Here is a 72089-nt window from a genome sequence, read left to right on the forward strand (position 1 = left end):
GGAGATCTGAGCCGTCCGCCTTGGGGACGTCGCTATCCGAGGCAGGCGATTAGTTAACCAGGTCGGCGATGAGAGAAAAGAGAACGAACACATATTTTATGAAACAAAGAAAGAAGAAGAGAAATTTAGGGATTAGAATATTTTAACCCCTCACACTCCACGTGGGTCCCGAAGACCGACTCTTGCCGGTAGTGTATCGTATGGGAAGGGGTTTGACACCGCCACGTGTAAGTAATGGCCTCATCAGTGATGCTTGGTGCGGAAGGAAGCCGATAGCGATACGGACACGTGGAACGCTGAGCGGCCATCTAGCGTCTGACCATCCCACGGCAGAAAAACGGCCATGCTGGCAATAAGGCTGTGAGCACCGTCGGATCTATTCCCTGATCGGACGGTTTCTCTTTACTCCTAGTGGGCGTCGGGGCGATCGTGGCCGTCGATGCGTGCTTTCGGAGAGTGGAGTACTGGGTTAAAAGAAAGAGAGGAGAAAAAGATGGAAAGAGAAAAGCCAAATAGACGCCGGAAGGAGAGAGAGAGAGAGAGAGAGAGAGAGAGAGAGAGAACGTTTTCCGGCGATCTTCCTAAGGTTTTTGGAGAGGGAGTTCCGAATCCGAGCGGTTTCCTGCGACACGTTCGGAGTCCCTGTCGTAATTATGCTCGGCGGAGATCCGGCCAAGATCGGACGGGGGAGAGCGACCGGAGGTCGGAGTTAGATGAGCGAAGCCGTCGCCAGAGGTGATGGATAGAAACAGGGAGGTACGAAGAGGACTGCCGATGGCGAACGGGTTGTCGAGGAGGCGGCCGCAGCGGAGTGGCGGTGGTGGGATGAGGGACTCTCCCGGTAGGTTTTCGGGAGTTTCCGTTCTTCTCCGGCGAGATTCCAGCCGCTTAGAGTTAGGGTTATCGATTTTTTTCTTGTTTCTTGGGGAACTAATCTCTTTCACTTTGTTATTATTGTTGCTTCCTTCATGATGCAGAGGAAGAAGTGTCCGGAGAGCTGCCGGAATCAGCGGTGGCACGGTTGAGGGATCGGAAGAAGGAGCGGTTGAGCCGGAACAAGAGGAGGAGAGGGGACAGATTGCATGGGAACAGGGAGGAGGGAGGGGAAGAGAGCTCGGAAGAGAGTGTGGATGTTGAGGATGATGAAGATGACGAGGATGATGATGTATCGGCGGCAAATCACCGGAGGAGCGTACCTCCTCCAGCGGCAAAGATCGCGAGGTCACAGTGGAAGGTTCCCGATGAGATGATTGGAGTTCCGGTGCCGAGGAAGGCTCGGTCTGGTGAGAGCCTCGTTTTGGTGGATGAGATCTTTTTGGTTCTTTTTTTTTCCAGGGATTTTGGTTGATTTTCTTATTTGTTTTGGGTTTGTATACTCAGCTTCAGTGAAAAGATCGCATGAGACCTCGGCTTCGGGCGGAGGGGGAGGAGGAGGAGGTGCAGAGCAGATTCCGGTTCAACGGCAGTCTTCGACCTCTCCAGCAACTCTGAGTGCGGCCTCCGTCTCGCCATCTTCGTCTAATGCCTCAATCCGACGGCGAATGGTGGGTTTCTCCGGAGAATGGAGAAATATTTTCCTTTCTTTCCAATTTTCTCTTTTCTCCTGAGATCTGCAATTGACTCTCTCTCTCTCTCTCCAGAAGCCGATGGGAGCGAAGCAGAAACCCCCCAAAGTGTCAAAGGTTTCGACCCAGGAGGAGATCGAAATCGAGGTTGCTGAAGTGCTGTTCGGATTGAGGCAGTGTCCCGCTGCAGCTACGAATCCGGAGACGTCTGTCAATGCTACATCACCTATGGTGGAGACCAAGGAAGAAGAATCTTCGGCATTGGTGGGGAAGCCTAGAGTTTTCTCCCCCACCTCGCCTCAGCGATCGGTCGCTCCTCTGAGGATTTCGAGCTCGATGGCGATGCCTTCGCCAGCTGTTGGTGGGTTTATCTGTTCTTCTCTGCAATTTTTCTTGTTGGAGAGAAGCGAAAGATCCTTGCTGTTCTTTCTTTTCTGATTCTTTCTCTGTATTGGCAGCAGCACCCAAGAGGAAACGGCCACGTCCGGTGAAATTGGAGGAGGAAAAGAGCGGTTTTGGAATCGGTACGGTCTCGAACGCCCCGGTGGTACCTGCTACCAAGAATGAGGCGGAGAAGATGGAGCTCTCTTCACCCAAGTCCGAGAAGAACAGCGTTACGGTGGCTTCCAATGCAGTGGATACTGCGAGATCTCTCAAGCCTGAGAACATTCTGTATACAGCGAAACCGCATCCGATCTCTGAGATGAAGCCCCCATCCGCAGACGGAGAGTGTGAAACAAAGGGAATTCCTGATGTAATCTGCAGTGATAAAATTGAGCCCAAGGAGGAATCAATTCCAGGAGTGAAACCGGATGTCGATCTGGAAGATTCAACAAAGGGGTGAGCGATCTGGTCAGATGGTGGTTACCAGTCCGGTATGGTTTGAGCCGTCTCTGATGGTTTGTATTCTTTGCTTTGCAGGGTTTCTTCTGTATCAGTCGCGTCAGATGATCCAAAGGAAGAGAAGTTCAAGATTGATCTAATGGTAGGGAATGGCAACCTCATGGATATTTGCCGTTCGCTGGTGCTTTGTTATAATTTCTTTTCTTCATGTCAGGCTCCTCCTACGAAGTCTATGCTGGATGGGGATATCAATGGAGATCTGGTGATTGTGCGTCTGAAAACTATGTTTTTTTTTCTTAATACCTTTCTCATCCTTTTGAATTTGTGGATTGCTCATTGGGTTCTGTTTTGTTGCTCAGGTTATGGAGATGGAGACCGTGAATGTGAAAGAGGAGGTTGGTATGATCGAGGCCAAGGAAAAAGAGGAAGTGAAGATGGAAGCAGCTGTGCCTGCAAAGCCGTTGGAACAGGAGAAGAGAGCAGAGATGGGCAAAGGATGCGAACTGATAGAGCAGAACAAAGAGCGGATGCCTGATCTACGTCTGGTTGCAGAAAAGTCGGACAGAGAAGGCAGCAAACAGCAATCTCAGAAGCATTCTAGAGCCACGAGGAGTGACCTGAAGTCACAGGAAACGGAGAAATCTGGTAATCCTTCGTCTTGATAGTTGTTCACTGGTCCAAGATGACAGACTAGTTCTGATGTTTTTTATATTGTTTCAGCTCCACAGACTGCGGGAACTGCAGCAGCGCCGGTGGGACCTTCGTCTTTGCCACTGCCCATGACGGTAGCTGGCTGGCCGGGCTGTCTTCCTCCTCTTGGGTATTTGATTTGTCGCACTATCTATTTTAGCTTCTCTCTTTTCCTCCATGTAACAATTTCCACCTTTCTTTAACTGGCCGATCTTACGGGCGGAGAGATCTTACAATAGGCATAAATTTCTGTGTAGGTATATTGGTCAAGCACCGGCAAATTGGTCTGGAGCTCCACCCCTTCAAGCTGTGGTGTCCATGGACGGCAATACCGGAGCACCACCAACCCTTCATGTGCCTCCTCTCCCTCTTTCTGACGTTTCTTTTGTGCTTTTCTTTTATTCAAAATGTAGTTTTGACTGCGTTTTTGATCCGTTGTTGGGAATGGCAGCCACATGTTCTCTTTCCTCAGCCACGACACAAGCGCTGTGCTACACACTGCTACATTGCGCAAATGATCATTTTGCATCAGCATCAGCAACAGCAATTAGCTCGTATTAATCCGTATTGGGCTGCAGCAAGCAACGCATCTCTCTTTGGTGCAAAACCATACAACCTCAACGCGATGCCCTCAACAGACGGGATGATACTGGGCAGCCCCTTACCAGGTGCATTTCCTGTCAACTTTACCGCTGCTGGTAGGATCCCAGGCTTAGTGCAGGAGAAGGGCAATGGTAGCGCTGTTACTTTTGGTGGCCACACTTCAAAGGATAAAGCTTCAGTATCGTTTGTCGATGGGCAGCGGAAGCAACCAGCACTCCAGCCGCACACTTATCCGGCCTCTGCAGCTAGCATACCGGTAAACCTTTGATAGTTCTCTTTGTAAAGTATGACTTTTGAAATCCATTTGCGGAATCTCTTTTTAGCATTGGTCTTAATGTGATCATTATTCTTTTACAGCATGGCCCTGCTATAATCTTCCCACTGAATCAGGTGGCAGCAGCTGCCAAACCTGGAGGAGCAAAGGCTCCTGTTGCTGGAAATGATGCTGCTTCCTCCGCCTCTCCAGCTCAAGTTGGTGGTTTCATGGCTAGCTCTGGAACAGCAGCGACTGTGAACTATAACTTTGCAAACCTGCCTACCAACGAAGCACAGTACATTGCTATGGTACAAGGTAGTGGCTACCCATTCCCAATTCCTGCCCATGTTGGAGCTGCAGCGGCAACATCAGCTTCGGCATATAGAGGTAGCAACACACATGAAGGCCAGCAACCAACAGCAGCTGCTGCACCACCACCACCACCACCACCATTCTTCAATGGATCATTTTATGCATCACAGATGCTTCATCCTTCCCAAGTCCAGCAGGTTCAGTCACATGCTCTTCAACAGGGGCACCCGAAACCAAGCAATTCCAGTGGTTCGTCTTCATCTCAGAAGCACCATCAGCAGCAGCGTCTGCAAGGTGGTAGCAGCGGCAGTTCTCACAACTATAAACAGCAGCAGCAGCAGCAGCAGCAGCAGCAGCAAAGAACACAATCACAGTCTCAAGCCAATGCACTGCACCCCAATCACCGCCTAAATGCATCATCCCAGCCATGCCAAGTTGAGAGTGAATCTGGTCATGCTGGCGAGGGTGACAGTTCCACCACTGCAGACAGCAAAGTTTCTCATGTTCAAAAGAGTTTATATACCCAAAATAATCATCTCCATCAGACCTTTAACCACAGCTACAGCATCAACCCCCTTGCAGTCCCTATCCCCCAGAACTTTGCAATCACGTCTGCCTTAGGCTGTGGCAAGAATGGCGAGAAGCAGCCTCAAATTTCAGATCCACATCTTCAGTATGGCTTTAAAGGCATGGAGTTCATGCCTTCTCAAGCGTTTGCGATGTCTTTTGCTCCTGGAGTCGATTTCTCCATGGCTCAAGGTCATCATGCTGTTTTTCAGAATTATCAGCTTGCAGCAGTCGCAGCAGCTGCCCAACAGCAGCATGCACAACGGGCTGCTAGTCAAACGTTTGGAGAGGATGGGAAGAATACCACTGACACTGTTGGTGCTGCTGCTTATCAAGAAGAAAGGAAGGCAGGTGGTGGGAAGTCAGCACCGCCCATTACCTCTCACTCTCTTACCTTTTCACGGCAGCCAGAAAATAGCAATGACAATTCCTCCATCTCCATCTTCAATTCCTCTTCCACCCATGTTTCCAGCCAAGCTGTTCTGGATAGTTCATCCCGCACTCTCAATCTCATTTCTACTCCTACAAATGGAACCTGCACTGCCCGTCCTCCGCCTACTGCCACTATTGGCAGCGCCCATCAGCAGCAGCTCATGGCCCGTTCAAAACCTGCTGCAAACAATGCTGGCGTCCCAGCTGTTTCCATGCAGGCTGCTGTTGCCGTTTCTTATCCTGATTTTCTTCCAGTAAATAAGTTTTCCGGTGGTCTATCTGCTTTTCCACAAGCCCTCATTCAAGGAACTACTACACAATCTCCTCAGTGGAAATCCACTCCAGCAGGTGCTGCTAGCACAAGAACATCTGTACCAGCATCTGCCCCCTCCCCACCAAAGCAACCCAAAAATCCTGTGGCTATTGGACCTGGGTCTTCTGCTGGGCATTCACAGATGTCCTTTGGTAACAGTGGTGCAAATTCAAAGGCTACTGCAATGGCAATGACTGGACATGTGCCAGCAAATTCACCATTGAATGGCAATACCTCCACTGCCTCTCCAGCCAGGCTGAATTCATCATCAACTCCAGCTGTTGTGTCGCCTCCAACATCCATTACAAAGAACACGGGAAGCCCGTCTTCAAGAGCTCCCACAGGTAGTAAGGGAGTGGTAGTGCCAGCAACGACGCCAACGGTCTCACAACAACCCAAGAATCCAAATACAAGCACAAGCAGAAAGTCTTCCCCACCCCTTGGTGGCCGGAGCAACTTGCCGTCAATATTGGGGCACCCTCAGTTGGCGCAGGTCTCATCCCCAAAGCAGCAGCCGCCTCAACAGCAACATTTGGCTCAGTCATCGAACTTGAAAAACCAGCACCAACCCCATCAGCAACATCAAAAGCAACAATTTCAGCAGGCTCAGATGTTCTTTGCTAATACTTACTTTCCTCCTACACAATCTTCTCAGCTGCCTCTAACTGCAGCAGTTGCTTCTGCATACTATCCTAAACCCGCTTCATCCATGCCGCCATCTTTCAGTAATCAACCTCAAAGAAGGCCCACATCAGAGCTACCACAGAACTCATCCTTGTTGGCATCTTCAAATCCTACTGCGACAGGAGCACTCTCTCTTGGCACATCCACTCTCACCAGCTCTGCTTCTGATTCAATGAAGTCTGGCATTGCCAACAGTGCTGCTCTCAAGGGCAGTGCCGGCATTCTTCATACGCCTCAGTTCTCCACCCCATTGAGCACTACCACCAATTCAGCTAACCACGGGAATGTGGCAGCAGTAATGACCGCCTTCCCTTGTATTCATGCAGTCTCCACTGCGCCCATGAAATCTTCCGACAAGAACTCTGCGGCAGGTAAACAGAAGCAAGAAAAGATCCAATGAGTTTTTTCCAATCCAAACGGCGGTTAAAAGAGATGGGCGAGAGGAGATAAATCGCATTTGGGCCTTCATTTTTTAGCATGGTCTCTAGCGCTGGAAATGACTATTTGTATGCATGCTGGTATCCTGGGGATGGGACTTTTGTGGTGATTGCTGCTAATGGTGATAAGAGTTTCGTGCTCGTGGCCACCGTTGCTCTGCAACCAGTGTTTTTCTAGGCTCACACGGCCACCACCATGGCCACCGATGCCTGAGAAAGGGAGCGCATAGAAATAAAGGGACTGCTGAAGAAGTTAGGCACACACACAATACAAGGGAACGATTTTTTGATGAATTTTGAAGGCAGGGTAGGGTGCTCTCTACTACTAGTGTATAAGATGAGGGGAAAGCTGGGGTGCACCATCTATATTTTTATTCAGGAATGTGGATGTAAAGATGTTGGTTCGCTCTCTCTTATGGTGACATGACGATGTAATTTGTCGGGCATCGTAGAGGACCCCCTCATGTGGGCTCTACATCAGTCACACACACTAATAAAGTGCTCATACTTACATCATAGAAACATAAAACCAATTTCTGGCTAACACGGTTCGTGCTTCTATTCTTTTCCCCTTTATTTTATTTTTTCACCTCCCACCGTTTTGAATCTCTTGGTTTGGTTGGTAGGGAGTTACTTTTTTGGTTCTTGATCGTGTAAGAATGAGCCTTGGGGTTGTAGTTGGGCCGAGGCTTTTTCTTTCTATCTATCTGTATAACGGGCATGGGCTCCAGCCTCCATCTCATCAGTGGTGTCAGTCGGTGTGGACGCATCCGTGTTGTGTCCAAATATTTTTCTTCTTCGAGCCTTTTTTTTTCTTCCTTATTTTATATTTTCGTTATAATCTCGCAGTAACGGTTTTTCTGATATTTTGTATTGTCATGTGATGGAGTTAATTTGGTAATCGTAGGGGAAAGGGAATCCTAAACCACAAAGCCCCAACTTTTTTCGAATGCCAAAGTCAGAAAAATGAGGAAGTATCCTTCTCTAGGTGGTTAAAAAGTAAAAAATGGTAAATTTTTTTTCGAAGGCCTATACATGTAAATTTTGTAGAGGAGATTTTTTGTTTCACCAATTCTTTTACACTGTGTGGTTTTAACCATGTCAAATTGGGATGCTTCATAAATGAGGGGGTAAGTTGGTCATTCTTGCATGGCATCGGCATCATTCCGGAGACCTTTTTTGTGCCCTGTGGATGAGCCACGCCCATGTAAGGATAGAATGACGTGGAACCCTAGGGTCCTGAGGTTGACCCACAATCAGGTTGGGGGTTAGTGTGGGCCAAGCTGACCCTTTGGCTGTACATGCCCACGGGTTGAGAGTCATGAACCCAGCCCACTTGCCCAGCAATAAAAGAACCAACCCAACTAAGCGGTTGAGATGTTGCAACCGGGACTTCTGGAGTTTTCTTTTTCCCATGTGCCCATTCAGAGATTTATGCTTAGAATATTTCTTTCTCAGTTTAGGAGACTGGGGCCCGCCCTTAGTCCCCCTTTTATTTTATTATATTGAATGCATTCATGGAATGACCTTCAAACTTTCCTTTTTCCCAATCGCTGTCCCCTCGCGGTGTGGGGCTGCTGAGTTTGCGTGATTGACAAGGGATTTGGTTGAAAAAAAGAAAAACAGCCTTCTCATTACTTGGATACATTTTCTACATTTACAACAAGGGAACCAGCAATTCCCTATGCCCTCACTTCCATATGAAGGGAAAATCACTTTCGCTCTTCATCCATGAAATTCATAAAACAAAATTCTCAATTCCATGGAAAGAGCTTTCAATTCCTTGAGCCAAACATGCCACTTCCTAGCTTTCCTAATTACTAGGAATGTCAACGGTTCGGGTAAACCCTAACCGTACCAAACCTTATAGGGTTCGGGTATGGTGATAAATAAGAAGATCCGAATATCCGATTAATACATGGAGCTGGGTAGAGGTTGTGAAATTTTATACCCGACCTGAGTGTATGACCTGGGTCTGGTTCATGCCATTCTTATCGGGTCTGGGTATGGTTTCTCTTACTATATATTCAATTAGACTCAAGTGCGGACTCAATACCATACCCAAAAATCAGGGTCAGATCCGGTTTCACCTGAGTCCAAACCAAACTCCCGTTGACACCCCTACTAATTACCAACTCTGTAAGCCCACAGCTCAGATTGAGACAGAGTCTCCCACAACAAACAATAAGAGGCCCACAATTTTGGTTGCGCATCTTTAAGTTTTTTGCACTTTTTGGTGGTTTGTAAGAGCTTGTGGTCACGTATTGAGCATCCAGAGTAATATCTTGAGGTGGATCCCACATGGAACATCCATGTCAAAACAAGAGGTGTCATCCATGGTGGGGTGGTTGACCAATAGCCATGGCGGATTCATGATTGTATCGATCCACCGTTCCTTTTGACATGGACGGCCATCCTCTCCCCGGGTAAGGTGGGCCGTCCCCAGTGTTGCATCAATCATTTCTACAACGTTGCCCACATGGATCTTTTTTCTTCTCCCATAGATAAAGATAGAAGCGTCTTACCCTAAACGCGTTTATATGACTTCAACAACTATTCAAATTTCGTTCAACAAAAAGAAAAATAACTATTCAAATTTGGGTTACTTACTAAAGTCAAGACACAAGCACACGCTTGAACGTAGAACACACTTCTGATATAACTGCATCTTATGGTCGTCTGGGTCAGACCTGTATGGCATGTTTGATGGCTCGCCCCATGCGTCGCACGGGACGAAATAGATGTTTAGAACATCTTTTTTAACAAACATTGGACGCGGCGGACGACATTCTGCACGTCGGCTGCATGGAATATACAGTGTAATTGTCGATCCACCTCCCTCCTGTTACAAAAAGAACAGAAACGGCGGGAACCGATCAAAAAAATTTTGTGCAGCGATGGGCGTGCCATCATTTGCGCTGAAACGAAAGCCCTAATCGTTGAGCCTCATTCTTTTCCTCCTGAGTTTCGCAGGAGGTCTGAGAGTGTTTTTCCTCTCTTGACTGCAAGCCCCAGTTTTCTCGAATTCTCCATCTAATCCTCTTCATTGTCCGATTCCTGCATTTGGGAGCCCTAGTTCTCGATCCCCTCTTTCTTGATCGTTCGTGCAGGTATGCCATTATCTATTCATTGTCTGTATTTTTTTTTTGTTCCTTTTCCCTGTTTGTTTTCTGTTGAATTTCGCCATCCATGTGTTAAAGGGTCTTTGCATACAGAAACAGCCATCAGCAGGTCACAATCTTTCCTATCAGTCGTCTAGATGACACCCATTCATGCATCTGCCCATTGGTTAATCAGCCTTATTAACTCTCACATGTATGCCCAACCATTGGAGATGGATTCTTGATGTTATAAAGGCCTTTGGGTGAGACATATATTTTGGTATATACACTTACACTTACTATTTCGAGAAACCCATGCTTTTCAAGTGGACCTGTGTGATCGTTGCAATTTTTTTTCTTTTTCTTTTGAGGAGAAAAAAAGAAGAAAACTCTTTGCAAGGTCCACTTGATCTTTTGTAAAGATATTTTAAAATCACTCGCCTTCATTTTGAAATTTGTGAGAAAATGAGGAGACGAGATTCACTCGTCAGTACGAGGTTCAACCGTTTCTAACGCCTTTACCAGGAGTAATCGAACCAATGACCGATTATGCTTTTGCTTTGCCTAAATTTGACTAAGAAATTATTCTAAGTCCTAAATATGCATTGAATCAGGCTTGTGCTATTTGAATTTGAAAAAATGTGTATGCTCTTTGAAAATATTTTAGAAATTTAGATTTTTCCAAGTGATTCTGAAATGAATTTAAAAGCATCCTTTTGAGAAGTAAACTTTGAGATTCAGAAATCAATTTTTGAATTGGAGGGTTGAAATTTGAAGTAAACTTGAATGAAAAGCTTGAAATTGAAGATTTTGAAATTGGATTCAAACTCGAGAACTTTGAAATCTGAAATTGATTGAAAATCGAATTTGAATTGATTTTGAATTGAGAATTAAACTTTAATAATCTATTTTGAGATTTGAAATCAGAATTGAACTTGAAATTTAAACTTTGAACTTGAAATTAGAATTGAAGTTTGAAATTCTGAAAGATTGAGTTTTGAAAGATGAACTTGTAAATTGAAATTGAATTGGAATTTAAAAGTTGAAATAAAAATTTGATTGAGACTTGAATTCGAACTTCTGAAATTGAAAATGAATTTTGAAATTAAAATTTAGAATAAAGAATTTGAATTTGAAGTTAGAATTGAATTCTGAATTTGAAATAGAAATTTTGAATTTAGGATCGAATTCGAATTTGATAATTGAAATTGAAATGGAAATGGAAATTGAAATCACAATTGAATTTATTTCGGATTTTGAAAATGATTTTGAAGATACTTTGAATTTGGAAATGATTTTAAATTTGAAGTTGAAATTCAATTTCAAAAACAGTTTTGAATTTAATTCTTGAAAATAAAATTAAACAGAAAATAAATTTCAAAAATAACTTGGAAAATGCTTTGAAATTGAAAATGTTTTGAATAATTTTGAAAATAAGGATGCAATTCTATCTTAAATGATGAATACATTTAAAAGAATTTATTTAAAATTGAAATTAAAAACAAATTTTATTCTCTAATAGAATTGTAATAAGATTAAATTTTAATATATTCATGACTATGGTCACAAAAATATTCTGATTTAATCTTTATCTAAATTTCAAGAAAGAATAAAATAAATTTTGTGCCTTTATAGAGGTAAAACAAGATTAATTTTTTGTATATTTATGACTATGGCCACAATTATATTTTGATTTAAATCTTTATTTTAGATTCTAATAAAGGAAGAAAAGGTATTTGATAATATGATGATTTTTTAAAATAAATTATATTTTAATAAAAAATAATAATCCTTATAAAAATTAAAATATAACTACATGCTCATCTATTCTAATCTAAACAGGAAAAATAGAAATTCTCATTAATATGAAAATATTACAACCCCAAATAAAAATGGAACATTGAAATTCCCTAATCTAAAGAGAAGCTACTATCTTCCGCATTTCCTACAAAACATAAGGTGATACGAAACAATAAAGATACGAGATATAAGAAATGAAAGAAAAAGAGGATGAAAATTATGAAGATTATGATTAACAAACTACTAAGTGGCAAACAATAAAAGACAACAAATGAAATTGCAAAGTAAAATGAAAGAAGCATAACATGGACAATATGTAAAATGTATAGGACGAAATGAATATGCTTATACTAAAATGAAGTGCATATGCCTTATGCCGAAATGAAGTATATATGCATATGCTAAGATGAGATGCATATGAGTATGCTATAATGCAATACGTATGCATATATGAGATGCCTATGCATATGCTAAGACGCAATGCATATGCATAGATGAGATGCATATGCTAAATGCAATGCACATTCTAAGATGAGATGCACATGCATATGCTAAAATATAAAGCGTATGTTAAGAGAAAATGCATAGGCCTATGCTAAGATGCAATGCATATGCTAAGGTGAAATGCCTGTGTGTATGCTAGAATGCAATGTATATGCTTGGATGAAATGCATATGCACAGATGAAATGCAATGTATGTGCTAAAATGCAAGGCTAAGATGAGATGCATATGCCTAGATGAAATACAATGTATGTGCTAAAATGCAAGGCATATGCTTAAGATGAAATGCATTTACCTAGATGAAATGTAATGCATGCACTAAAATGCCAAGTATATGCTTATGCTAAAATGAAAATGCATATGCTCATGCTAAAATGAAATGCACATGCTTATGCTAGAATGAAATGCATATGCTTAGGATAAGATGAAATGCATATGCATATGCTACGATGAAATGTATATGCATAGGCTAAAACTGAAATGCATATGATAAAGTGGAAATGCATATGTCTATGCTAAATGGAAATGTATATACCTATATACAAAATGAAATGAAAATGCATATGATGAAATGCATATGCTTATGCAAATGCAATGCATATGCTAAAATTGAAATGCATATGCCTATGCTCAAAACCTAGATAAAAAGAAAATGAATGAACCATATATGAAATCACATCAGTTATAATTACAGAAATCAGAATACCGATGCAATCGGGAAACTCACAAATGCGATTCACATAATATGCAGATTGAAATGCTATGGAGATGCAGGGGATTTATGGAATGAAAAATGCAATGCAGGCACAAATAGGCATTTCAGATTGGATATAGTAGAATGTAATGAATGTAACGAGGGTCAGATCTAAGAACAAATGATCTAATGGTTTCTGTAATGGTGTTTGATGTAATGACATAGATACTAACAAGCATAGAGGAAATGAAAAGTATAAGCATCTGCATATGTTGGAACAATATGCAGATGACTAAACTAGTATGCAGGTGATACTAATCTAATATGCTGTAAAGGTGAATGATATGTCATTGATTAATGTTATACGCAAGTGACTAATGATATGCAGCACACAACAATGCAACCGAGTGATATGCAATACACAACAATGCAATTGAGTGATATGTGACACATAGTAATGCTACTGAGTGATGATATGTAGGCGATACAGAACCAACTGATGTTCGGTTGTAAAGAGATGATCATAGTGTACAGAGTTGCCGAGATCTTAGCAAATTTGATTTGTTATGGTTGAATGGATCCAAAGATCTAGTTTCACAGCAGACACGAATGCATAAATTCTGGATCAAGAAGAAAAAGGGGAAACACGATGCCGTGAATGGCTCAGATGGACTGAGGTGAATGAATACATTGTTGAAATCACACAATTTAGATGGATGAATGTAAATACTTAATAAAAAACATACTAATGATGCAGAAATGCAACATAGGTGATGTGATGAAGAGTTAAGACAAGGAAAATGTAAGTTGTGATATACAAGCAAAAAGAGAAAATGCAAAATACAGAATCGCTGAACAGAAAAATGAGATGCGATTCACAGAGAATGCGATGATGGTGATGAGTGCAATGCATAGAAAAATGTGATGATTAAAAAAAATGAAACTCAAATGATACATAGGATGCCAATGAATCAGATGTTTATGCGATGAATAGAAAACGAAAGTGCGACTCGATTAGAGAATGCATGAGAGACACAGTGATGCAGGCATTGATTGAAATTATGATGTAGGACTTGAATGCACAATATGCATGTGATGCAAATGAAAATAAATCGATGCAATTGCAAATGAGATGCTGAAATGTTAATGATTATGCAGATGATGCATGATGCAAGTCAAATCTGATGCTGTTGAAGACACTAATTGCCGGCTATTGCATGTGCAAATGCTATGAAATGCACAATGAATAGATGCAGGAGATGCAAAGCATATGAAATGATGTGCTGGATGTTGAAGATGAGTCGAAGAACAGAGGAGATGATGATGCTGTGAGATATTGTGAAGTAGATCAAATACGATGCTAGATCGGATCTGATCATGCCACAATTGGTATTACACACAGAAACGTCACCAATCAGATCAGACGAACAATGCGATCCGAAATTTAACAAATGGATCAGATGATCTCTGTTAATCTAGATGATCCGATGATGCTAATATGCACGATGAAGTGAATGCAAGAACAATGGAGCTGTAATGGATGGGTTATTCAGGCGATGCATAATGAAAAACGTATAATGAATGTAGAGAATGCAAATCCGATTAGACAAAAGATGTAAATCAAGCATGGTGAAGGTTAATGCATATAGGATGTGATTGAGGCTAAACAGAGGAAACAAATGAATGAATTTAATGAATGAGACAGATAAGTGAAATGAAAAGATGATGAAAGGTAATGAATCGCTGAATGTAATATGCAAAAACATAAGCAGAAATCAAATACTCGGAAGCAATGAAAACTTAATAACGAATTGTAAACGAAAGTGCTGGAACATGAGCAAAATACAGATGAGGATGAAAATGGAAAAGAAAGAAAATGACACGATGATGCTATATGTGGATCGATGTTGCTATATGCAGACCCACGCCGCTATATGCAAATCAACATTGCAACATATGAACAAAGAACAAGAGACATGGTAAACGCTGAACACAAAAAAATATTATCAAATGAAATCGATCAATGAAATGAACAAAACAGGGAATGCGGCAAAACAAGAGGAAAATGATTGAAGAAACAAGCAATGCTAACTAATTTTAACCAACAATCAGATCAAATAAAGTCATTAAAGCAAAATAAATGACTTAGATCATCTATTATAACTCAGAAAATGAATCGAATGAGAGGATGCTTTTTACCTGATCAACTGGAGCAGATTGTAGAAGGCTGGATTGAGAAGAGAGGAAGCTTCTCCCTCTGCACCATTTCCGAATCGATCTTCTTCAACTGTGAGAAAAGAAAATGAGAAATAAAGAAAGGGAAAAGAGAAGAAGAAGAAGAAGAAGAGAGGAGGGAAAAGAAAAAGAAGAGAGATCGGAAGAGAGAAAGAGGAGCTTGTGCTTCTCTAGAATGATCGACCCCAAGAGCTCCTTGCAAAACTCGACCTCTCCTTTCCTCTCCTTTGCATGTGCTTATAAAGGAAATAACGGTTACAAAATTTTCAAAAATAGTCCTTCCAGTTTTTCAAAATTTTCAAAGAGAAGGTTTTAGTTACAAAGATTTTCAAAAGGGCCTAAAGTTATTTTCTAAAATTTTGTCCCTTTTATATTTTTTGAAAGAAAACCTAAAATATAAGAAGAATGCGAGGGATTTAAGAGATGGGATCTAGATGGAGTTTTAAAAGATTTTACAACATATTGACATTGAAATTCAAGGATTTTGCAAAGGAGAGCTTTTAAAATAGAAGAATTGATTTAAAAATTGAATTTTAAAAACGGGTTTGGATCCAAAATTTTGAGCAAATATCATGTTTGGATCTCAAACCGAGGAAAAATGAGAGGAACAAATCCAAATGAAAATTGGATTTGAATGAAAAAAATTGAGCCATATAGAAAATTGATTTTAGAATTTTAGATTTGAATTGAAAACAGAGTATCCTGGCTCAGAATTGAATTTAGATGTCTGACCTGAACCTGAGGTTTGGTTAAGTATAGAAAATGAAATTGGATTTCGGATCTTCAATAAGGAAGTGAATCTGAAAAATGATTAGAAGTTGACCCAATTGCCCTCTTCTGAATGGCTCAGAAGGTGGGTGCTAGGAAAAAGAATAAAATTTTAAAATTTTGAAAAATTTGGGGTGTTTACAACCTCACACTCATTTCTCTTCTCAACTTATGTGTGTGTGTGAGAGACAGAGAGACAAAGAGAGTAAACACCTTATGGCATGATAATAATTGTTGGCAACTGTCCCAACTAGCATAAATATGACATGTTAACGTTTGTAGGAAGATGGAGATGGGGATGTGGGTGATTGCTTATATCCAATAAATCGGGATCATCCATGAAAAAAGAGAAAAAAGAGAGCCACCAAATGAGCCAAAGAATGGTCTTACTACTGCTTGCAACTTAAGTAGGATATTTGTTCATAATTTCCAATCACAGTCCAACTACTCTCTCTGTTCACGTGCACAAGTGAGAGTGTCAAGCCTACTTATTAGCAGACCCATCAAGCAGCTTTGCAGAGACACTGCAAATTGCAAGTTGCTTTTGGTGGTGTTGTCCAAGGGAAGGCATTACTCTAGATTTTTCATGTAGGGATGGTAACCTACAGAGTCATTGAAACATGAGTCTGGTGTCTTGTAGATATAACCTAATGAGACTAAAACATGGATCTATCTTAGGGTACAAAATGATGCATTTTTACCATAATAAAAGGCTATTAGCTTGGGTAGATTGAATGCCTTTGGTTTTTTTAAAGAAGATATTATTTATACCATATAGTAGTAAAACCAATACAACATTACAACACAACTATTTTGACCTTTTACGAATAAAAAAAGACACTAATATCGCATTATGTGAAACTCTTCGCATGAGTGGATTATTGCAAAATGCCCATGATGTAGGTCTTGAAGAAAAAGTTACAGTTTTTTTATTAACAATTGGCCACAATGAGTGAAATAGAGCAGTGCAATATGTGTTCCAACACTCAGGACAAACAATTAGCAAGTACTTTAATTTTGGTTTTAAACGCATTACTTAACATTGGTCATCATTATATGGGCCGACACAGTAATGATACCCCAACAAAAATTATGGGAGAACCGCGATTCTACTCATATTTAAAGGTAACTAAGATTTTTTACTTATATATATATATATATATATATATATATATATATATATATATATATATATATATGTGTGTGTGTGTGTGTGTGTGTGTCTATTGACTTACCTTTATTTCTTATAATAGGATTGCTTGGGTTTTATAGATGGAACACATATTCCTATAAACGTATCAAGGGGAGAACAAATGAGGTTTTGAAATAGAAAAGGGTAGTTGTCACAAAATATCTCGTTGTGGTGGGGTTTGATATGTGATTTCACTACATGCTTGTTGGGTGGGAAGGAAGTGCAACGGATGCAAAAGTATTGTATAGTGCACTTGACGATCCTAACCAGCCTCTAGTAATACCCAGAGGTATAGAGCATAAATTACATTGATTATTTTACATAGACAAATATTTTTATTTACTTCATAAACCAAATATGTGTTTGTAGGCAAATATACCCAAATATTGTTGGGTTTTTAACTTCACACAAAGGATATCACTACCATCTATCAGAATTTAATGCACATGGTGCAAAACCAATTGAAAAAGCAACAGAGTTATACAATCATAGAGACTCTTCATTGCAAACAGCAGTTGAACGTGTTTTTGGTTTGCTCAAAGCACGATTTTCAATTTTAAAGTGCCAAATAAAATATCCAGTTCTCACTCAAGTTAAAATTGTTCATGCAGCATGCATAATACATAATTTTATATTAGAAAATAACTCAAATGCCGAACAATTCACAATTGACAATGATGAAGATATGTTGGTTCCTGAATTTGAGGAAGAAAATTTCACAACCATAGTCACTCGTGGTTGCAACAAGGACCTAAGAGATGCAATAACAACTCAAATGTGGAATGATTGGCCACACAATAAGTATATTTCATGATTTTCTATAAGTATATTTCATGATTTTATTACATTTTATATAAGTTTCATAATTGCAATGTAGAATGATTAGCAAAATTGATGATTTGTTGTATTACATGGGTGCAACAGGAGGTGCCAGTTATGCACCATTGTTACTTTGTATTTTAACAAATTTGAGAAATCAAGTACTTTTTAAAATTGGAGCATCATGGCATCAAGATTAGATGATTACTGAAACATCCAAAAGGAAAATTGTACAACTTAAGTTCTATCCAATTTTTTTTCTTAGCAAACAAATTAATCCTATAACACCAAATTTGTCAGACCATCTTGTAGACAACATCCAAGGTCAACTCAAATGACAAAAACTAATTAATCAGGCTTTGCAAGTAAGAATCTCTCTAAGTGCTTTTTCACATACAAGAGTAAAGATTTGCATTTAGAGGTTATCTAAGCTTCATAATTCCAAGAATCATGTGTGGCCATAATTCAATCAATAAGCTATGTGAACTGTTTTGTGCCATGGAATCTCAACTGTCAGATTTTGTGAGCTACATATCGTATCTTAGAATGATTAAGCTGATGTGCATTGGCACAAAGATTTGGTTGGATCATAACTAAAAATGGTAAGAGGCAGTAAAACCAAACCAAATACATTGGGTTTAAGTGAATACCACAAGGCACTAGCTAAAACCAATCCAAATACATAGTTTGAGCACAGTGTACCTAAAGCTTCTAGATTAACCTATTCCCAATCTCAATCCACTGCCCAGATAATAGTCTTTTGAGGGACATTGACAAACCAGTGACACAGAAAACAACTTTATATGGACAATTTTGGCCATTCAATAAGAAAATTCGCAGTTTTCATCCTTTCCAAGAAACTTTACGCTTCCAATGCTAATATAATTTGAATTTGATATCCAATGAGAGAAGTATCTTCACATAGCATCATGTGGCTCAGACATCAATTTTACTAGACCATTTATTTGTCAAGTGCATTTAGGGATGCTTGACAAAATATATAGATTATCAGGTAATCCGACCAAGGCCGCATACTAGCATATAAAAAAAGCTTCATCAAGTAGATCACTATGGTAAAATAATGATAAAACCCTAATCTTTTGTTCCAACAGTAGCAACAGCCACAAATAGGATGAGAATATGTAAACACAAATCTCTAAAATAAAAGCAGGAGCAGCTCATGAAAGAAACATGTTCCATAGAGAAAAAAACAAGATTACACTAGTACACAATGTTTTGCTTGGAAAACTTGATACCTTCAACTGTCAATATGCTATTTTATATATATATATATATATATATATATATATATTACAAAAATAAGATTACACTAGTACACAATGTTTTGCTTGGAAAACTTGATACCTTCAACTGTCAATATGCTATTACATTTCATGAAGCGTGTATATATATATATATATATATATATATATATATTACAAAAACAAGATTACACAAGTACACAATGTAGTATGGGCACTTGAACTCCTTAGTTCTCATAAAAATAGCATTCACAACACTTAGATTAAGGAACAAGGTCTTCACGCTAGTATAACAAATATTAGAAGGAATGGAAAAACATCATACCCGTCTGAAGTATGTTTAAACAAATCAGTATATTATTTGTCTGCAAAAAGAATACACGAGAGAAGTCATGTGACCACCATCACTAGTAACATAACAAACCAACCCTCCCCCCACCCACCTCCTTTCCCAAGCTACGATTAAAACCCTTGTATATCCCTTTATACCACCCAAAGCCTCCACATAAACACTCCAAATTATCACAACTGAATAAAGTAGCAACAACAGCCAAAAAAAACCTAAATCAACACTCATATCATGCCTCCAACCAGCTTTTTATTTCTTCTATTTAATCCAAATACAAAAACATTATTCACGCACACACACACAGACCTTCAATGTAAACTTTTCTGATGTCCTTGTCTTCAATGCAAGCCGATGATCTGCAGAAGCATAAAGAGAGTGAGAGACAAGAAAAAAACTGTATTTACATAGACATACCTCAAATAAATCAAGCGCCCAAAATGATAGGGAAGAACGTAGGCCTTGATGGCTCCACAACCCCTAATGGGTCGTTGAGGCTGAACAAGAGGCTCTCGAGGTGCAAGAAAGGCTCAAACCAAGAGGAGGCTGCTCTTGGAAGCAGAGGTGATCGTGTGGGTCTTCATAGGGTACTCAAACCGTCGAAAGGGAGAGGGATAAAAAGAGGGGTGGGAGAGGGAATAGAGAGCACACAAGAGGCCACCGAGGGCTTCCCACGGTGCTCCGGCACCGCTGCCGCTCAACAGGAAAGAAGAGGGAGAGGGGGAGAGGAGAAAGAAAGGGAGAAGGGAGAGGGGTTTGTGACGCGGGTGGAGAAAAAGGATGGCGGGTTTTTTTTACCCTCGATGGCGAGGAGGCGAAGGTGGCGGGCATATCTCATGATTAGCACAGCCAAATTATTTTAAGCACCAATGTCGAGCGGGTCGGCAATTGAGGCGATGCCAAAGTCTTTGGCACATGAACATTCAAGCCAATAAAAGACGGGTGTGTCGCCGACGAGCACGTGAGCAATATACAAGGTTTTAAAGTAGAATACACATCAGAATAAGCTTTATGCATATTAGAGAGAGCATCAAGTTCTCAAGATGTATACATCTAGGGCCTTGCGGAGCATATAACATGCCTCACAAAACCCCCCCATCATACTAAAGAAGATCTTTCGACCTTCAGCTAAAGCCAATTGCTAGTATGACATAATGAAGCTCTCTAACCAAGAGAAATCATCGCTATTCAACATGCACTCATCAAACCTCTCACAAGAATACGAGTTTGAGCAGCAAGGCAGGCAACAAAAGTAGGTCCCGTGCATGCTTAAGATGCTCAAGTATGAAATTTGCATATCATGAGCACCCTCGTGCACTCTAATGTGCTACTTATGAGATATAGAGTTTACCCACTTTATACCACACGATGGTGCACCAATGAAAGTCAAGAAGAAGGTCTCCTATATATGTATTATGGACATTGACCCCTGCTAATAAAAGAAACCATAAAACCACTTGAGAATGCAATGCTTTTGTCCTCCATGGTATTCCTGAATGTAGACTTCGTATTTCACTGAAACGATCATACCACAATCTTACTCACATATGAATGTATTGGCGCGATTTCAATCTTGACTATATAATTCTCAATGTGCATAGAGATATACGACTCAGAAGTTTGGAAAGGTCTGCATAGGCACCAGCATGACACCCTCAGATAAAGCCTCTTCTTTCTGTATTCTGACTTCACTGATGTATTCTCCACATAAATTTGTGTGAGAGAATACTCATCCGTGACACTTAAAATCTAGATGAAAGTCATTTGTTTGCGGATATAAAGTTGACACGAGTTGAGGGTGGTGTAGCACCCCCAAAGCATGGCACATAGTCGCAGGTGATCGACGAGACTCTCATGACATAGAGCATGGAGCTGGGCAGATGCACTTGAGATGTAATGCACACATTAATGCTTATTTGCTGAGCTACTAACGAACAATATTGTGTTGCTTTGTGCCACCATCGTATGTCATAGCCAAGACATGGGTTTTTTATTTAGCAACACACGTCACCATAGACCCCACTATAATACACACACGTGTGCCACTTTCGATCGATGATGAATAAAGTTTGTCACATTCTTCACCACTAAAACAAACATGATGTCCTTGTCGATACTTCTCCAATTGGGAAGACCCTGAAACTGAACCATAGAAGATGATGTACAACAAGCATCCTTCAAAAAATTGTGTGCAAGGCAACATAGTAATTAAGTTGGGTTCTAAGATGGAGCTCAATGTCAGTCCCTTTGTGTATGGCGAATGAATGCAACTAAATAAGCATCGATGTGAGAATCACGCCGATAAAGATATACGACATAGACAAGCCGCCTAGGGAGTTCCAGTGCAGCCAAGGCAAGGCCAGTGAGACGTTGGAGGTGGTCTAGTCCTCCTAAGACGAACAAGTAATTGGCACTCAAGGCGGTTCATTGAACAGGGCAACGTGACCCAAGCAATGTAGCAATATGGCCCACTGGTGATGAATAAAGTTCGTCACATTCTCCCTCACTAGAACAAACTTGATGTCCTCGTTGATACTTCACTGATTGATGAGACTGAAACTGTCATGAAGTTCCTGATAACGACTAAGGCAAGGTCACTATGGAGTGTGGAAATCGTCACCCACGAAGATGTGCAACGTGGACAAGCCGCCATGATGTTTCGAGGCGGCCAAGGCAATGCCATTGATGTTGGAGGTGGTCCAGTCCTCCAAGCAGAGTGGGAGTCTTTCAACCCATAGTGGTTCGTTGAACAAAACAAAGTGACCGCGAGCAATGCATGGTCCAAAAGATCGTAGCAACATGAGTCAAGGAAGCGATGCAATTTTGAGTAGATGAGTTGGCCCTTCGGCAACAAATAGTCCTTCGATGAGGGTTGCAGAGTGTCGACTTCTCCTAGTGAAACAAAACTAACAGGTTGGGCATGAAGTGTCTTCACATTTTGTTCACATGCGCTAATAAGCGGGTGGGCAGTCTTTGAAGGGTGTAGCACAGCGTATCTGGAGTACTTGCTCCATGAACACAAGAGGAATGATAGAGTGTTTTGATACTTGCATCATTCAAGTGTGTGGTGAATATCCTCGAGATGGTCGTTGAGGTGTGACACATTATCTCATTACAAGGATGAAATACCAAGAGCTAGCAATCCTGATGATGTCATTTATGACCCAACATAAGGTAAGTGAAGAAATTGGTCGAATGAAGACAAACCAAGCAGCTGATAGAAAGCCTACACAAACCCAATGATCAATGCACTCGTGATATCAAGGCAAGGTGCCGAGTGAATTGATCGATGAAGTAGGGAGAAGAGTGACAAGTTTACGAGTCTCTCCCACTAAGAAAGTTCATAGAATCAACTGATTGTACTATATGGTCCCCTTACTGCATCATCGCACGATCAAGGTCCACCTATGAGACTTACTTAAGAAACATCAGACTGAAGCAAAACACATTCTCTTAATACGCTTGAAGAGAGCGGAATGGTCACCAGAGCAAGGTGCTCAACCCATGAGAAACATTTCATACAAAAGTGAGCAATTATAGAAACGAACATCACTATAAAGCCTAAAGAAGTGTCCTATGACCACCTCGCTAAACTGGGTAACAATATCCATCGATAGAAAAATGGGCAAAATAGTAGGAACGGGTCACTCCCATGTGACTCCATGCAATAGGGAGTGAAGGAAGTCTAAGAGTCACTTCTAGATCTTGAAACTTAATCATGCAGCAGTCTGCTTTCAATAATGTTGCAAGTATGCTTAAGATAGATAATAGACTTTTGAGTGTAAACTTTACTACAACTTACACTTTCAGTGTGTTGTGTCCCAATCAATCTGCTACGAATTAACTAGTGATGGATGATGCATAAAACTTGAAGTGTTCACACTACTGATATTAGTAGAGAATAGCAATGTGAACCAAGATAATTTATATTCTGATAGCAGTTTGGGTGACTCTGACGATAACCAAAACTGACAAGCAGACTCTAATAACAGTTTGGAGTAACTTTGAGACTAGTTTGGTAAGCTCTGATACCTGTTATAGCATGCTCTGATACCTGTTATAGTATGCTCTGATACCAGTTATCACAACCTTCTATTTTACACTTCCTGTCTCGTGTGGAGAGGGAGCTTGACGAGTTGTTTAGGGCTTGCAACATGTAACTTACCTTAGAGATGATGAGCTACATTAGTCTAACAGAAGTAGATTCGAGTCTATGCATATTCCATGCACACTTAACACAATATAATTGTCTTAAGCAATAGTGTTGAGCGAGTCAGTAACGGGACAATGCCAAAGTCTTTGGCATATGAGCTTCTTAAACTAACAAGGGATGGGTACATCACTTTCCTATGACGAGCATACGAGCAATCGAGGGTCATAGATCCAACTCCACATTCGAATAAATATTACGGATATTGGAGTGAGCATTGAGTTTCTGAGACACACAAAACAAGGGGCATATTATATTTCGACACCTATGAGCTTTGCAGAGCATATAGCACACCCCACGAGAACACCCTCAACATGATGGAGAAGTCCTTTCGCCCCCCAATCGAAGCCAATTGCTAGTATGACGTAATGAAACTCACTAGCCAAGAGGAATCACCGTTGCTCGACATGCACTCATCCAGCCCCTCATGAGGAAGCAAAGTTGAGTGGTAAAAAGCAGGCAACAAGATCGAGCCCCACGTATGCCTAAGATGCCCAAGTAAGAAATTTGCATACTCGTGAGCACCCCTGTGCACTCTGTTGTATTGCTCACGAGATATAGGGGTTGCCCACTTCGGACTGCACGGTGGTGCACCAATGTAAGTCAAGAGAAAGATCCTCTATATAAGTATTATGGGCGCTGACCCCCGCCAGTAGGAGGAATCCTAAAACCACTTAAGAATATAATACTTTTGTCCCTAATGGTTTTCCTGAATGCAAACTTCATATTTTGCCGAAACAACCACACCACGATCTTTTCCACATATGAATGCGTCATCAAGATTTCAATCTTGACTTGATAATTCTCAATGTGCATAGAGATACATAACTCTGAAGTTTGAGTGGGCCCGTGTAGGCACCGACACGACACCCCCGAATGAAGTAGTTATTTTTTGTGTTATGACTTATCGAACATGTTTCCCACATATGATTATGCAAAAAAATACTCGATCGTGGCAAATGAAATATGCATGGAAGTCTTCAGTTTGCGGACATTAAGTTGAAACGGGTTGCGGCTCACGTAACACCCTCGAAACAATACTTGGCCGTAGGTGGTCAGAGAGACCCCTGTGGCATGGAGCTGATATACTTGAGATGTAATGCACACACTAATGCTTGCTTGTTGAGCTGCTAACGAGCAATGTTGTTTTTCTTTATGCCACCATCACATGTAATAGCCAAGACATAAAGCTTTTTACTTAGCAATGCGTGTCACTATAAGCCCCGCCGCAATGCACACATGTGTGCCACTTTCGGCTGGTGACGAATAAAGCTTGTCGACCATAACTGCTTGATCCATCTTCATATTGGCGGGGACCCCTTTCATGGTCTAACAAATGGGTTTATCCCCATCACCTTAAAATCTTGGTTACGTGTCCTCTACTAGACTAAATTTCTGACATTTCTGGTTACATCACCACTCAATCCATCTCGGATCATGGTGCGTTTGTCATCAGTTGGGAAGGTGGTTTTAAAAATAAGTTGGTTCATTTTGAGGAATGGTGGTTTTGGGAGGCAGAACTTTGTGAGCAAATCATATCATCATGGGCTATTCCTGTTGATGGTGTGTGGGCGGCTTGCAGGATACATTGGAAGCTGCAAGGTGAAGGTTGAGATTAAGTGATAGTTGGCTACAAATGGGGCATCTAAGTTGGACTTTTGGGGTCTCAGTGCATCACACTCCCTTTACGAGGATTCCACCAATAGGATATCTGAACTAGTCGCATGCATTAGGGAATGGTGGGTCAAGGTCTGGAGATGACAAATGGAGGCAGCACTCCAAAGTATTTTGGTTGAGGTCTAGAGATGACAACATGCATTTTTTCCACAACTTTGCTTCTCACAGAAGGAGGAGGGTCAATCGCATTGACTCGCTGTGGATCGGGAACTTGTTTTTTCTTGATTCATCTATCCTTCGTGCTACTACCTCATTCTTTAAGGATTTATATTCGAATCGACCACGTATTGGTGGTTGTATTTTTGCAAACCTAATTTCTCATCTATCAGCCACTGAAGCTGATTTCCTGCAAGCCCTTTTTTGTGAAGAGGAGATTCAAACCACGGATTGGGACCTTTCAAGCTTAAAGCCTCTGGCTTGGATGGGATTCCACTAGTCTTTTTTCAAGTGGTTTTGGTCGGTTACCAAAATGGATCTGGTCATGTTCTTTGCTGAATTTCATGTCAACTCTTCCCTACTGAAGACCTTTTGTAGATCAGTGGTCATTCTTATTCCCAAGCACATTTCTACAAATGGTATCTCGTCTCTATCGCGTCGCTCAAGGCGATATAAATTCTGGGGGCAATATATCGTATTTTGACTAAGTAAGCGTCAGCTAGTAGTGGGTAAAATGGTGGGAGTCGCATAGAGTGCTTTCATACCAAGGAGGGTGGTGCAAGACTGTGTGGTCTTGGCCAGCGAAGCCATCCACAATATCACGTGTTCCGAGAGGCATTCTTTCATGCTAAAGGTTGGTTGATTTGTGAACGACCTTTGATTCAGTTTCCTGGAAGTATCTACTTAGTCTCATGCAGGGTATGGGCTTTGGTCATGGGTGGTGCCAATGGATGCACGAGATTCTGTATTCAGGTTCAACGGCTATCAACATCAATGTTGACCTTGGGGAGATTTTAGGTTTGAGATGCGGTCTCCAGCAGGGCTGCCCATTGTCGCCGCTTTTTTTTTATAGTGGCAGAAATAATTTTTGCTCTCTTTCGTAGGGCGGCTGTCACGAGTGTACTTCTTCAATAGGTTAGCATGGTGCGATTGTCCTTCTTTATTGTTGCAAGCCTTTTGATCGCTCACTTGTGACTATAGAAGCGTTGATAACGGAAAGTGCAAGAAAGTGAGAGAATAGAGAAAGAGAGAAATTGCAATCACAACGATGGTGAATAAAAGAAAGCTCTTCGCATTTACATTCATTCATATTTTTACCCAAAGGCTCATTACAATTCAGCTCTACGGGCTAATCTTTTAGGGTATTCATCAACCTTAAAGTATATGGGTGACCCGAAAAAAGTTGCAAGTGACTCGACACTTTACATCAAAACTCAATCAAAGCAATCATACTCTAGACACAACCCTACAAAGTAGGTCGCAAGGGAACAGTGGCACACATAAACATTATTAATCTGATGAGGTTTCATGCATGGTTTTGATTTTACCGTTCTTCATTTGTGAATGACTGTTATTTTCATTGATACCACCATCTAGCAGATGTGTTGTTCCAACTGCATTCTCAAAGTGTTCGCTATGCTTTTGGGTCTGCAACAGAATGATGCCAAAGTTAGCGAGGTGTTTTTGCTTGACAATTAGGCGCTTAATGCACAAATATTTGTACAATCATATTGCACCTGATGCGGACTCTGTTTGATAACCCTCTTGAATTGACCTTTTCGAGGCTACACCTGTCTTTATCATGTGCTGGCACTATTGGTGTAAGGTCACGCCCGAATTTGCCTAGAGAATTGACGCACCAAGAGATAAAATCTGGCAGCTGCAGATGGGTATGCCATTTTCTCAGGGAACGTCACTGTTTCATCATTATGCTTCTCTCTTGGTGGAGCCAGGATCAGGTGCCACACTTTGAAGTTGTGCCGCTGCACCTGTTGCCGTCTATCTTTGGCCGACAGTCTGTCAGTTGTGGGGGCTCAAAATCAGATGGAGGGCAGCCAGGTGCAGCGGCACACTCAAAGTGTGCCATGTGATTGCACCTGATCCTGGCTCCTCTTGGTGTGCATGCATTTTGGGGGGGGCAAGGGCTTCCAAAGTTTTCAAATGGCTGGCTTAGGCCTATTTTTTCTCGGTGCCCACACCTGTTTTCCCGTTTGCCTTATCGGCTTAGCTTCTCTGCCTGATTCTGTATTAGCCTTTACTTGATTTTTAATAAATTGGTTTTTGCCTTCTCAAAAACAAACAAAAAAAATCAGCTTATTTTGATCCTTTGTGTATGCATATTGATTTGAATTTCAGGTGAAAAAATGTCTCCACTTTTGCTTAATCAGCCCATTTGTTTCGAACCAAAAACAGAAAAGGGGTCAATGGACTAAGATTGTCACAAAGGTCAGTTTCATGCTTACGATATGACAGGTTAACACACCTTTGAATATAGACAAAGGGTCAACATTCAACATGGAATTTTCTCGTCACAGGACCAATAAAATCGTTTATCCAGATCTTGTTATTTGTTGGTGGATGAATGTAGCCATAAAAAATCCTATAAATTAAGATTTCTTTTGATTTTTTAATTACAAGAGAAGCCCGTCCAAGCGTGAGGCTCGCAGAGAGAATGACACCCTACTGTATGGTCTGGTAAATGAGCGCAATGAATTGAATGTTTGGACTTGGTTTGTCTACCAATGGTCCAAGCTCGTGACTTGGCTCATGTTTGTATTTTAGCTAGTGGAGTCAAGCTCAATCTTAGCTCGTCCTTGAATGAGGTGAGCAAAACAGGAGCTGGCTCATGTAAAAATTTTTTTTTATGTTATTTATACATGAAATATATATGTTTAAATATATTATACTTAAAAAACATATATTTTTTATATTAAACTAAATAGTTCATATTTTACATGTTTATTTTTTATTCAATATTTTTAGTTATTTTCTTAAGGTTGGATCCATTTAATGTTAAACATGACTAGTTTAATATTAGATGTACTCATATATAAAACTTACAAAATACAAAATCTACAAAAATAAGCATTTAAATCACATATGTACGGTCAAAATTTTGAAAAAAAAACACCGAAAATTCACTATCATGTTTCATTTAGTAGGTTTTATATATATATATATATATATATATATATATATATATATATATATATATATATATATATATATATATTTATATATATATATATATATATATCACGCTCCACCTGTGAGCCTAACACACAACTGGTAGGATTTTTTGACTTATTTACGTTCTCTTAGCCAACTGAACAGTAACCTTACACTTCTGCTTGTCATCGACAAGATGTCTCATACCATCCTGCCAACATCTTGTTTCTTTGCTCGTTTAACCACACTTCAGCTGCACAAAATTACTTTGCTAAGATAAACCATCGCTATCATCTACAGTGTCGCACACTATCATATTTCATTTAGTAGGCCCTGTATTATATATATATATATATATATATATATATATATATATATATATATATATATATATATATATATATATATATATCACACCCTGTGTTGTAGCTCAAATTGTTTAAGCTAAATGAGCTGCTTAATTGTGGCTTAGCTTGCCGGCTATATGAACGTAAGCCAAGTCATGAGTTGTTTGCTTCATTTACAAGGCCTACCTCCCGCTAGGGGTGTTAATGGATTGGATTTGACCCGAATCTGACCCATACTAAACCCTCTAGGGTTAGGGTTTGGTGATGAATAAGAAAGTTCGAATAGAATCCAGGTCAGACCCGAAGGGTTTAATTAATATAAGGAGCCGGGTATGGTTTGTGAACTTTCTTTCCAAACTCAGGCCTGACATGAGTTCTTACTAAAATTTACAATTTTTCAATGTAAAAATGATAAAAAAATATAAATTTACCGGATATGGTTTGGGTCTGGTTTATGTAATCCTTATAGGATCTGGGTTTGATTTCTCTTATGGCGGTTCTGATAAGATCCGAATCTGGACCAACACTAGCATCTCAAATCAGGTCTGGGTCTGGTTCTACTTGGGTCTGAATCTGGACCAACACTAGCATCTCAAATCAGGTCTGGGTCTGGTTCTACCTGGGTCTGAATCAAACCCGACCCGTTGACACCCCTATCTCCCGCCCATCCGGGTATGGTTTTGTGGCAAAAGATGTGCACTTTAGGTATCGAATTCTTGATGTTTTCAACTTGAGCACCTTAACTGGTCCACGAACAAAAAAGCAAAACCTTTAAAAACGTGAAGCTGGTTGGCTGGATTAAATTAAACTTGGATAATATTAAACAAAAGATGAAATCACAAATCATTATTGGTGACGTCAACGTGACTAAGGACCACATTTTGAGTTGGGGTCCTCATTTATCAATCTTGACCGTTGATTTTTGGGACCGACCTATGAGTCTCCGTGGCGGCTTTGAGATTTGCATCATCACCATTATCATCGTTAATGCTGTTGTTACAGTTATTATTAATTAATGTTATTATTATAAATAACAACACTGTGACAATCAAATAATTGCTATGATAAAAAAATGTCAATGAAGTTGGATTAGTTTAATGCTATGGCCCACTTCTTTTATTTTTTGTTTTTGACATCCTGATCTACGTGATTATTTAATGCCAATTTTATAATATATACTGTTCTGTTGAAAATTTTATAATCTATACTATAATGATATAATCTTTAAATTGGTCTTGATGTGATGCAATTTACCATCAGCTACCCTTAATTAACTCTATCATTAGATGTTATAATTCTTCAGGGCTTATTTAATAATCTACAAGCAGGCCCACAAACCGGTTTCAGGTTTATTATATTAACACAATGAGCATCTGGATGGGTTCGTATCATATTTTATTAGATGTAACTTCTAGAATTTGAATTCTGTTTTCAATATTTGTGTTAGTTTAATGCAATGTATGTTTAGATTAGCTAATTTTCAAAAGATCAACATGTAAAACACCATTAATTAATCCAAGCATATGCTCTAGGATGCGTTTCTTGCACCCCAAAATGCTGGACTAGGGATGTCAACTGTTTGGATTTATCCAACATCTGACCCGAATCCAAATCCAATTAGTTAGATTTGGTTAAGAAAACTGAATCCTATTATAATCAGATTTGGATTTAGTTTAGGATATCAAAACCAAATCCGATTTTGATTACATATATTTATTAGGATCCAATACTGGCCTTTTCCCAACTGAATCTGTATACAAGTCTATTTGGAGAATATCAGATTAATCGGTTGGTATTTGTCATATCCAACTCGAACTTGACCCTTTACATTCCTACGCTGAAAAAAGCTCCCGTGGGAAATAGTGGGTGTGACTCCAGTTTCTCAAACACAACCTAGGGTTTCATATGAAATCAGCCTCTTATCCCTCTCTCCCTACCATGGGGAAGCACTCTCAGCTGGAGTGCGTTTCCACAAAACATACTTCCTGCGGCCTCTTATGCAACAATGGCACCATTAGGAAAAACAATTATATATGTATATATAGGCACACACACACACACACGCACACGCACTATTTGGCGTAATAGTCAACGCCCAATCATGGAACGAAGCTCGTTTGTTTAATTATGTGCCAAAAAAGCACATTTAGCTGCAGTAGCGACCACGCCAAAAGTCTAGAGGGAAATGGATATTTAGCTGCAGTCACGACCGTCGCTGAATATGCTTTTTTGCAAAGAAGTGCTTGTCGCTACATGGGATCAATGGCGAGTACGTGCCCGATAGCAGCGGATGATTTGTGTAGTCCACTATATTTGCTACACTCTCTCTCTCTCTCTCTATATATATATATATATATAGAAAAATTAAAATATGTTTACCAACCAAATATGTTGGCTGGTTTTAATCAAGATTTTTATAGGTTTTTTGCAAATCTAACCCCTGTAGATGCATTCAGCATCATCCATTTGTTAGGAATCAACTGTTGGATCATTGTAATCATATCAAGAGATGTGATTTTTTATGATTGAATATTTATGAAAATTCTAAGCCATTGATTTTAAACCCTTAAAAGATCTTTCTTATACATATTAATTGCATGATTCAAGACTTTGTTTTTATAAAAATTCAGCATTTACATCACATCTGTACGGTGAAATTTTTGAAAAGGGGGCCAACAAAACCAATCTCTTGGAGCACATTGAGAGGGCTATAGAAGCCCTAGGAGATCAGTTGAACACTCTCCACAAGCAAAGTCATGTCATCGATTGCTGTGTCGACTTTAACGGTATCAGAAGGGGACACCCGATTGAACTGATTCTCGAGAAGCCACCGCATGAGTTCACTCGAGGCATAGGTAAGAAGCCTTACCATGAAGTCCCTTCTTTTGCTGGTGAGACCGTGCATGAATGAGTTTTCAAGCTCAAGTATAGTGCATTGGTTCACATCGCTCTTTCTACTTTGGGTAGTAAGTAGTTTGTCTCATATCTTTCATACCTGCTCAGTGTAGTGCTTTATAACTACTGGTGCATCAATTGTCCTCACACCAACATCATTCCAATAGATAAGGGATCTTTACGATCATCCGTACAGAGCCTCGTAGGGTGCATACCAATACTTAAATGGTAGTTGTTGTTATAGGCAAACTCTATCAAAATAACATGCTTGTCTCACTCGCCTCTCTAGTTTAGAATACATGCTCTCAGCATGTCTTCTAAAGACTGAATTTGTCTGTAGGTGAAACACTGTACTGAATCTCAACTGTACACCCAGAGCCTTCTTTAATTGTCTCCAGAACCTTGAAATGAATATGTGATTTCAGTCTGATATAATGGATAGATGCACACTATGTAACCATACAATCTCCTTGATATACAAATAAGCCAAGCTTTATAAGGACTGACTAAATCAAATGGGTAGGAAGTGAGCTGATTTCATAAGTTCGTCAATCATTAATACTCATATTGTATCCTTACCTCTACGGGTCCTAGGTATGCCCACAACAAAATTCATCACGATTCTTTTCAATTTTCATTGCAAGATCTTAATTTGCTATATCAACACGCCAGGTCTTTCTAGTGTTCTATCTTAATCTGTTGGCAGGTCAGGGATTGAGATACAAAGTTTGCCACCTCTTGCTTTATCCCATTCTTTTAATAATTTTATTGCAGTTCCTTATACATTTTAGTACTACCAAGTGGATGGTGTACTTGCTCATGTGAGCCTCACTCAATAACTCTTCTTTGATCTGAGGGTCACTGGGTACTTATAATCTGCGTCCAAACTAAATACTTTCATCTTCTTCTAAGTATAGGGTTGACTCATGTTGATTACAAGTAGCTATCATCCATGAGAATTGTGGATCCTCTTTCTGCTTCTCTATGATCTGATTCATAAGCTCAGTCCTAACAGTCATACTGGATATTCTAATTTTTTTCTAATATGATCCAAATGGGTTATATTCAATAAGATCTACTGTTAGACTTAAAAGATTAACCAAAATACTAATTGCCTTGCGGCTAAGAGCATTTGTCACTACATTGGCTTTTTCTGAGTGGTAGGTGATCGAGAAATCGTAGCCCTTTATAAATTCAAGCCATCTATGTTGCCTCATATTGAGTTTTTTCTTTGTAAAAAGGTACTCGTGTCTCTTGTGGTTGGTGAATACCTCAAACTGTTCATCGTATAAGTAATACCTTCAAATCTATAAGGCAAAAATCACCATTACTAGTTCCAGGTCACGAGTAGGGTAGTTCCTCTCATGAACCTTCAATTATCGGGAAGCATATACGACCACCTTCCCGTGTTGCATAAGGACTTTTCATAGTCTTATGCCTAAAGTGTTCGTGTACACTCTAAACCCTCCTTGCTTGAATGACAAGGTCAATACTGGAGTTGTCGTGAGCTTCTCCTTTAGAGTTCTGAAGCTCTCCTCGCATTTGATGTCCCATATAAATTTTATTTCCTTACGTAGTAGCTTGGTCATAGGCAGGGCAATCAGTGAAAAGTCTTGAATAAACTGCCTGTAATACCCCTCTAGAGCAAAAAACTATAAATCTTGCTAACATTTTTTGACAATTCCTATTCCAAAACTGCCGCCACCTTTAAGAATTCTAAAAAGTCATTTTTAAGGATCCAAATATAATTACTAACCTTCAAAATTAATTGAAAATAGATCAAGTGTCATAGATAGATCTACATATACTCTATTCTTTGATATCACATGACCTAAGAACATAATCTCCTTGATCCAAAATTCATACTTAGAGAAGTTAGCATACAACTAGTGTTCTCTAAGGGTCTCTAGTACGATCCTCACGTGATCTTTGTACTGGCCTAGATCCTCCGAATATACCAAGATAACGTCTATAAACATGATTACGAAGGAATCTAGATAAAATCTGAACACTTTATTCATGAGATCCATAAAAGTAGTTCAGGCATTTGTGAGTCTAAATAACATAACCACGAACTCATAATGCTCATAATATGTCTGGAATGCTGTCTTAGGGATGTCCTTATCCCTTATCCTCAACTAGTGATTTCCAGATCGCAAGTCAAACTTGAAAATAACTATAAAATATAATTGATTTAAGTAAAAATTTTGATTCTTATATTCCTATTTAAGGTATTAAATTCAAAAATTTACAAATTGACATTACCTTAGTTTTCTGAAGCTGATCGAACAAGTCTTTCATTCTCGACAAAGATATTTGTTCTTAACAATCACCTAGTTAAGCATCCTATAGTTGATGCATAACTTCATCGACCCGTCATTCTTCTTCATGAAGAGAACTGATGCTCCTCATGGCGAAACACTAGGTTTGATAAATCCTTTGACTAGTAGTTCTTGCAACTATTTCTTGAGCTCCTCGAGTTCTGCTGGTACCATCCGATATGGAGTCATTCCAGGCACCAACTCTATGGCAAAATCAAGTTTATGCGCAGGAGTAAGCCAGGTAGCTCATCTGAAAACACATCCTTAAACTCATTTACCACGTCTAAGTCTCTCAAAGGGGTCAATCTAGGCTTTGATAGGGTAACACTGGCCAAAAAAGCCTTACAACCACTCTCTACCCATCTCTGAGCCTTCATGACTGAAATCAACTTGACTTTTCTCATGGGTTTACCTGCTCTATACTCTAAGATAGGATGACATAGGTGAACAAAACAGATTTGTCTCTCATGGCACTCCATATAAGCATAGTGCTCATGGAGCCAATCCATCTCCAAAATAACATCATACCCAATCATATCTAGAATGATCAAGTTGGCTAAAAGATATTGTCATGCTATCCTAACCCTTACATCAGGTAAATATGTGCGAGCGATGGTTCTATCACTCGAGGGTGTTACAATCTCAAATATAAATACATAACGCAAAAATATAGGAGATATGTTTAACATACATGGAAATCGAGTATAAACAAAAGAATGAGTCACTCCTAAATAAAAAATGACCCTAGCACTAAAGCCTGCAATAGAGAGGGTACGTTCGATGACATCGGCATTCTGCTCTAGCTCTGTGATTGTGGTGGCATAAACACGTCTGGTAGTCTTCTTCTGATCTTGTTGTTGCTGTCTAGGTTGACCCCCAGCTAGTCGATTCCCTCCATTTGGCTTCCTCTGTCGGCACTCCCTGATAAAGTGTCTCATCTATTCGTAATTCAAGCATGCACTTGTCTCCAATGAGCATTGCCTTTTCCTGATGATACCGGTGGCACCATGGACACAATGCTCCCTGGTTTTGTCGTTGGCTCCCTTCTTGGCAGGTGATTGAAACTGCTGCTTGTCAAACTTTCTCTTCTGGTCGAATTTCTTTGAGCCAATAGATTGCTGATGTTGTGACTTCTTTCAGTGGGACTTCTAGGCCTCTACCTAGTCATTGTTCAACAAAGTGGCCACCTTGATGGTCTCATTCAGTGTCTTTGGTTCCCGTGCATACACCTTGGTGTGCAAGGTCAGTTTTAATCACTGGGCAAATTTTATCGCCTTGTATGCCTTCTCTTAAGTTTTTGAAAGCTCTTATTGCACTACTGCATCCATACGAACTTTACATTATTTCGAAGTAACTTGGTTATCGCATTGCATTATTCCGAAGTATCATATGACGAAGAGGGGTCCGATGATACTTACTTTTGTGTGCATGTGTGTGTGTGTGTATATATATATATATATATATATATATATATATATATATATATATATATATATATATATATATATATATATATATAGAGAGAGAGAGAGAGAGAGAGAGAGAGAGAGAGAGAGAGAGAGAGAGAGATCATAGTTGTGCAATCCTTAGGTGCACAACTATGAATGGAATCATGTTGGCCATCCATCGCGCACATGATAGACGGAGAGCACACGAAAACAATAGAAAAACTCATAAAAAACAACATTTTTTGTGAGTTTTTGAATTAGCGGTGCTTTTGATGTCCCAATTCTGGTGGGACCTTTAGCGACGCTTTGAAGCATCGCCAATACCCCAAGGGTTGTACTCAACATGATGAAAAAGACATTTAGCAGCGGTTTTGAGTGCCGCTAAAGGTCCTAGCTTCAAAACCGTTGCTAAAAGGCTTTTTTTTTTGTGATTTTTTATGCTTTTTAATGTTTTTTTTTCAGGAAAAATGCTGAGCGTCAATCACACATTATTGACGCTCAACAAAATTCAGTTTTGAGTTGTGCACTTATCAATTGCGCAGCTACACATCACTATATATATATAGCTGCCAGTTATCGGATGCATATCCACCACTTGATCGCATAAAAATCAGCGTTAGAGCTTTACTTTTTGTAAAGAGGTCGCTACCTTCGCTAAATGTGCATTTTCCTTTTGGAGCATTAGCGGCGATCGTGACTACCGCCAACGCCTCTTTTTTTTTGCGCAAATCGGATTCACAAGGCACGTCCGACGTTGGTTCGATGGAAAACCTGACGTTACAGATTTTCTTATATATATATATATATATATATATATATATTCTTTCATTTGAGTCCAGAGGCATAAGTTGAACCAATCTAACCTTTTAAATCTGCATGATTCAATGGATAGATGACACGTTACACTACACAGTCACAAGTGGCTTAGTTTTTTTTTTTTGCTGAGCAAAAGTACGAGGGTAAAAGGATGGAACAAGCCCACAGTCACCTTTTTGTGTGCCTTCATGTGCAGGCTCTCAAATTTTCAACGTCTTGCTGGTCTCACAAGGCAAATAGCTGACAGTGGGACCAGATCCTGACCCGATTCTCGACCCAATAAGTTTGACCTGAACTCGCCTGTGGCTCCATCAACTGAGGTTAGGCAGTCCTCCACCAGTTATTATTGAACATACCAATGAGCTTTTGAACCTGCAACGTCCCACCACAGGCAGACGTGCACTGACCAACCACGCTGAGCCCTCATGTTTTATATAATATTCTACTTATTATTAATGCATCTTACTTGCTTCCTAAACCTCATTGGTATGTTGGCGTGGTTGGTAGGAGCTGTCAGTGCATGTCTCTTTGTGGTGGGACGTTGCACGTTCAAACCCCAGTGGTATGTTGAATAATAACTGGTAAGGGTCTGCCTAACCCCAGCTTGCCTTTCAAAACAAAAAAACAAAAAGATAGCACTAACGATAAGTAGAATACGTGCAAATTTTAGGCAGCCTTTTCAAACTATTCATTATATATGTAGTTTTTTATAATAAGGAAATCGATAAAGACTCGGACGATAACAGCTTTTGGGCTCATTATCAAGATTGACAGCGAATTAAAAAATATAACAAATTTGGCCAATTTTTTTTTTTACAGTTTCACCCTTTTGCCACATGAAAAATTTGGTATCTTGGTCAGAACCATTTTTTTTAAAAGTTTTTCACTTGAAAAAAAAAATAGGAGTAAAAAAAATCAGGCCCAGTGTAAGATCTTGATTGAAAAAATCAAGAACCATTCAAGTTCTCACCTGAAAAAAAAATACGGTGACATGATTATTCAGGCAACAAAAGGGCAAAAGTGTCAATAAAAATCATTTGGCTAATTGTGTCCTGTTTTTTTTAGTTGGCAACTAGTTTTGATATTGTGACAAAAGTTAGTGCGATCTATGTCATTGTTCGTATAAAAAGAACAATGCTTTTAACTGAGAAACGCAATTACACTGTACCAACAGGGGCTCCGCTTGTCTGGTAGGAACAGCTAGTGCACGTCACCTTGTGTTGGGACGTTGCAGGTTCAAAACCCAATTGGTTTGATTATAACTGGTAGGGGTCTGCCTAACCCCATCTTGCCTTTCAAAAAAAAAAAAATCAATTACCTAATTCTGTATTTGAAATAAGTGTATTTTTTAAATGTCGATATAAAAAGTTAATATGCCCATCATTGTTTTACATACTTTTTAATTCCCCCCTTGACCTTGATGTAAATACTTCTTTTATCTATTAATTAGTTTTTTTTAGTCCACGTCGACACCAAAAAAAGTAGGGAGTGCGTATCAGGTAATCCGTGAGTGCTGCCTCTGACACCGTTCATTGCCTCTCAAACACGTGGTTTTGGGATTAATTTCAACCGTTCATTTTTTTATGATCTAGATCTCATCATCTAGAGCATTAAAGGTCCTCAAAAAACTTGTGGATGAACGGTGGCAGAGGCAGCAACTAACGGATTTACGGTTAGAGATACGCACTCAAAAAAGCAAAAAAATTAAAAAATAAAAAATTAATTTCACAAGGGTAAATTTGTCATTTCAATATATAACTAAGATGCCCATTGCCTCGTAGGGCTATTTGCTTAATACAAGTTAAATGCTTGCGGATATTTGAAAAAGTGAGAGAAGTTGGTGGCGATATTTATTACCACTACAAGTTTGATGGTCATTTGAAAAATTAGAGGTAGGCTGTTTGACCGTGTGATTAAATTTGAACCCAAGAGAGATTAATTTAAGACTCTCTCTCTCTCTCTCTCTCTCTATATATATATATATATATATATATATTTATATAATAACCAACCAAGACAAATAAATAAAATGAACAAAGTTCGAAAGTTAATAAATATATTCACATAGGGATATGTTGTCATATAGCAACTTTGGTTTGATGCAAAAGGTTGGGTGATGAATAAAATAAGGAAGAGTAAAGGTACAAATGAATTTGTCGTTGATCCCACCAATATAAAAATGACTTTTTTCTAAAAAAAAAAAGCAATTAATTGTTTTCGAGTCAAATTAATCTGCATCTGCACGAGAGTCTTAGAGTGTAAGATAAATTAAACAAAAAAAGGGAAATTTATTTAGATAATAAAATATTTCCCTTTGGGTTAAAGTTAAACTCAACTGGCGGATTCCTTCTCCCTGTTTCAAAGTAGCTTTGAAACCCCAACAAAAACTAATCCCATTTTTTTAAATGAAGATATCACTCAAACCCTACATCACATGCTATATTTATTAATTTAACTTAATGTTATATTATTTCAGAAATAAAAATAAAATATTCTATGTTTTGTTTGATTAACTTTAATATTGGAGATACGAACGGGTTTTTATATTATCTATACGTTTTATATTATTTTTTGTCAACTGGTTTATTTAATTGGTTGTGGGGAGTCCACATCAGACTGATGAAGTAGCCAAGAGGGAGAGCGGCAGTGGCGACTGGCGAACGGACGTGTCAAGGGCTTAGGGTTTCATAATAAAATCCGAAAGCGAGGGGGAACAAGAGGTGCAAAGTGTAAACACCAATAGAGAGAGAAAGTGGTTGAGGGGGGAGAGAGAGAGAGAAAGCAAAGAGACAGGGAGGTGAGAGAGTGAGAGTTTTGAAGAGTGGGATCCCTGTGGTGGTGGGTCCCAAAACGCGGGAAAGGAGGGGGAAGGTCTACGTGGGACCTAGACGCAAAGGCCCAAGCTGACGAATTTCACTTGCCCTAGACCCTACAACCCTTGAGAGAGAGAGAGAGAGAGAGAGAGAGAGATTAAAGGATAGTTAATCTTACAAAATGGGTGGGTGTATTTGCTCCGATTCCTAGAGTGGGAATATAAGAGTCATCCAAGGGCATCGTTACTTGAGAGACCAGCGGAGCAGGGGACAAGGTCTCCACTCCGGCCCCGCCTCAAGATTAGAACCTCCATCCCCGCCTTCATCCCGGGGGGGATGAATTTTAACCTCCACCCCCGCCTTCGTCCTCGTCTCATGTCCTCCATCCCCAGTTTTAAACGAGGATGAGGTAAGACGGGACTATTGCGGGGAAAAGTGTACGTCCATCCCTGCCTCCATCCTCGAACGGGGATGAATTTTAACCTTCGTCCCCGCTTCCATCCTCGTTTCATACCCTTCATCCCTGGTCCAAACGGGGCGAGGCGGGGCCCCGCTTTCCCCCGGTTCACTGCCATCCCTAACCATACGTGTCTAGAAGCACAAGCCACGGCGACACGAGTAGGTCACAGGCCACGTGGTGAGCGTAAAAGTAATTAAGGAAAAAGAGTAGGGGTAGAGATGAAAAATGCACGGGGAGAGGCGACGTCACCGGTTTTCGGCGGATCTCTTGACTTGGGCGTCCAGTGGGTCCCAGCATAACAGGCTCGCCACGTGTATGGGAAACAGAATAATAGCGGCACCGTACTCGGAGGCGGACCCCACAGCCCTAGAAAGCTCCCATATCTCTCTCCCTTTATTTGCCGTCGGATGCATACCCATCCAAGGGTCATGATCGAGTACGTAATCCGACAGGAGAGAGAGAGAAAGAGACGGCATCTTTCGCTCTCCTGTCAGCCAGCGTGGACATCGTGACAAAATCGCCACGTCGGACCGACGGCTAAGGTCGCTGGGATTCAGATGGACGGACGAGACTCGTTTCTGGGTCGTCTCCGGAAATCCTAGCCGTCCGTATTTGAGACGTCGCTATCCGTGGCAGGCGATGAGGCGAGGAGAGAGAACAAATGAAATTAAAAATAAGAAAATTAATTAAAGAAACATATAATTTGACCGTCTAGACTCTAGCACTGCACGTGGGCCCCGCGGCACCGATTCTTGCCGGTATCGTATCAGTACGGAAGGGTATGAAACCGCCATGTGTCAGTAAAAGCGGGTGGGGAAGGGACAAGCCGGCCCTCGTCGGCGATGCTTTGATGCGGAAGAAAGCCGATAGGGATACCGACACGTGGAATGCCAGGAGGCCATCTCTCGTCAGACCATCCAACGGCAGAGAGACCGCCATGCTGGCAAGAAAGCTGTGAGTACCGTCGGATCTCTTCCGCGATCGGACGGTTTCCGTTGTCTCGGAGTGGGCGTCGGGGCGATCGTGGCCGTCTATACGTGCTTTCGGGAGGAGTGGGGAGAAAAAGATCGAAAGAGAAGCCAAATAGACGAGGGGCAGGAGAGGGAGAGGGAGAGGGAGAGAGAGCGTTTTTCCGGCGAGAGGAATTTCCGTTTTTCCGGCGATATTCCTAGAGTTTTTGGCGGGGGTGTTCCGAATCCGAGCTGTTTCCAGCGATACGTTCGGAGTTCCGGCGGAATTATGCTCGGCGGAGATCTGGACAAGATCGGACGGGGGAGAGCGATCAGAGGTCGGAGTTAGATGAGCGAAGCCGCCGGCGGAGGAGGTGATGGATAGGAACAGGGAGGTACGGAGAGGACTGCCGATGGCGAACGGTTTTTCGAGGAGGCGGCCGCAGCGGAGCGGCGGTGGTGGGATGAGGGACTCTCCCGGTAGGTTTTTGGGAGTTTCAGTTCTTCTCCGGCGAGATTCCGGCCGCTTAGGGTTAGGGTTATCGGTTTTTTTCTTGTTTCCTGGGGGACTAATATCTTTTACTTTGTTATTATTGTTGCTTCCTTCATGATGCAGAGGAAGGAGTGGTCGCAGATTTCCAGGAATCAGCGGTGGCACGGTTGAGGGATCGGAAGAAGGAGAGGTTGAGCCTGAACAAGAGGAGGAGAGGGGACAGGTTGCATGAGAGCAGGGAGGAGGGAGGGGAAGAGAGCTCGGAAGAGAGTGTGGATGTTGAGGATGATGAGGATGATGATGAGGAGGATGTATCGGCGGCAAATCACCGGAGGAGCGTACCGCCTCCAGCGGCAAAGATCGTGAAGTCACAGTGGAAGGTCCCCGATGAGATGATTGGAGTTCCGGTGCCGAGGAAGGCTCGGTCTGGTGAGAGCCTCATTTTGGTTCTTTTTCTTTTCTTTTTTCGGGATTTTGGTTGATTTTCTTTTTTGTTTTGGGTTTGTATACCCAGCTTCAGTGAAAAGATCGCATGAGAGCTCGGCTTCAGGTGGAGGGGGAGGAGGTGCAGGGCAGATTCCGGTCCAACGGCAGTCTTCGACCTCTCCAGCAACTCCGACTGCGGCCTCCATCTCCCCATCTTCGTCTAACGCCTCAATCCGACGGCGAGTGGTGGGTTTCTCCGGAGAAAGGAGAAATATTTTCCTTTCTTTCCGATTTTCTCTTTTCTCCTGAGATCTGCAATTGACTCTCTCTCCCTCTCTCTCCAGAAGCTGATGGGAGCGAAGCAGAAGCCCCCCAAAGTGTCAAAGGTTTCGAGCCAGGAGGAGATCGAAATCGAGATCGAGGTTGCTGAAGTGCTGTTCGGATTGAGGCAGTGTCCCGCTGCATCTGCGAACCCGGAGACGTCTGTCAATGCTACATCACCTATGGGGGAGGCCAAGGAAGAAGAATCTTCGGCATTGGTGGGGAAGCCTAGAGTTTCCTCCCCCACCTCGCCTCAGCAATCGGTCGCTCCTCTGAGGATTTCGAGCTCGATGGCGATGCCTTCGCCAGCTGTTGGTGGGTTTATCTGTTCTTCTCTGCAATTTTCTTGTTGGAGAGAAGGGAAAGATCCTTGCTGTTCTTTCTTTTCTGACTCTTTCTCTGTATTGGCAGCAGCACCCAAGAGGAAACGGCCGCGTCCGGTGAAATTGGAGGAGGAAAAGAGTGGTTTTGGAACCGGTACGGTCTCGAGCGCCCCCGTGGTACCTGCTACCAAGAATGAGGCTGGGAAGATGGAGGTGTCTTCGCCCAAGTCCGAGAAGAACAGCGTTACGGTGGCTTCCATTGCAGTGGATACTGCGAGATCTCTCAAGCCTGAGAACATTCTGGATACAGCTAAACCCCATCCGACCTCTGAGATGAAGCCCCCATCCACAGACGGAGAGTGTGAAACAAAGGGAATTCCGGATGTAATCTACAGTGAGAAGATTGAGCCAAAGGAGGAATCAATTCCAGCAGTGAAACCGGATGTGGATCTGGAAGATTCAACAAAGGGGTGAGCGATCTGGTCAGATGGTGGTTACCCGTCCGGTATAGTTTGGGTCGTCTCTGATGGTTTGTATTCTTTGCTTTGCAGGGTTTCTTCTGTATCTGTCGGGTCAGATAGTCCAAAGGAAGATAAGTTCAACATTGATCTGATGGTAGGGAATGACAACCTCATGGATATTTGCCGTTCTCTGTTCGCTGGTGCTTTGTTATAATTTCTTTTCTTCTTGTCTCAGGCTCCTCCTACGACGTCTATGCTGGATGGGGATATCAATGGGGATTTGATGAGTGTGCGTCTGAAAGTATGTTTTTTTTCTTAATACCTTTCTCGTCCTTTTGGATTTGTGGATTACTCATTGGGTTCTGTTTTGTTGCTCAGGTTATGGAGATGGAGGCCATGAATGTGAAGGAGGAGGTTGGTATGATCGAGGCCAATGTAAAAGAGGAAGTGAAGATGAAAGCAGCTGTGCCTGCAAAACCGTTGGAACCGGAGAATAGAGCAGAGGTGGGCGAAGGATGCGAACTGGTAGAGCAGAACAAAGAGCGGATGCCTGATCTACGTCTGGATGCAGAAAAGTCGGACAGAGAAGGCAGCAAACAGCAATCTCAGAAGCATTCCAGATCCACGAGGAGTGACCTGAAGGCACAGGAAACGGAGAAACCTGGTAATCCATCGTCTTGGTAGTTGTTCACGGGTCCAAGATGACAGACTAGTTCTGATGCATTTGATATTGTTTCAGCTCCATCGACTGCGGGAGCTGCTGCAGCGCTGGTGGGACCTTCGTCTTTGCCACTGGCCATGACGGTTGCTGGCTGGCCGGGCGGTCTTCCTCCTCCTCTTGGGTATTTGAATTGTAGCATTATCTATTTTAGCTTCTCTCTTTTCCTCCATGTAACGATTCCCACCTTTCTTTCACTGGCCGATCTTCCTTTTTGCCCCTTACGGGCGGAGAGATCTTACAATAGGCATAAATTTCTGTGTAGGTATATTGGTCAAGCACCGGCAAATTGGTCTGGAGTTCCACCCTTTCAAGCTGTGGTGTCCATGGACGGCAATACCGGAGCACCACCAACTCTTCATGTGCCTCCTCTCCCTCTTTCTCACGTTTCTTTTGTTCTGTTCTTTTATTCAAAATGGTTAGGAGTAGTTTTGACTATGCGTTTCTGATCCGTTGTTGGGAATGGCAGCCTCATGTTCTCTTTCCTCAGCCACGACACAAGCGCTGTGCTACACATTGCTACATTGCGCAAATGATCAATTTGCATCAGCATCAGCATCAGCATCAGCAATTAGCTCGTATGAATCCGTATTGGGCTGCAGCAAGCAACGCATCTCTCTTTGGTGCAAAACCATACAACCTCAACGTAATGCCTTCGACTGACGGGATGATACTGGGCAGCCCCTTACCAGGTGCATTTCCTGCTGTCAACTTTACCGCTGCTGGGAGGATCCCAGGCTTAGTGCAGGAGAAGGGCAATGGTAGCGCTGTTACTTTTGGTGGCCACACTTCAAAGGATAAAGCTTCAGTATCGTTTGTCGATGGGCAGCGGAAGCAACAACCAGCACTCCATCAGCACACTTATCCGGCCTCTGCAGCTAGCATACCGGTAAACCTTTGATAGTTCTCTTTGTAAAGTATGGCTTTTGAAATCCATTTGCGGAATCTCTTTTTAGCATTAGTCTTAATGTGATCATAATTCTTTTACAGCATGGCCCTGCTATAATCTTCCCACTGAATCAGGTGGCAGCAGCTGCCAAAACTGGAGGAGCAAAGGCTCCTGTTGCTGGAAATGCTGCTGCTTCCTCCGCCTCTGCAGCTCAAGTTGGTGGTTCCATGGCTAGCTCTGGAACAGCAGCGACTGTGAGCTATAACTTTGCAAACCTGCCTACCAACGAAGCACAGTACATTGCTATGGTACAAGGCAGTGGCTACCCATTCCCAATTCCTGCCCATGTTGGAGCTGCAGCGGCAACAGCAGCTTCGGCATATAGAGGTAGCAACACACATGAAGGCCAACAACCAACAGCAGCTGCTGCACCACCACCACCACCATTCTTCAATGGATCATTTTATGCATCACAGATGCTTCATCCTTCCCAAGTCCAGCAGGCTCAGTCACAGGCTCTTCAACAGGGGCAGCAGAAACCAAGCAATTCCAGTGGTTCGTCTTCATCTCAGAAGCACCATCAGCAGCAGCGGCTGCAAGGTGGTGGCAGTGGCAGTTCTCATAACTATAAACAGCAGCAGCAGTGGCAGCAGCAACAAAGATCACAATCCCAACTTCCAGCAAATTCACTGCACCCCAATCACCGCCTAAATGCATCATCACAGCCACACCAGGTTGAGAGTGAATCTGGTCATGCTGGTGAGGGTGACAGTTCCACCACTGCAGACAGCAATGTTTCTCCTGTTCCGAAGAGTTTGTATACCCAAAATAATCATCTCCATCAGACCTTTAATCCCAGCTACAACATCAACCCTCTTGCAGTCAATGTACACCAGAATTTTGCAATCATGTCTGCATTGGGCAGTGGGAAGAATGGCGAGAAGCAGCCTCAAAATTCAGATCCACATCTTCAGTATGGTTTGAAAGGCATGGAGCTGATTCCTTCTCAAGCTTTTGCCATGTCTTTTTCTCCGGGAATAGACTTCTCCATGGCTCAAGGTCATCATGCGGTTTTTAGTTTACCAGAACCTTACAGGCAGAGTTATCAGCTTGCAGCTGCTCACGTTGCTGCAGCTGCTCAGCAGCAGCATGCACAGCGGGCAACTGGCCAAAAGATTGGAGAGGATGCTAAGAATACCAGTGGCAATGGTGGTGGTGGTGCTGCTCGTCAAGAAGAAAGGAAGGCAGGTGGTGCAAAGCCAGCACCAGCCATTGCTTCTCACTCTCTTACTTTTTCACGGCAGCCAGAAAATAGCAATGAAAATTCCTCCATCTCCATCTTCAATTCCTCTTCCACCCATGTTTCCAACCAAGCTATTCTTGATAATTCATCCCGCACCCTCAATCTCATTTCGGACCCTGCAAATGGAACTGGTACTTCCCGTCCACCTACTGCCATGACTTCCAGTGCGCAGCATCAGCAACAACAACAGCCGCCGCCGCAGCAGCTCATGGCTCGACCAAAACCTGCTACAAACAATGCTGGTGTTCCAACTGTCTCCATGCACACTGCTGCTGCCATTTCTTATCCTGACCGCCTTCCAGTAAACAAGTTTCCTGGTGGTCTATCTGCATTTCCACAAGCCCTCATTCAAGGAACTACTCAGCAATCTCCTCCTCAGTGGAAGTCCACTCCCGCAGGTGCTCCTTGCACAAGAACGTCTACACCAGCATCTGTCCCCTCCCCGTCAAAGCAACCCAAAAATCCTGCTGCTATTGGACCTGGGTCTTCTGTTGCCCATTCGCAGATATCCTTTGGAAACAGCATCGTAAATTCAAAGGCAACTGCAATGGCAATGACTGGACATGTGCCTGCAAATTCGCCATTGAATGGCAGTGCCTCCATTGCCTCTCCAGCCAGGCTGAATTCGTCATCAACTCCAGTTGTTGGGTCCCCTCCAACATCCATTGCAAGGAGCACAGGAAGTCCGTCTTCAAGAGCTCCCACAGGTAGTAAGGGAGTGGTAGTGCCAGCAACAACGCCAACTGTCTCACAGCAACCCAAAAATCCACATACAATCACTAGCAGGAAGCCTTCCCCACCCCTTGGTGGCCGAAGCAACCTGCCATCAATATTAGGGCATCCTCAGTTGGCACAGGTTTCGTCACCCAAGCAGCCACTGTCACATCAGCAACAGTTGGCTCAGTCTTCAAACTTGAAAAACCAGCACCAACCCCAGCAGCAGTATCAGAAGCAACAATTTCAGCAGGCTCAGATGTTCTACCTTCCTACGCAGTCTTCTCAGCTGCCTCCATTAACTGCAGCTGCTGCCGCGTACTACCAAAAACCAACTTCGTCTACAGCACCATCTTTCGGTAATCAGCCTCAAAGAAGGGCCCCATCAGAGCAACCAAAGAATTCACCGTCTTCGGTGTCTTCAAATCCTACTGCAACTGGAGCGCTCTCTCTTGGCCCATCCGCTCTCACCCTAGCCGCCTCTGCATCTGATCCGTTGAAGTCCGGCAGTGCCAGCAGTTCTGCTGTCAAAGGCAATGCCGGCATTCTGCAAACGCCCCAGTTCTCCACCCAATTGAGTACTGCCACCAATTCAGCTAACCACGCTAATGCAGCAGCGGTAATGGCTGCCTTCCCTTACATTCATGCAGTCTCCACTGCACCCATAAAATCTGCAGATCAGAACGCAGCCACCGGGAAACAGAAGCATGAAAAGATCCAATGAGTTTTTCCAATCTAAATGGTGGTGAAATATGTCGGGCGAGAGAGAGAGAGATTATATTTGGGCCTCAAAAATTTTTTTAGATGGTCTCCAACTTTGGAAATGACAATGTGTGTGCGTACTACACTAAAGACCCTGAGGATGGCGGATTGGAGGTTACCTTCATTCTTGTCGCTGATGGTGATTGGAGTTTCGTGCTCGGGGGCAATGCCGTTGCATTTGAGCCAGTGTTTTCAAACCTCACAGGACCACCGCGCCATCGCAGCTGATGCTTGAAGAAGGGAGCGCGTGCAAGTAAAGGGAATGCTTTAAGAGTTGGGGCGCAACCGCACACAAACAGGGTGCTCTCTACTTGTGTAGAAGAAGATGAGGGGGAAAAGCCGTCTATATGTTTATCAGGTATGTGGATGTTGGTTCGCTCTCTTTTGGTGACATGATGTAGATGATGTAATTTGTTCTACAGTCACACTAACAAAGTGTTCATACCTACAGAAAAACAGAAACCCCAATTTCTGGTTACACAGTTTGCGCTTCTATTCTTTTTACTTCCCTATTTTCAATCTTTTCGACAGATGGGTTGATGCACAACCACCTCTCATTTCCTTTCCGTGGTTTTTTTGTTTTGATCCTGTAAAGAATGGGCGTTGGGTTGTAGATGGCTATATAATGGTCATCAATCAATACGGCCTGGTGATGTCATGGGCTTTTATCTCATTGTGAGAGTCGGTGTGAATGCATGCATGTCGTGTCCAAATTGCTTTCTTTCCCTTATCTTGTCATCGATCTCTGTTTTTTTTTTCTTCTTCTTATTTTATGTCTTTTTAGTAATCTTGGACAAACGGTTTACGTGGGGGATTGGGCTGAGAGATCCGTTTTGCTGATATTTTGCAGTCATGTGATTAGGGGTGTCAAAGGGTCGGGTTTGGTTGGGATCCAGGTGGAATGATACATGGATCAGATCTTCGGGTATGGGGGTATGGTATCAAGTTTGAACCCGGGTCTAATTAGGTCTACTACTACTATAAGAGAAACCATATCTGGACCTGATAAGAATTACATGAACCGGACCTGGTAAAATAATATTTTTGTCATTTTTACATTGAAAATTACGGGTCTTAATCGGAACTCAGGTCTGGCTTAGATATGGTATAAAATTTCATAAATTATACCGTGTCCATGTATTGATCAGACCAGGTTCGGACACGGGTTTTTATGGGAGTCTTCTTATTTATCACCATACCACGACCCTATAGGGTTTGATTATAGTCTGGTCCGGGTAAATTCTTGACAGCCTACATCATGTGATGCAGTTAGGAGCCCCTAACTTTTTCAAAGGCTAAAGTCAGAAAATGAGGGTGGGGGGAGTATCCTCTGCTGATGATTAAAAAGTAATGTAAATATTGTGGCACAATTTGTGGTGAGATTTTTCTCATTATTTTATCCTCTTTGTGGTTGGACCTCGTCAAAGGGAAAATGTAATGTGCCCCATAAAGGAGGGGTAAAATAGTCATTATCGTATGGGTCGCAATAATTCCAAAGAAATTTTCTGTGCCCTAGGAGGGAGCCATGGTCTCCCTAGGCTCTGCTGATCCAGGACTAGGTGGGTGGGCTGGTGTGGTCCAATTTGGCCCTTTGGCTGTGATGCTCACTCAATCTGAGGCACGGGCCCGGCCCACTTGCAAATGTGTTTCCCGGCAAATAAAAGAACCAACCAACCACGAGGCTCATGGATTGAGCCGTATCAAGGGCAGTGGAAGCTTTGTTGACTAAATTGCCCTTTGGGCTTCTTTTCCCATGTGCCATTCCGAAATATATTCTTAGAATTTTTTGTATAGGCCATACTTCCTCATTATTTTATTATATTGGGAATGATCTTCAAAGTTTTCCTTTTCCCAATCTTTGTTCCCATCTGGATGGGTTGGGGGACCGTGGGGCTGATGAGGTATTTAGGAGAGGATAAGGTTGTGGAGGGGGGGTGTTGAAATAAAAAACACCTTTGTCAGTCATTTCATTTAGCTTTCTTGGCTTTACACAAAAAATGAGGCATGAATAGAATGGTTCTGCCATCGATCGGTTTAGATATATATATGTCACTAGAATATGACAAGAACCACTATTTTCATTATTTTTTTGTTAGTTTTCTTGAATTTGACTGTACAGATGTGATCTATGATCTACACGCTTGATTTTATAAGAACCCGTTCTTGAATCATCTGATTTTGATGCATAAATGAGATTTTTAAGGCTTTAAAATCAATTATTCATAACCTTCATAAATATTCAAGCATTCAAAAATCACAATTTTCATAAAAAATATAGGATCCAATGGTTGATTCCTATCAAATTCACTATGCCAAGCACATCCACATGGTTGGATTTGCAAAAAAGGTACTGAAAATGCTCATATTTTTAGTTCTTAGATTTCAGTTCTCATATTCTAACGATTCTATATATATATATATATATATATATATATATATATATAGAGAGAGAGAGAGAGAGAGAGAGAGAGAGAACCCGGGTTTAGAGAGGCCAATAGGGGAGAGAGAAATAAATTGGGGAAATATGAGAGAGAGAGAGAGAGAGAGAGAGACCCTACAAGTCGACAATTTTAAACACTCTTGAAAAAGACCTAACTTGGTGTTAAGCCTACGGCTGTGGTTTTTGATTCATTGATTGCATCTATCCATGCAATGTCCACCGTTCCTTTTGAGATGTACGGCCACAAATCTACCCAGTTAAGGTGGGCCATCCCCAGTGCTCCATCAATCATCTGTAAGTCTCATAGATAAAGATAAAATATGACTTCTATCCCAAACACGTTTCTAAACTTTATTATATCCGTTCAAAGTGGGGCTCTATTTTCTAGAGTCAAAAACAACAAAATCACGCAAGCAGAAACTTACGTACACGTCGTCTGATATAACAGCATGTATTCAGAAGCAATAGGATCTTGATAAATTTGTTATTTTTTGTAAAAAAAAAATATCATGGTTTTATCACAATATTCACATATTTCTAAATTTAATTTTCTATTTTATATCTTTTCTCAAAAAATTTAAATTTTTATATATGCTGATATTTTTGAGATTTTTTTTCCTTAATTTTTTTAATTTATCAAAAGACTTCCCCTTGTCGAGAAAATCCCCATAACTAGATTGGTAACCATGGCTCAGATATGCTTATGGTGTCAAGGTATAGATTCTCAGTTATTCACATATATTTTTAGGTATAAACCACGACTGGGTTTCTTTTAGTTGATTAGAAAATATCATATTTTAGAGAGAAAATAGGATATGGAAAGTCATTTTCTTGTGTTCCATAGGATGTTTCATGGAAAATGTGCTATGGTACACCCATTTGTACAGTAAAATATGCTAAAAAATAGTCAGCTTTTATTCATTAATATCAAATCATGGCAAGTATAATATACATCCCCATAAAAAAAGTTGGAACATTTCAAATCAGGATAAGTTGGGATATTGTCATTATAGACCAAATGTGATATCCGACTTTTGTAAATAAGCAGGAACATCCCAATCACACTCTCTAGAGTGATTTTCTCTGCTTGGCAGTAAGGGAACTGCGAATTGCCATCTTATTGTTCTAGTACCCCACATCCCCAACCAAACTTTTCAACTTTTGACTCCAATGAGAACTACAAGAGTGCATTTGAATGCCCTGGATCTTGACGTTCAAGGTTGGAACTGAATTGAGGCCCACACTAGATCCTTCAGTCAAGCAGACAGGGGATCTCAATCTAGACAATTTTGAGATATTAGGATCTCATATTGCCTCAGTTCCGAGATCCGAGTGAGTCAAATGAACCTTAAGCTATGTCACAAACATACGGGTACAACCTGACACGGGTTTGATGTGCAAGGTTGAAAAGGTTTTGAAAAATAGAACATGTGAGCAAGGATTTTTTTTAACAATATTTCAATACAAAATTAATGCACAATATCATGGACTTTCGCATTCAGTCAACCTTAAGCAATGTGAGATTCCATTTTAGCATGCAAATTTCGTTGTATATATATAGACGATTAGCGTGCAAAGTTCATCAAGAGTTTCAGGCTCGTTGTTGCGAAATTACTGAAATGTTTGCTAATTCTTGAAAGGTTTGTGAAAATCATGAAGTTTTGTATGAGGTGACCACAAAATTTCTTTTCAGCTTGAGAATTCTGCAAAGCATTAAATGATTCATTTCGTTTTTTAAAACTTTTTATGCGCAACTGAGGGCTATTTTCTCATAACCTAGGGTTTCTTGTGGTCCCCAAACCTCTTCTTTCATGACAAAATTTTGGCGACTATTTCAGGCAAAACACACATCAGTGATAATTCATCAACGGCTATTTCAGCCAATCCTTTGAGTCTTTTTGGTAAGGTCATTTTTCACCGGTGAATCAAATTTTCTTATCGTCATGTATTTCTAATTTTATGTTTCTAAAAAGATGGTAAAAAGAGCTCAATGTTAGATAAAAGATGAACATTGACATGATGATTCAGTTTATTTATTGTCATGCATTTCTAATTTCACGTTTTCAAAAAGATGATAAAAAGAGCCCGATGTTAGATAAAATGATAAACATTATCATAATTGTTTAGTTTATTTTATTGTCATACATTTGAAATCAAATTAGAATTTGCATGTTCATTTCACTTTGTCCATTTTTGAGTTTTTTTGCTACATTGTTTGAAGTTTGAATATGGTTTGCCATGCATTTTCAAATGACTATTCCTCATTTCTGTTAATGTAGAAATTTCTTATTTTGAGTATTGCAATATGGCACTAAAGAAGAGGAAAAACACACAACGTATAATAGGCTTGCCAAACAAGAGTAAAAGTACTTCAAACACACAATCTGGAGTACTTGATGATTTTCATGCGGTGGATCATATTTCTTATACTGAAACATACAATAAGCTTTTCATCTGGGTATAGAGGGAGCCTGTTCTGTGGCCAAATATTCGGGTGTCGGATGTAATGCATAAAAGAGACACTCTCGCCAAGTTGGAGCATAAAAATCTTTGCTCAACCTAGCAGTTAGCACTTCCAACAAAATAACAGCTAGCAGTTTCAGAATGACCTAGAGATGCTATAATATTGTATCCCATCCTGGAAGCATCGAAGTTGGGGGAGGAAGACCCATTGGTGAAGAAGTTTGAGCCATTGGCTCAACCTGAGGTTGTTGTTAACCTCAATCCCTCTCTAGATCAAGTTGGAGATGCAGCCACTTATAGTGGTAGAGGGAAGGATGCAAGGGTAGGTTGGAGAGTGGAACAGAGTAAGGGCCTAGAAGTGGAGGAGAGTGAGGGCTCGAAAGTTGAGGCAATTATGGAGGGTCAGTAGGAAATGGAGGAGAGTGAGAGCCTAAAACTTGAAGCACTTGTTGTAAAATCCACAAATATATATATATATATATATATATATATATATATATATATATATATATAGTTTGACCCGAGTCGGATCTAAATTCGAACTCGACCCGGATCCAAAATAGGCATCGGGGTCGGGGCACCGCCCTGCTTTTTAGGCTACGCAGGGGAAGAGGGGCAGGCGGCAGACCCCCTCTCCCACCTGTCGCCCTCTTCCATCCCCATGTTCCTTGTATCGTCTCCCCTCTGATCTCTTTTTAAGAGAGGGCGCGGGTTATCGCTGCCTCTCCGCCCCGTCCGAGCTCCATCCACATGCCGTCGGCAACCCAACTGTCGTCCCCCTTTTCCGAGCACCCCGACTGCCGCTCGCCTCCTTCCCTCGTTCTATTCTATTCGTCGGAGGCCTCCCCCCACGTCGGCACCCTCACCAGACGTCGGTGGCCTCGCTCGACCCCACCCTGTGTCCGACCACCTACCGTCGCCGACGTCAAGTGGAACAAAAGAGGACAAGGGAAGGAGGCGAGCGGTAGTCGGGGGGTGCTCCGAAAATGGGGATGAAAACTAGGCTGCCGATGGCAGGTGGCCAGAGCTCGGACGGGGAAGGAGAGGCGGCGAAGAGGGACGAGGGTGAGCGGCTGTGATGGAGGGGCAGGCGGCAGACCCCCTCTCCCACTTGTCGCCCTCTTCCATACCCTCTCTTAAAAAGAGATGTGGGGTGGGGGGGGAGATGGTACAGGGGACACGAGGATGGAAGAGGGCAACAGGTGGGAAAGGGGGTTTGTCGCCTGCCCCTCTCCTCTAGTGTAGCCTAAAAAGCAGGGCGGTGCCCTCGACCCCGATGCCTGTTTTGGATCTAAGTCGGGTTTGGATTTAGATCTGACCCAGGTCCAACTATATATATGTTTTTTTAATGTGGATTTTACAGTTGTGGAGGGTCAGCAAGAAGTGGAGGGGAGTGAGGCTAGGCTGAAAGAGGAGATAGTGCATGCTTAGAGGAAGATATCACAATGATCAACAATGTCTGATGCTCGTCTAGAGGTACTTTTCTCTATTGTGTGTGTGTAAGCATGCTTTTAGGTTATAGACAAGTAAATTTAATCTTTAAAATGTTATATTAGTTTGTGTAAGCATAGATACTCAAACATACTGTTATTTATACTCTAAACATAACAAAATTAATTGTGAATGCATGATCCACATGAAGATGATTCAAAGGGTCTAACATCATGCATGCACCAATTTTACTGGTTTTGAACCCACTTGTAGTTTTGAACATTGACAGAGAACGCGGAGGATTGGCTAGATCAAATGCATTTTCAAAAAATCTTGGAGATCACATCGTAGAACACTAGTCACAGTCTCTTAGAGTCTGTTGTCTACTTCTAAAATCAGTCAAAAAACACATTCAAATATAGAAGCAATGAGATGACCATTACATTGAAAGACATGGCACAAATCATTGGATTTAAGTGCCACGAGGAGCCAATGACTAGACGTCGGTGAGGAGATTTCAATTACTTGGATCAAGTGCTCCAAGATGTGGGGGTCGATGCATTCGAAGGTGACAGGCTCAAGTTAGTATGGTTGAGGAGCCACTATGACCCTACCATTTTACAGAGTTCGAGTGAGAAGCTGCATTGTTTTGGAGGAAATGGCTATAGTCCGGACAAGGAGGTGAGAGCATTCTAGCTCTACTTTTTAGGCACATATTTATTCATTTGCACTAGTGGGAAGATGATCCATGGATTGTACTTAGAATGCTTGCAATCACTAGATCGTGTAGATGAGTACACATGGGGAGCTGTCGCACTTGCACATCTATATACAAGGTTGAATAAGTACAGAAATGACAAAAAAAATCTCAACGGATTGTTGTTGTTATTTGAGATATTTATTCTTTCATTTTTCCCTAAATTCTGACTTATACTCAAACATTATCTAGAAATTGTTGATGTACAATATTGGGTGTTGCTTAAAGCAAAGGAAGCTATGCTACAAAGTTAATCTGGCTTTATAAAAAACATAAAGAAGATAAACAAGGAGTTATTATCGTGCCTTAAGCAATATGAGCAGTGATAATGAAGTTGTAATGAATTTGTTGGACTGTTATGTATATATAGACACTCAAAATTTTTAGAATACCCAAAAGCCTAGAAAGTTCATTCGTCCTGACCATGGGACAATACAGATTGTTGTCGTCTGTTACCCCCCACTCCTGTCCTCAATTTTGGACTGAGACGTTATAGTTCATGCCGATCCGCCTTTGTCTCTCCCTAGGTCAGGCTGGGACGGTGCACTATGGTGTTGTCCTGCCTGTCCCAGGGTAGTCCAGTTGGGATTTCACCTTGCCCTATGTCTTGGGATGGCAAAACATGTCCTGTCATCCCAGATGTCCCTATGTCTTGGGATGATAGAATGTGTTCTGCCTGCCCTAGCCATCCCATCTTGGGATGACCTGTAGTTCTGATTGTCCCATCCCACCTTGGGATAACCCTGTCCTACCTGTCCCATATTGAGATGGCCCCAAGGTCAAGTTGTCCCACCTTGGCTCACTGCGTTCCGTCCTGCTTGTCCACCTTGTGACGACCAATTGTTCTAGTTGTCCCACCATATGACGACCAATTGTCCTAGTCATCCCACCTTGGGATGGCCCTCTCCTGGCCATTCCACCTTGGGATGGACCTGTTCTGGCTATCCCACCATGGGACAACCCCAAGGCTTGGCAGTCTCACTTTGTCCCTCCTAGGTAGACCCCCCTCCTTGGGATGGCCTCAATGCATGGTTGTCCTACCTCGGGACACCCTAAATGCTTCGCCATCGTAAGGCATGTTCTGCCTCACACCCCGGTCTCCCTTGGGATAGCTTAACTGTATGGCCATCCCATTTTAGGATGGCCCGACCATCCTGCCTTGCACCTCCCTGACTTCCTTCAGATGACCACCCTGTTTGGCCATCCCACCATGGGACGACCCTCAGTTTGGTCGTCCTACAATGGGATGACCAAACCCCTTTGTCGTCCTGTCACCTGAGCGAGAGGATAAGAATCAGATGACTTATCCTCATCCGATTCTATCCTAACTACCTAATCTCCTACACATTTCTTAAAAGGAGACTCTTTTGGATGAGTTCTATCTCTATTTGGATTGTATCTAAATCAAAAAAATTTGGTGATCCAAATTTTACTAAAAGTAATATAAATAGGGGCTTATCTGTATAATCTAATCATATGAAAATCACATACCTAAGTAATGGCCCTGCCAAAAAACCTATCCAAGCCTTATCTGCACTTTGTCCTAACGCTGTTGAAGAACGCATAGGTATTGTGAGAATAAAAGGAGCCTAAAAAAAACTAAATAGACCCTCAAGTCCGAAAAATGTATTTTTTAGATCTCTAATATGTTTATTTTAATTTTTTATTAATCTTTTCAATGGTGCTTATACACATTTGATTTTTATTTGCATACCTAAATCCATGATGTTGCGATTTAAGCTACAAAGATCAGAAAACTTGTTTAGGCTTTACCTTTTTTATGGGCAAAGAATAATCGAGACTCGTACATGGCATCCCCACATATTTCAAAAAAGGATTTTGCGAATCCGGGTAAGTCAGATCTTTCCCAACACTTCTAAATTCAACATTTTTTTGCGATCACGGTAGGATGTCATTTTTTATGTTGCATAGTTTAAAAATTCATTATTTAGAAGATTTGGGGTTTTGTGGGACCAAAATCATAGATAAAATAGTTTTGTTTTGAAATTAAAGAGGTTTAAGACCAAAATGACAAACTGTATTCCTGTTCAGGACCAAAACAGTAAATAGGTCCTAGGACCAAAATAGAAAACTTCTTTGTCGTTTGGGTCCCTTGATCTATTTTCTGAACAACTTGTCTTCTGGATGCTATATCTTACTCCTCTAGCATCCGAATCAAGCGATTTTGATGCGTTGAAAAGATGAGATTCCCAACTTTATTTTATCTTTTGGGTGTTTTCTCTCAAACTACATATTTCTAACCCCAAAGTTTCTGTTTCTGTTTTGAGAGAAAAATTTATGGACAGTTTGTATTTTGGGAAGGGGATCTCTGTGATCCGGTGTCAAAATCATGTGATTTTTGTTTCTGTTGAAAGATTACTCATTTTTCTAAATTTTATCTTCTTCAAGTTTTTTCTAAAAATGAAAATTTCTAGGTATAAATCACAAGTTTTTGTTTTTCGTTCGGTAGCCAGTGAGGCGACATAATAGTTTCTATTCTGGGAGGTATTTCTCGCTTCTTGGATGTCAGATCTCGACAAAATCAGTTTCTTTTAAAATATGATATCCCAACCTTTCTCTGATCTTTTAAAAAAAAATCTATAAAAACATTTTTCTTAGTAAAAAATTTATGAGAAAATTCTATTTTATCATTTTAGAGTAGAAAAGCTCATTGGTATTTTGACATTTCAAATAGAGTATCTTCACCCTCTGAAATCCAAACCTCATGATTTTTATTTCTTTTTGGAGATAATATCATCTATTTAAGGTTTGCTCTTAGTGTTTAGCATGCCAATTCTTTCTTGAATCCCAAATTTAGGATTTGCATTAGGTGTATGCATACATATTAGCTTTATGCCTATCATATTTTAGAAACCCCTTATTAGAGATTTTCATGCCACATAGGAAATATGAAAATACAACCTCTAGCAAGTTAGGGTTTGTTCGGGAAACTACTTGATCTAATTGTGTGCTCTTCATTTTTATCTCTCTTAGGAAAATAGCCTCTCTTATTGTATTTTTTTAAAAAATCCTTTATCCTATTATTTGGATCTTCGAATCCCCCACTAGTACTCCTAAGCGGTGAGCTTGGGTATATCAGTGATGGTACCTTGAAGCCAGATAATTCATTCATCAGTATCTTTAAGGAGTTAGCTTGGCTATATCAGTGGTGGATCCGAGAGGGAGCCTTGATCTATAGAACCCGAAGAGGATTCGAAAAATTGGGGAGCTGATTTTGAGAAGAACTAGGGTATCTATTGGTTTTGAAAATCCTGCATTTCTTGTTTGGGCTTGCGTGAACCAATTTCTTAGTGTACAATGAATACCTTGTCAAAAACTCAAAAATTTCAGCAATGAATACATGATCAAAAACTCAAAAATTTTAAATACAATCCATCATAGAAAAAACACCTCTAGAGAATCCCACGTACGAGATGCCACCCCATATTATGCCAAACAACATATTCAATGAGGATCATGAAGGATCCATTCTAACGCTCTTGATGAGTCTATGGATAATAAAAAAAAAGGAAAAGCCCCAATATTTCTTGAGTTTAGCTCACATCGATACCCTAATTACTCTCGTAAAGGTCCTCATGCAAGTTACAAGATGGTCAGTTTCAGTATGGATAAGTCTACCAAAAGATGAATCCTAGAAACCTCATATTTCAAAGCTTGGTTTGAAGAAAGGCAACCTCACCAGTCTCGTAAAGGTCCTCATGCGGGTTACGAGATAGACAACTCTACCATAATCGAGTCCACTAGGAGACGAACTCCTAGGACCACACTTTTTAAAGTCTGGTCTAAAGAAAAGGATGTGCTAGTGCAAGCCAAACAAAATATGAAGAGAATGAAAGAAAAAATGAGAGAGATTCAAGAGAAACTAAAACAAAAGCAGGAACAAGATACATAAGGGTTAAAAGAGCTGAAGAGTCAGAATACAGAGAAGCATATGCCTACAGAAAGTATAGAATAGCCCAAGAGTTAGATTTAGAAAGTGGTTATAATAAGTACAATGAGTCCCAGGTGTCTAACTTGTTGAGGAAAGTTCATAGACCTTGGTTGACTCATCCGGTTTGAACCACATCTTCATTATCGAACAATAAAATCAATTCTCTAGAGGACATGGTCTAAAACCTCAGTGCCAAAATAAAGTACATAGACCTGGATTGAAAAAAGTACTCTTTAGATGATTTCTGTGCCGAGTGGTGTGATGTGAATGATGAAGATACTCCCCCAAGCTTTTAAAGTTTAGCTGGAAGGAGGACCCAAGAACACACAATTTCATGGAGAACATAGTCAAATATCAAAACAATGATAGGAGGCTGATCAACTAGTTTATCACAAGTCTAGAGGAAGAGACTCTGTAATGGTTCGCCATGCAGAACCCCCGACAGGTCAAGGAGTTCAAGCAGATCATAAACCTATTTATGAACCATTTCCACTTCAATATAGATGCCCTCCCCACCATACGTCATCTATATGACCTGATGCAGAAAAAAAAGGAAGGCACCCACGAGTTCATCAACAAATGGCAGTTCATGGCCAAAAGGATAAAGGAGTCAATATCATATCCTATGCGCTAATGATAATGATGGAAAACTTATCTCAACCTCTAAGAAGGTGTCACCTTTGAGGTAGGCATCAAAAGAGAAGTATATGATGAGTTCTTGAAAAGCAGCAAAAACAATAACATATATAGGAAGTCAAACACATCTAAAGGCCAAGTCAACACAGTGTGAGCCATGGGGCAAAAGGTAAAGAAAAATGGTAGTTAGGGGTAGAATGTAGATAACTAGAGGGTCTCCTCAAAGAAGTTGAATGTGAACTAATATGGGGGTAATCTCAAGTGGAACAGAAATTGAACATTCACCAAGTTTGAGCAGCCTCAATCACAAGTCCCGTATCTATTGTTACAGGATGACCTAGTCAAGTTACTTGAAGTGTTAGATCCGTCATAGATGAAGGGCAAAGACCTAGCCAAATACTGCAGATACCATAGAGCTATGGGTTATGACACCAAGGACTGCTTTATCTTGAAGCACATTATCCAAAACTGTATAGACCACGAGGAACTGTTGGTGAATGAAGAATAACCAAAGCAGAGCAACAATAACCACACCACAGAAGAAGTGGTTCAGACCTATGAAACAAAAGAAAACTGGTTCCTAGAGAAAGGTGGGGGACAAGGGTTGTCTTCCAATATGGTGATTTGTGCTCCACGAGCCCTCACAATGTGTACCTCGTTCATAAATCTTAAAAAAAAAGTGAGTTTGGTTGTAGGAACCACTAAAACTCAAAAATCACATAAAATGAACAATATACAAAATGTTAGATTATCAAAACGTAAGAAAATACCTTAAATAAACATAAATCAATATAAAAATAAACATCGAGCTTAGGTAGCCCTTTCTACAGTTGACAAGCATGGGGGAGCACAAGCGACACTTTAACTAGGCGCGGGCTTTGAAAGACAGGTGAGACTAGGGATTTGGGTCCTAGACTAGGCTATGTTTTGACTTGGCTGGCTAGGCTAGATAGACTAGGCTAGGTCTTTTAGAAAAGAGAACTCTATCCCATCATGCTACAGACCTCTCAGGTACCGCTACGATCCTTCCTTATCCTTAGATTAGCTTTTGTTGGTTTCTTAGAACCCGAAACTCAAAACTGTATCTTGTTGAGTGTCCGAAATGCCAAAATTCACTAAACGGGTAGCCCCTAATTACTAGCAGTCTTCTGCTTAGTTTAAGTCATATCCCAAACCCTCATACACGTTCCTAAGTGTCCTAGAACCTCTAGACTAAGTCCCTTTAGATCTGAATTGTAATCTTTACTCGAACCCGTGTGACCCAATTTTGCCTAGACCTAAAGCTTGATAAACCTTAAAATTAGCCTAACTTTCAAAAATCATCCAACTCAAACCGTTAATCCCTTGGGTCTAAAATTTTGACCTAAGCTTCCTTAGGTTATCTACTTTGAACCCCAAAAAATCATGATTTTATCATATCTCAGTTATGATATACGAATTTTATAAATAGGGTGTGTTTATCCCTAAACCTAGTCCAACCTTTTTTTTTTCTTGTCTGTCTATTCAATTCCAAAAACTGTATCAACATATTTCTGTATCGCCTTACCCTAAAATTTGTTATGTACCTTTCATAAGGTGTCTAAAATATTTTCTTCAAATTTGAGATTTTTCCTGCACACCGTTTGGGCGTACAAATTTTTTTACAAAACCAGCCTACCTTGCTTACTCGATTTTGACTTTGACTAAACCTAGACCTAGTCGAGCCCACCTAAGCCCCAAACCTCACCTAGGCCCACCTAAAATGTAATAAGTGGTATCAAAGCAAAAATTGAGTTGACAACCATGGATTGCGAGACTCGTGATCAGATTTTGTTGGGGCTGAAAGAAGTGCATCATGGGCTTGCCCCATCTTCTGAAATTTATGTTATAACGGACCACCATGCTTTGTACCATTTTGCCTCAAAAGTGGGAGAGACCACAACCCAACTGATTTACTGCTCCACCAGGCTCAAACACGAGGTTTTGATTAACTCTAAGCATTGCAATGACTTTGTGGTTGACCGTTCGTTGTTTCCTTACCACTGCCCAATTCCCATACCGAGCTGAGTTTGGTCAAAGAGTTTAGGTCTTTACTGCGTAGAAATGAGCATACGATAAGGACAACTCCTTGCATCTGCAAAAGTTCAGTTTGTCACTCCAAGCTCACCATCGATGGATCGACTCTGGCGGTTAACAACACACACTGTGGCTGTCTGATCTATCACAAGGCTCCTTGCCCACTATAGTAACTAATTTCAGGCCCTTCACCTCAGGTGGATGTCCCTCTTGCTCACCTTTGTCCATTTTTTTGTTCTGTTTAGCCAAGATCAAGTAAGTGTCTCTGGGATGCATTTCTGAATATAGAGGATTCTCATCATGTTGGGTTCTTATTTTCTCTTCCTTGGCCTGAACTACAGTCAATTTTTTTACATAATTTGTAATTTTCTATAGCCTAACAGATCCGATTAAGGGAATGCATTTTGTGAGAATCTTGTATAATTGAGCATGCATAATCATCTATATACTTTAGGTTCCAATCCTAAGACTTGTAGGTTATGGGCCCACACTCATTTTTTGAAAGTTTTCTCAAATTCTATGCTTCGATCATATTATGAGTTCGTCATTTTCCTCAAGGACGCAAGCTCACAATGCACTTCTTTTAGCCCCAACAAAATTTGATCGTGAGTCTCACGGTCCATGGTTGTCAACTAGATTTTTGCTTTGATACCACTTATTGCATTTTAGGTGAGCCTAGGTGAGGTTTGGGGTTTAGGTGGGCTCGACTAGGTCTAAGTTTAATCAAATTCAAAATCGGGTAGGCTAGTTCTTTCAGCCCCACCTAAAATGCAATAAGTGGTATTAGAGCAAAAATCAAGTTGACAATCATGGATCGCGAAACTCGTGATCAAATTTTATTAGGACTGAAAGAAGTGCATCGTGAGCTTGTGTCCTTGAGAAACATGACGAACTCACATTATGATCGAAGCATAGAATTTGAGAAAACTTTCAAAAATGAGTATGGGACCATAAACCATAGGTCTTAGGATTAGAACCTAAAATATATAGATGATTGTGCACGCTCAATTATACAAGATTCTCACAAAGTGCATTCCCTTAATCAGGTCTATTAGGCTATAGGAAATTATAAATTATGCAAAAAAAAAAACTGACTGTAGTTCAGGCCGAGGAAGAGCAAATAAAAATGCAACATGATGAGAATCCTCAATATTCATAAATGTAGCCTAGGGACACTTACTTGATCTTGTCTAAACTGACCAAAAAAATAGACAAAGGTGAGCAAGAGAGACATCCACCTGAGATGAAGGGCCTGAAATTGGTTACTGTAGTGGGCAAGGAGCCTTGTGATGGATCAGACAACCACAATGTGTATTGTTAACCACCAGAGTCGATCCATCGATGGTGAGCTTGGAGTGACAAGCTGAACTTTGGCAGATGCAAGGAGTTGTCCTTATCGTACGTTTATTTTTACGCAGTAAAGACCTAAACTCCTTGACCAAACTCAACTTGGCATGGGAATTGGGCGGTGGTAAGAAAACAACGAATGGTCAACTACAGAGTTGTTGCAATGCTTGAGGTTAATCAAAACCTCATGTTTGATCCTGGTGGAGCAACAAATCAGTTGGGTCGTGGTCTCTTCCACTTTTAAGGCAAAATGGTACGAAGCATGGTGGTCTATTATAACACAAATTTCAAAAGATGTCGAAGGTTCGAGCTCCAGGATTCACATGCCTTTCCCTGCAGACAATGTTAGCCATTCAAGCCTAGGTGAAATCCAGGAGAGGGATGTGTCCTCCTCACATACAAAAAAGTCAATGGATATATGTCTATACTAGAAGAAATCAAAGCTTGACACACGTCTATGTCAGAACCAAGGAGGCCCACCCTACGGGGCCCACATAGGGGCTTAAAATAGGATACCAACATGGGATGTCCCCCACATTTAGAGGCTTTCTAAATCCTTTTTGAAATTAAATAGTTAGAGTTATTTTTTTCTTAATTGTTTATGAGTTTTAATTAATGAAAGTGTTTTGATAGAGATTTGCCTCTAGGAGTCTCTCATTATTAAGTTTGTTATTCTTGGTAGGATTCTTTATAAAGTCACAGTTAGTTTAAAATTGGACTACAAGCCTCCACTCTATAAATATAGGGTTGGGGTTCCCTTTTTATGAATTGAATAATTGATTGAAGTTCTCACACTCTCTCTAGTTGTCCTCTCTCTCTATCACTTCCTCGTTTATCTCTCTACTCTATCACAACCTCTGGTCTTTCCTAAACTCTTCAGCATATCAGTCACACAAGGGCTAAATGTTCATCCCCTTCACTCGAGTCTGAGCTCCCCAAACGCCTAGACCATGCATTTTGCTTTCCTGGCAAGTCAAGTGGCTTCTCTGCGTTGCAGATCATGTGTTCGAGTTTTAGAACATGAGAAACTCTATCCTAGTCTGCTACAAACCTCTCAAGTACCTCTACAACCCTTCTTTAACCTTAGATTAACCTATCTAGTGCCTAAAATGCCCAAAATTACTAAACTGATAACTCTTAATCACTAACAGTCCTTTCCTAAGTTTAAGTCATATCCTAGACCCTCAAACAGTTCTTCGGTGTCCCTAAAAATCATGGACTAATTCCTTTTAGATCTAGACCGTAAACATTATCAGAACTTGCGTGATGCAATCATGCCTAAATCTAAAAAATTGCTCAAACCAAACCGTAAATTCTTTGGGTCTAAAATTTTGACCAATGATTTTATAAGATATCTAGTTTAAACCTTACAAAAATTATGATTTTATCATATCTCAATTCTGAGATATCGATTTTACAAAAAGGGTGTGTCTATCCCCAAACCCAATCTGACCCAGTCCTATCATGTCCGTCTGTTGAATTTCAAAAACTTTATCGACCAATTTTACAAATAGGATATCGAGTTTGTCATTTTCCTCAAGGATGCAAGCTCACGATGCACTTCTTTATCGCGAGTCTCGCGATTCATGGTTGTCAACTCGATTTTTTCTCTGATACCACTTATTGCATTTTAGGTGGGCCTAGGTGAAGTTTGGGGCTTAGGTGGGCTCGACTAGGTCTAAGTCCAGTCAAAGTCAAAATCAGGTAAGCAGAGTAGGATGGTTCTGATAGGTTTGAGTAGAAAAATTGGTATTCCCAAATGGTGTGGACGAAAAATCTCAAATTTGAAGAAAATATTTCAAACACCTTATGAAAAATATACAACAAATTTTAGGGTCATGCAACACAGGAACATGTCGATATAGTTTTTGGAATTGAACAGACAGACAAGAAAAAAAGGGTTTGTGTTGTCTGACCCCAAAATTTGGTTTGTATCTTTCGTAATGTGTCTTAAACATTCTCTATAAATTTGAGTTTTTTCCTTCACACCATTTGAGCATACCAATTTTTCTACCAAAACCTATCAGAATCAACCTACCTTGCTTACTTGATTTTGACTTTAACTAAGCCTAGACCTAATCGAGTCTACCTAAGCCCCAAACTTCACCAAGGCTAAAAGGCAACAATTGACAACTTTCAAGGGTTGGTGGACTTTGGTTTCATTAGAGAGGCCGGACATTTAACTTTAGGCTTTTATGGATAAAGCAGATGACCAAATATAACAAAAAGTAGCAACATCGCAAAGGAACATCATAGAAAATGGGAAGGATTAGTCACTCATTATAAAAGACAACCAGCGAGTCAACTCTTCTCTTGAAAAGAAGAACCACCACCAAAATGCCCTTGGTCCTCAATAAGAAGGCTACGGACGGTAAATGCATCGAGTTTTTCTTGACTCGTTTCATATAGCCGATAAATCAAGCCACGAGCAACTCATTTAGCTTAAATAATTTGAGATCGAACACTCTATTTTTGCTCAGCTTAACTCAAGTGAACTTATATATATATATATATATATATATATATATATATATATATATATATATATATATATATATATATATATATAGTGGTGGCAAAACCTGACACGACCCGCCAACCCGCCTCTTAGGCGGGTTCAGGTTTGGCTTAAAGAGGTTCGTGTCATAAATGGGTTGACTCGCCTAACCCGTTTATGAAACGGGTCGGGTTCCTGTTAGGGATGTGCCAACCCGACTGACCCGTTTAATAAACTCTCCTTTAAGTGGTGGTCTACGAAAACAACATAAGGTTATGCTCGGTTTGTGGGTCTATTACCCATGCCTCTAGAGGTTGCGTGAAATCCCCAATGGTGGGGGAGAGTTTTCCGAAAAAAGTCAACCAAGGATGAACGCAAGTTAGAATCGCCCACCAATCCTATCAAAAATCTCCAAGCCATGCGCAACAATGATCGCAAAACCCCTTTGAGGCTCTACATGAATCCATAGTACCGAACATGCCATCTATGGAAGAGCAGCCTCTCAAGATCCCCCCACCCAATCGAGCAGGTGGGCGTATCATATCAGTCTTTGGTGGAGCAGAAGGAAGAAGGGAGCAATGACGAGCTAGCGGGGGGAGAAACTCCTTGACATAGCAAATCAGAGAGGGCCTTTTCCAGGCTCATGACATGCGGAAAGCTCAGAGGAACGGGTCCTCCCGACTACTGACTACATCCACTAGAGACTAGAAGCTGCAACAAAATGCAAGGAAGAGAGATGCGAGCTTTCCAAAGGAAGGGTTGACAATCTAGGTTGAAGTCTATCGCCCCCATCTAGAGTCTCATACTTAGTCTACTGGGCGAGAAAGGGCTTATATGTACCCTGATGGTGATCGGTCGACATCAACAACTGTTATTGATCGCTGTCACTTATCAAGAAGGTACCTCTCTTGCATACGTCCCCCCCCCCTTCTCTCGTTTGGTGTGCCATTTCTTCTGCCCCCTCCCTAGTTACATCGAAACCTTTAGTTTCACCCGGATTTCCTGGTCGAGGTTCACGAACCCGCCCACTAACCCACCAACCCGTTTACCCGACCCAACCCGTTTATTAAACGGGTTAACCGGGTTGTGTCGGGTTACCCGTTTAATAAATGGGTCGGGTTCATGTTTGCCACAACTGATCCGTTTAATAAACGGGTCGGGTTCGTGTTGAGGTATGCTGACTCGCCAACTCGCCGACACGACCCGCCAACCCGACCCAATTGCCACCCTATATATATAATATGATTTTTTTGCATGAGCCAACTTGTGTTCAACTCATCTCATTCAGGGACAAGCCAAGCTTGAGATTGGTTTGGCTAAACACAAATTAGCCAAAAACAAGCCAAGTCACGACCTTGGTTCACTGATAAGTGAGTCGAGCCCCATATATATATATATATATATATATATATATATATATATATATATATATATATAATATGATTGCTTTTGCATGAGCCAGCTTGTGTTCATCTCATCTCATTCAGGGACAAGCCAAGCTTGAGATTGGTTTGGCTAATCACAAATTAGCCGAAAACAAGCCGAGTTCTGAGCTTAGTTCACTGATAAGTGAGTCGAGCCCCAAAATGCGATGTTGGGTTCATTCAACTCATTTACCAGCCCTATAAAGGACTGGATATGGAAGCCTAACCAAGCAAACTGTTGCTAGTCATGAACAGGATGCTCCTAGTTAAGACTCTGGTATCTTGTCCCCTTGTATACTGTCTTAATTAGAAATTTCTAAAGAATGGAGTGTCTCGTGTCTTTGTCGCGTGTCCCGCCCTTATGACATAGCAATTGTCAATACGCCACAATTGCTTGGGTGCAAGACAAAAAGATTAGGAGGGTGACCATACCTTGTGCGTCTTTGTGAAGACCCAATGCCTTCCATCGATGGACATGCCTGAATTGGTTGAAATTTGCGTATATTGGTGATGAGTCTGAGCATCACCCAAAATTTCCACTAACTTTAAGGTGTTCTTGGTGGGACCTTGGGCTGAGAAACTGAGACTAGCCGCTTGTGTCTCTAGTCATGTTGGCCTTGTAAATAACTCATTCAAACTCGTAAAATAAGTCCAGCGAGCCAAATATCAGGTGTTCGGCTCAGATTGACCTTGACCGATATAGGCTCATTAAGTAGTAATAAACAAACTTACATTTAAAAAAAATAGTAATAAATAGATGTTAAGCATATATTTTATACGGTGTAAAACAAACAATTGAAGAATTTGGCTTGCAAGCAATAGGTTCCCATTTAGGGATCAAATGCACTATAACTAGATGAGATGGGTTCGTGAAAACGGACCTGATTACCGGAACCAACACCACAGCCGAGCAGGATCCTACGGACAACGAGCATGGCGAGCTTCTGGGCAGGCGGCATTGAGCACCATGCTGATCAGGCCATGAGCATCGTCCTCTTAAGACTGAGCTTCCTGGTGGTGTAGGATGCGAAGAAGGTGGCCGTGAGGACCGCCAGGTAGAGGGAGGAGGTAAAGAGCACTACAAGAAAAACCCTGATTAGCGACGGACATTTGCGATGGATTTTTTCTGTCACAAATTAGCGACAGATTAGCGAGAGAAAACTATCTATCGCCAATCTTTGAAATATTTGCGAAATTAGCGATGGAAAAACTTCCATCACAAATCCGTTGCTAATTAGCAATGTAGCAACGGGATTAGCAAGGGAAATATTCCGTCGCCAATCTGTCATAATTAGCGACGGATTGGCAATGGAATATTTCTCTCATTAATCCCGTCGCTAAGTTTCAATTAAAGCTACCAAATTAGGGCGCTAAATTTTCCCTCTCTCTCTCTAGTTACGCTTAGGGCGCTTCACCTCCCTCATCCCCAAGGTCGACTCCATCGTCAACTGCATCATCTTCGGCGACAGCGACGACCCCTCCTCGCTCGCAAAGGAGGAAGGCAAAGCCCTAAGCAAGAAGGCCGCAAGGAAGGAAGCTGACGTCGGTGGCAGCTGCCACCACGGCTGCCGAGGAGACCGATCCCCTTGCTGATCAGAAATACGGCGATGTGCCGCTGGAGGATCTCCAGTCGAAGGCAATCAGCGGCCGGAGTTGGACGAAGATCGGGTCGTTGACGACGGAGTTGGAGGGCTCGGAGGTGTGGATCCGCAGGCAGGCGCAGACGATCCGCGTTGTGAGCAAGAACATGGCGTTTGTGTTGCTGAGGGAGATGTGGTTCACCGTCGAGTGCGTCGTTACCGTGAGGCCGAGCGAGGTCGTTAGGCAGATGGTGAGGTTCGTTAGCGGTTTTACTCGGGAGTCGTTCATCGATGTCTATGGCGTCATTTCAGTGCCTGGAACGTCGATCAAGGGTGCTTCGCAGCAGGTATGATTGTTGTTTTATTCTATTGACTTGTTTTGGTGAGGAGTTTTGGATGCTATTGAAGAATTCTAGTTTTATCATGGTCTTAGTTTAATTGTTTCTAAGAGGCCTAGGGCAAACATAACGTCTTCATCACCCGACTCGTCTGCTCTCTCTCTCTCCTGCTGTGTATATCCAGTTTATTCATCTGATTATGTTACTGGTTTATGATTGATATTTTTTATTGGTTTTACTAAACCTGGTATTATTCTTAGCAAAACCTGTTTTATTCTGCATGTTTCATCCAACCCCCCTCTCCCATTTACACGCTGGTCAATTTTGTGAGTCCTGTTTTTCCACACATTATTTTGTGGGTGCAAATCATTTATCTCAGGATGTGTGAATATCATGGTTAATGCATTTAACTGACTTTCTTAATTCATTTTCAGTGGTGGGAGAAGGGTGACTGGACTGGATACAAAGAGCTAGGTACAAAGAGTTCCTTTGTGATGCCAATTCATTATTTGTTGCATATTGATATCTAAAAAAGTTTGAAAATCTCTGTACTGTGAAAAACTCTGTGTTACTTTTGTTTTGCCCATCAAGCAAGCACTCATGCGCCTATTGTATTGTCTCTCATTTGGTTATTTGTAATAAGAAAATGGTTCCCTGACAAAACTGTTGATTTGCAAATAGTCAAGTATGTATAAGTATGTATTGTAGATGACGATGACAATTTGAAAGTAATTGTTATTTCCAATCCCTTCTTTTCAGTGTAACGATTCAAGATTAATTGCACATTTTTACTTCTATACTTTCTCATGATTTGAACACTGTTATCCAGACAAGTTGAATTTACATTTTATATTGACCAATTTTTTATTTTGGTAGGTGTGGAGAAATCTGGAAAGAATGCAAAAGGTGATTCATGGTGGGAAACTTGGAAGGAAGTTCTTTACCAGGATGAATGGAGGTAGCTTAATGTCTCATTTCCTGTTGTGATATGATTATTGCTTTCAAACTCTTTTAGTTGGGTTGCATTTTCAAATTACTTGCTAATTGTTGATGTAACACGGGTACTTCTACTAGGCCGCTGTGCGAGTGTCTTTCACATAACTATATATTTGTCCATCATTATTTGTTAGTTAACTATATGTTTTTGACATGATTTCGACTTCTGGTTAGTAATAGGCATTCTATATAAGCATATCTAGCCCATTTTGTAAAACGTAGCAACATTAAAACACACACACACACACATATATATATATATATATATATATAGATATATATATATATATATATATATATATATAGATAGATAGATAGAGAGAGAGAGAGAGAGCTTCCCTCTGTCGTTTCTATCATTCCTCCCCTTTGCAGTTTCCACCATCTCTCTCGCTTGCAATTTCCACCGCCTCTTCGGTTGAGACCTCCTCTTTGCCATTTCCATTGCTCCTTGTTCCTCTTGTCGTTTCCACCACCTCTCCCCATATTATTTTCACTGTGGCAAATGACATGTTGGTGTGTCGTCTACCGACGAGTGGCCGATGATGGAGGGCAAGAAAGAGAGTGGGTGGGTGCTTAGTTGTCAAAGGTGTTAGCCGGTGAGCTCCTAAAAAGACTAGGTGGGGCATAGGCAGAGAAATCGATACCCCAATTATTTTATTTTTTAAAATACACAAAATATGGAAACAAATTGGTAAAATTAATACCAAACATGTATATAAAATCAATCAACAACAATCAAATTATCAATAATAAGCAATAGACAACAAACTCTTGGATCAATATGCAAGCTTTTTGACTGCCTTAGAACACATATGAGCATGATTGAATCACTGTGCAAGCTTTTTGACTGCCTTAGAACACATATGAGCATAATAGAATCACTCTGCAAGTTTTTTTACTGCCTTAAAATACATAAGCATGATAGAAGCACATATAAAGTTTTTTTACTGTCTTAAAACACATATGAGCATGATAGAATCACTTTGCAAGTTTTTTTACTGCCTTAGAACATATATGAGCATGATAGAATCACTCTGCAAGTTTTTTGAATGCCTTAGAACACATATGATCATGATAGAATCACATATAAAGTTTTTTTCATGATAGAATCACATATAAAGTTTTTTTACTGTCTTAGAATACATATGAGCATGATAGAATCACTGTGCAAGTTTTTTGACCGCCTTAGAACACATATGAGCATGATAAAATCACATATAAAGCTTTTTTACTGCCTTAGAACACATATGTGCACAATTGAATTAATATGCAAGTTTTTTATTGTTTTATAACACATATGAGCATTTTGTTTATAAATATTAACAATTTGGTTCTCTTGTAGGATGCTAGAGATGATCAGCGTAGAGGAGCTGACGAAGGTATGGAGGGAGGGGTAGATCGAGAAAATGAAGAGGTTGATGCCCCGAATCATGACGACGATTAGTTTCATGTATTTAATTTGTTTGACGTACTTGTAATTAATTATAACTTGGCAAAGACTGCATTTTATTGTTTAACTTAGAACCTGTGTTAATTTTGTTTCACTTGTATATGTATTTTATTTTTTATAAGCAGGTTATATGAATTGTATTACGAAAATTTTTTCTTGAGTTTTATAATTATTATTATTTTTAAATTAGCGACGAATTAGCAATGGATTATTTTCGTCGTTGAGCCGTTGCCAATTTCAATCAGGCGATGGTTTGCGACGAGCTTTAATCCGTCGCTAATCCGTTGCTATCTTGCCAACGACAAGTTAGCGACAGATTATATTCAGATATAGTCTGACGCTAATTAGCGATGAACTAGCAACGGACATAAGTCGTTGCTATTTAGCGACAGATAAATTCTGTCATAATTTAGCGACTAGGATTATGCGATGAACGTTATCCATCGCTAATCCATCACTAAATACGTTAGCGATGAAAGTTACGATGGATTAGCGACGGATAGCGTCTGTCGCTAATATGCATTTTTCTTGTAGTGGAGCTGCAGTCCCTGGTTGTCGTACTGGCAGTAGTTGTTGTTGTTGCCTACCTTGGACTGCTTCGATCGTCAGGAAGAACTGCATCAGGATGTCAACCGTGGCAGTAACCCCACCTGCAGGCACGTCGGGGGGAGAGAGATCCACAGGAAGATCGACAAAAGAGCTGACTGTTAAAGATGTGCAAAATCAATGAAATAATGTGAAGTCAAGCTAGACGATGAGATGCTGCCAAGTTGCATATGATAGGACATTTTGGGTAGAAAACCTAAAAACTTTTGGAGGAGACTTGTAAATATTCTAGACATTTTTAAAGCTCACACATATTGGACAGGTCGGTGTTTTAATAAATCAAACTTTAATACACATGCATCCGATTGGCTTCCTGGAATAAATATACTAAGTTAGGTGCTGCCACGTGGACCAACCATTTGATGATTTGTCTTAAAGATGATGAAGATATTGGAGGAAATGAAGTCATTGGATGGCTTGTTTTATGAGAGAACACGTGTAAAACCTAACCACCTCCGACCCGATTCCCAAAATTAAAATGAAAGGATCTGAACCAGACTTCTAGACCCGCTTTTTACTTCATTAAATAATATAATACCTTGTGCAGGGTCGTTAAATGCAACAAAAGGCATTGAATGATCAGGTGGTTCTACGCGTGAACCACGAGGGATGGAGACACTGTCGTATATGGAAATTAGAAATAAATAACAATTGAAATATTTGATGTTGGAGGATACAATGAATTATGGGCTATTATTATTTCTGTATTTTATCGTTTAATCTGGTTGTGTAGAGTAAGAAGGATCCAATCAACTACCGGGTTCAGATTCGTTTTGAAAATTTTCATTCAAATCTGAATCTGAATCCAAATTCATTGGATATACAAATATGACCATGCGCAAAAGTATATCCGATTAGCTGTTTTATGCTAGTCGGATCCAGTTTGTATATTTTTATTTTCCCTCCAAATCTAATTAGTTAAGAACGCAGATCAGGTCGGATTCAGTAAAGCCTACATCTGAACCGAATCGGACCCTTTTACAGTCCGACTACTTCTTTAACCAACACAAATGATAACATCTTGAAATTTGGAGGGACAAGGAAGCTAAAATAGCTAGTGTTGGTGTTTATATGGATTATGGCAAAAATATCCCGAAACAAAGGAAGCTAAAATGTAGATAGAAACCGTGAGATTTGGAATTCACATTTCCCAAACTGAAACGCGTTACACCTAATGGTGTTTGGTTTTGACCCAGGTGAAACCAGACCCAGACCTGATTTGAGATGCTGATGCTGGGTCCTGA

At 40.9% G+C, this 72089-nt stretch overlaps 2 protein-coding genes across 8 annotated transcripts; both read left to right on the forward strand.

Moving 5' to 3' along the window:
• Positions 1 to 494: 494 nt before the first annotated feature.
• On the forward strand, positions 495 to 7231 carry LOC149815953 (uncharacterized). Of its 6 annotated transcripts, none has more exons than XM_089988558.1 (12): positions 495 to 841; positions 978 to 1283; positions 1381 to 1544; positions 1641 to 1926; positions 2027 to 2405; positions 2487 to 2550; positions 2623 to 2676; positions 2768 to 3053; positions 3129 to 3228; positions 3356 to 3452; positions 3550 to 3957; positions 4059 to 7231. In XM_089988558.1, the coding sequence occupies exons 1-12, from the start codon at positions 739 to 741 to the stop codon at positions 6663 to 6665; spliced, it is 4854 nt and encodes a 1617-aa protein (XP_089844684.1). In that variant the 5' UTR covers positions 495 to 738; the 3' UTR covers positions 6666 to 7231. The 6 variants fall into 6 exon arrangements, with proteins under 6 accessions (XP_089844684.1, XP_089844683.1, XP_089844688.1 ...); XM_089988557.1 differs by having other exon boundaries at positions 498 to 841; positions 2024 to 2405; XM_089988562.1 differs by having other exon boundaries at positions 500 to 841; positions 2024 to 2405; positions 2623 to 2670.
• A 33367-nt stretch (positions 7232 to 40598) lies between these two features.
• On the forward strand, positions 40599 to 47382 carry LOC149815954 (protein TIME FOR COFFEE-like). 2 transcript variants are annotated; one of them, XM_089988564.1, is made up of 12 exons: positions 40599 to 40943; positions 41080 to 41385; positions 41471 to 41628; positions 41727 to 42018; positions 42118 to 42496; positions 42578 to 42641; positions 42723 to 42788; positions 42866 to 43151; positions 43227 to 43329; positions 43471 to 43567; positions 43675 to 44094; positions 44196 to 47382. In XM_089988564.1, the coding sequence occupies exons 1-12, from the start codon at positions 40841 to 40843 to the stop codon at positions 46833 to 46835; spliced, it is 4914 nt and encodes a 1637-aa protein (XP_089844690.1). In that variant the 5' UTR covers positions 40599 to 40840; the 3' UTR covers positions 46836 to 47382. The 2 variants fall into 2 exon arrangements, with proteins under 2 accessions (XP_089844690.1, XP_089844691.1); XM_089988565.1 differs by having other exon boundaries at positions 44229 to 47382.
• The last annotated feature ends 24707 nt before the right edge of the window (positions 47383 to 72089 follow it).

This window comes from Nuphar pumila, chromosome 15, assembly GCF_984573655.1.
Source record: "Nuphar pumila chromosome 15, dmNupPumi1.hap1.1, whole genome shotgun sequence".
NCBI lineage: Eukaryota > Viridiplantae > Streptophyta > Magnoliopsida > Nymphaeales > Nymphaeaceae > Nuphar > Nuphar pumila.

What these genes read in the sequence shown, in the direction of transcription:
- LOC149815953 (XM_089988557.1), top strand. Translation starts at nt 739, where the DNA reads ATGGATAGAAACAGGGAGGTACGAAGAGGACTGCCGATGGCGAACGGG. An exon ending in TGGGATGAGGGACTCTCCCG is followed by an intron (nt 842 to 977) that starts GTAGGTTTTCGG and finishes TTCATGATGCAG; the next exon opens with AGGAAGAAGTGTCCGGAGAG. An exon ending in GAGCACCACCAACCCTTCAT is followed by an intron (nt 3,453 to 3,549) that starts GTGCCTCCTCTC and finishes TGGGAATGGCAG; the next exon opens with CCACATGTTCTCTTTCCTCA.
- LOC149815954 (XM_089988564.1), top strand. Translation starts at nt 40,841, where the DNA reads ATGGATAGGAACAGGGAGGTACGGAGAGGACTGCCGATGGCGAACGGT. An exon ending in GGTCTTCCTCCTCCTCTTGG is followed by an intron (nt 43,330 to 43,470) that starts GTATTTGAATTG and finishes ATTTCTGTGTAG; the next exon opens with GTATATTGGTCAAGCACCGG. An exon ending in GAGCACCACCAACTCTTCAT is followed by an intron (nt 43,568 to 43,674) that starts GTGCCTCCTCTC and finishes TGGGAATGGCAG; the next exon opens with CCTCATGTTCTCTTTCCTCA.